Below are 54971 nucleotides of genomic sequence, written 5' to 3' on the forward strand. Positions count from 1 at the left end.
TTGTTTGTTTTGGCATAAAATATTTTCTAAAAAATGTTTTTCATATTTTTTCGGTGCTTGGTACGACCGAAAACTATAGTCAAATAGAAAATATTTTCGGTTTGACTAAAAAAAATTCTTTAATTTCGGAAAATGATTTCCGTTTTTAAATTTCGTAAATCATTTTTTTGGGTTTGAGTTTTTCATTCTCAAATCCTCAGGATATCGGTATGAACTAACTAGGACCCTGTCGGGACTTTACCGGGACTCGGTTGGAAAACTGTCGGGACGTCGTCAAGACTCGGTCAGGACGTTATCGTGACACCGCAGGGACACGACCAACACTTGACCCGATTGGGACGTTGTCAAGACCCGGTCGAGACCCTGCCAAACGTTGTGATTAAAAATTTTTAGGTTAATTTTTTATAGGTTAATATGATTATATATATATATATATATATATATATATATATATATATATATATATATATATTTTACGTACGTGTCAAATGTTAGAAAATCATTTTAAGAAAATCATTTTTCAATAAAATATTTTTCATTGAAAACATTTTTTCCGTCCAAACAAATAGAGCCTTAATTACTTAACCCCAAATTAAGCAAAAAGAAGACTCGTAAATTGCTACACTATTCCTTAATTTGGCTTAATTCTTCGTCAAAGTCTACACTAGGGTGGGTTGTTGTGAAATCATAATCTATAACAAATATAATATCATGGTGATGAGCGGGTTGCTCTTAAAACTATGGATTTGTAATTGGCAATTTGCTCTTTATTTATTGTATCGGAATGAACATGCCAAAACATGATGATAAGAACGATTCATTACTTGAAGATTCTTGAAGAAGAAGCCAAAAAACAGAGCATATATGGTGACTAAAGTTTTTTTCAATAAAAATTTCTATTTTTTAAAAAGAAAAATAAAATAATCATAGTTATGGGTGCAAGTGGGTGGGAGGATAATAATGATAGTAAAACAATAAAATTGAATAAAAATTATGTCAATTGAGAAGGATAATAATGAAAGTAAGCCAATTGAGAAGGAGCTTTTGAAGACAGAAGAGTCAAAAGATTCTGTCACCGACAGAGCTTTATTCACGTGAAGACCTTTTGTGTCACATGTTGACATGTTTTCATAATATTCTGCATTTGGATGGATTGTCGAAGCCTAAAAAACAGAGCACATGGTCATGGAAGCTTTTTCAGTAAAGTGGGTACAAGTCGGTGGGAGGATCCAATGCGGAAAGTAAAAAACACCATTTGGATGAAGCCAAAAAAAAAAAAGGACATGGGGATTGAAGCTTTTTCAATAAAGTGGGTGCAAGTGCCAAGTGGGTGGAATGATAATAATGATAGTAAAAAATTAAAAAAAAAAAAAAATGTAAGCCAATTGAGAATGATCTCCCTCAGACTGCCCCCTACTCCTGAAGCTTATACACAAGATTCCAATCACTGGTGTATTCGAGTGTTTTGGCTATCTTAATTTGCTTCGTTTCCTGATTCATTCTTCCTTCCTACCAAGAAAACCATGGCAGAGTTCGTTGTTACGAAAGTGGGAGAGTTCATTTTCTCTAAATTATTAGAGTCGCTGTATGAAAATTTGGCGGTTCCCAAGTTTTGGGACTTCGTACGCGGACAGGGACTTCAAGAAAACCTGGACAAGTGGAGAACAACGCTGCCAGCTATTCAGAAAATGCTTGATGATGCGGAGGAGAAGCAATATACTGACCCGGATGTGAAAAAGTGGCTGGATGATCTCAGAGACTTGATTTACGATGTGGACGACATAGTGGATGAGCTCATCACTGAAGTATCCACGGCTGAAAATAAGGTTCGCCCAAGCAAGGTACCGAAACTCACCTCATCAGCTTGGTTTACTCCAAGGTATTTTGAGATCGATAGTAGGCTGCGGTCAAAGATAGAGGAGGTCACGGGTCAATTGAATGATATCCTGACTCGGAAAGGTCAACTGAATTTGAAAGAAACTGGTGATGGGAGGTCACATATGAAAACAGGAGTACAGGCGCCAACTTCTGTTCTGACTGAACCTCGAGTTTATGGCAGGGAAAAAGATAAAGAGGCTGTGCTGGAATTGTTGCTGGGTGAAAAATGTAGTGAGGCTGGAGTCTCTGTGATTCCTATACTCGGTATGGGGGGTATAGGAAAGACAACTCTTGCCCAGTTTTTATTTAATGATGAAAAAGTGCAAAGCTTTTTTGATCTAAAAGCTTGGGCTTGTGTTTCTGAAGATTTCGATATTGACAGAGTGACAAAAGCAATTTTACAGTCTCTAACCCATGAAAACTGTGATGGCAAGGATAGGAATTGGTTGCAAGTCAAACTCATGGAGAGACTGAATGGAAAGAAGTTTCTAGTCGTTCTTGACGATCTATGGAATGAGAACTACCATGACTGGACTATCCTACTTGCTCCTTTTCTAGCGGGAGCTCCTGGAAGTAAGATTATCATCACAACTCGTAATGAGAAAGTTTCATTAATGACAGGTACCATTCAACCCCATCACTTGCAAGTGTTGTCAAAAGATGATTGTTTGTCTTTATTTACCCAACACGCATTGGGGGCAAGTGATTTCAGTGCAGATCGAACCCTTCAAGATATTGGTGAAAAAATCGTTGAAAAATGTCAAGGCTTGCCTTTAGCAGCAAAGACCCTCGGAGGCCTCTTGCGCACTACACGAGACCGTGTTGAGTGGGAAGAAGTACTTAAGAGCAAGATATGGGATATATCAGAGAAGAGCAGTGGAATTCTTCCGGCTCTTATGTTGAGCTACCACCATTTGCCTTCCCATTTAAAGAGATGTTTTGCGTATTGTTCAATATTCCCCAAGGACTATGAATTTGAAGAGGAGAAGTTGGTTTTGTTGTGGATGGCAGAAGGTCTAATTCAGTCACGAGAGGGGGATAAACAAATGGAAGATTTGGGCAGCAACTATTTTCGTGCTCTGTTGTCAAGGTCCTTTTTCCAACAATCAAATATAAAGGAATCACAATTTGATATGATGTGGTCTCGTCCACCCGGGCTATATCTCAACCAATCAAGCATGAAGAAATCACGATTTGTGATGCATGACCTCATCAACGATTTGGCCCAAAGGGTTGCGAGAGATATATGCTTCAGAATGGAGGATCGAATTGGGGGTAGTGATGGAAGTAAACTTCCTAGAAAGGCTCGACACTTTTCTTACTTGGGTGCCCGATACGACGGCATTGAAAAGTTTAAGGCATTTTTTGAACTCAAATGTCTGCGTACCTTCTTGCCTCTTATGCTTCCAGCTCCTTGGGGATGTTATTTGACTCATAATGTTCCTCTTCAATTGTTGCCAAAACTACTATATTTGAGAGTGCTCTCTTTGAACGGGTACTGCATAGTTGAGCTACCGGATTCGATTGGAGATTTGAAGCATCTACGGTACCTTGACCTTTCCTACACTCTAATTAGAGGCTTGCCTAAATCGACAACCACTCTTTATAACTTACAGACATTGATATTGGAGGATTGTTCTTATCTAAAGGAGTTGCCTTCAAAGTTGTGGAACCTAGTCAACTTGCACCACCTCAACATTCTAAATGCAAATATGCTGAAAGAAATGCCTCCTCAAATAGGTAAATTAACTTATCTCCAGACATTGTCTAATCTAATTGTGGGAAAAGACAATTATTTCATGTTAAAAGAGCTAGGTTCATTATTGCATCTTCGAGGGACACTCATCATCTCGCAATTGGAGAATGCTACTGAACCCAGGTATGGAAGCGGTGATAAATTAATTGAAATGCCTGCTCTTACTGCATTGCACTTGGAATGGAGTGTCAACGTGGATGATTCACAAGACAGAACAAGTGAGTTAGACACACTTAACATGCTACATCCAAACAAGTCTTTGAAAGAGCTCACCATCAAGAGCTATGGTGGTGCAAAATTTCCGACTTGGTTAAGAGGTGACTCACTTCCTCATGTAGTGTTGCTAAGGATTGAAAACTGTAAAAAGTGCACATCATTGCCACCGGTCAGCCAACTACCATCACTCAAACACCTTTTCATTGAAGGCATGACGAATGTGAAGAATGTTGGTGTTGAGTTTTATGGAAAAGGTTCATCACAACCTTTTAGATCATTGGAGATTTTACATTTCAAGAATATGAAGGAATGGGAGAACTGGAGTCCTAATGGAGGGTTCCCACACCTCCTTGAGCTTTATATTGTAAATTGTCCCAAGTTGGAGAAGTTAGCAATCGGGCCTTCACCATCTCTCAAAGTCCTATCCATTGAACGCATGGCCAGTGTAAAGAATTTGCCCAATGGAGAGTTTCCACACCTGAGTGACCTTTATATTGCATTTTGTCCCAAGCTATTGGGGGAATTACCAAACCACCTTCCTTCACTAAAAAATGTTGAGATACGTGCATGTGAAGGGTTGCGGATTTCAATTTCAAGCTTTCTGAAAGAGGTGTGGTGCAGCAGTGAGGCTGATTTCAGTTTACTAATGTCCAATTCTCTTTCAAGGATTCCAGAATTCACATTTCCAACAGAACGATTAATTTTTGATGTAGAAGTTCTAGATTTTCATGGTTGTGAGGAGATGACGGATTTGTCGTCAAATATGTTGGCATTACTACAACGCCTCCCCTCTCTTCGTGTTCTAACCTTTTGTAGCTGTCCAAAACTAGTTTCTTTAGTAGCAGAAGTAAAAGAGAAGCCACAACAAAGTTTTCCTTCCACGCTGAGAGAAATTTCTATCATTAATTGCAAGGCCTTGGAATCTTTACCCAACGCGTGTCTTGAGAAGATGACGATTACTGGATGTGATTCGCTGAAGCACTTTGCAATAGGCCAGCTACCTCAAACTCTAAAGCGACTAGTGATAGAATTTTGCAAGAATATGGTGATTTTGCTAGAAGATGATGATACCAACAGTTGTAGTAGCAGCACATCCCTTCTTGAGTACTTGCTTATTCAAGACTGTCCATCTCTTAAATCCTTAAACCTAATGGGAGAATTACCTGCAACACTGAAAACCTTCATAATTAGCAATTGTGAAAAGCTGGAGTCAATGGCAGAGAGCTTCCATCCCGATTCGTCTCTTGAAGAAATTGTTATTATCGGTTGTGAAAACCTTAAATCCTTACCCATGGGCATACACACTCTCAACCATTTAGAGAAGGTTGAAATTCTTAATTGTCCATCTCTTGTCTCCTTCCCGGACAGAGGGTTGCTCCCAAGCAACATTAAATGGTTATGGATTTCTAAATTGGCCCTACACGACAGCATACTCAGCATCACCTCGCTTCAAGATTTGTCAATCTCGAATTCCAGCAACATTGAGGCCTTTTTAGATTGGGGGTTGCACAGGCTTACCTCTCTTAAGTATCTTTATATTAATGGATGTCCGAATCTGGTGTCCTTTCCCGAGAACATGCTGCCTGCGTCTCTTAGTAGCCTCTCCATCATACGCTTCCACAATCTGAAATTGCTGTCTTCCAAAGGCTTTCGAAACCTCGCCTCTCTTAAAATGCTGTGTATCGAGGAGTGTGAAAATCTCACTTCCTTTCCAGAGGTTGGCTTGCCTCCCTCCCTCGAGGAACTCGTGATCAACGGTTGTCCTCGGCTGAAAGAAAGCTGCAAGAAAGATAACGAACGAGAGTGGTCCAAGATAGCCCACATCCCTTGCGTTGAGGTTGATCGCAGATTCATCTATGACCCGGAAGAGTAGAATCAGGGTAGGTCGATCTGTCGCCAATTGGCACGCAGATTTTGTGTTATGAGCCTAATTGTTATGGGATCTAGCAAGGAGAGCCAACCAAAAGAAGATGTGGAAAGCTGAGCTTTGTGCGGAAGACGTGTGTGGAAGTGGGAAACTAGAAGTGAACGTGGCTGAAGCTAGGAGTGCAAGGCAGTAGTGGATACGTGTACTGTGGAATTGCATATGTTAGTCTTTCTAGGATAGTTAGTGGGTCAAAACATGTTCTTTATGTTAGTGGGTCAGTTATAAGGAAGTGGGTCTATTATGTAATGGGTAGTTATTATGAAGTGGGTTTAGTGGGTAGTTGTTTACTTTAGCTTGTCTTTGTATTTAAATTCAGCTGGGATTATCAATGAAAGGTAACCAGAGAAATTATCTAAAGGTTCATCTCTTAACCGCGTGTTAGAGTGAAAAGGAGGATTTAACGCCTCGAAGTGCTAAAGCTATTACTTTTATTGTCTTTTATTATTATTTCGTTACACATCCCACCAATATGCATGCTCATAACATTTTGCTTGATGTAAGACGACTGTTAAGAAATAAATCCAAAGGTTAGTTGTTATTGGCCCATTAGTTCTTTTGCTTCTGTCTTTTCTTTGACTTCCATCTCAATGCTTCCTCCTGGAAGTAATTAGGGTTTGTGATATTTCTTTCACATTTTTCATCTGCTTTGGAAGATTTAAATACTCTGCATTTATTTTCATTTCCTTTGTTCAACAGAGCCGTGGGTGGGTCCACTATGGCAGTCAGTCATCGCCACGAGCCACACATCATGCTATTCAAGAGGCCTCTAAACCGTTAGCAGCAGGAAGAGAACATGCATCATCTCGCACAAATATACAAGTAATCTCTTGAAGTGAAACCGGTGATGAAGATGAGTTTATATATTTGTTAATTTTCCAAGAAACAATTTGGATGTTTTGTAACTTGGGTTTGTATATTTGTTAATTTTCCTGTTTGGGAATTTTATATTTGCCTAAGAAACAATCTGAATGTTGGTGTTGCGGATATCTTGTTGGGTTCGCATAAATGCATACCAGGTGCTTGTTGAATTGCCTCACCGACCAAGCGGAGAGTGGAAGCCTCCCAACATTGAAGTTTTTCATTACTATGAGTGCCTTTGTTGGCTTGGCAAAAAAGAAACAACCTGTGAGTTCAACACTCCCAGCCTAAACACCAAATCCAGAGCATGTATGCATTTTTTTCAATGATTTGGCGTCACACCCTTGTAGATGGAAACCAAAGTGTTCAATAAAGAAAATGTTGATCCCTAACAGGATATTGATGGTAATGTTTTACTCTGTTTTTTTTTTTTTTTTTTTTTTTTTTTTTTTCTGGTTTATTCATTGGTAAAAAATGACAATTAGCTTTATTGCATCAAGGGAACCATACTGATCTAGCTGCATTTCTATCAGCTTCTTTCAAGGCAAATAGTTATGGAAAAGGGAAGGGATTATCCTAATGCAGTATCCCTCCCCAGGAACAAACTGAGCGAGATTATGAATATAAAGAGGTATGCCTTACTACTCATGCAATTTTATTTTATAATTTTTAGGGTGAATTGCCTAGAAAACTAAGCAAATTGGTTTAAGGAATGCTTTCTGCTTCTTGACAGCAAAATGATCGTTTACCTCTCTCTTGATTATTAGGTAAAATTTTCATGGAAAATATAAACCCCATAAAACCACCCTTGTTTTCCTTCTTAGCGAATAAAAAAAGAAGAAGAAAAAAAGCGAAACCAAAGCTCTTTCTACTATTGAAACTGAGCAGCGAAACATTTGATTAACCCAACACAAGGAACAGATAACAAAGATTCTAAAGATAAATTAATTTTATCTTTTTCTACTAACGCTTTAGTGGCACCGAAGCAACAAATTCCTTTTTAACTGATCAAGAGTATAAATGTTGTTATTATATGTTTATTCTCATATTACAACAGAGTAGTTCCATTAGGAAGTCTTGCCCTACTCATTAGAAAGCCATTAGGTACATATTTGATGAATCTTTCTCCCACCTTTGTTGCTTGCAGATAGTTCAAAAGGCTGATGCAGTTGTTACAACCTTCTAACTACAATCTTCTGAAGTGGTCATGACCTTTTTTTTTTTTGTTTTACTTTGCTGGTTATTCCTAAGATTGCCTAGCAAAAAGGAAGTATATACTTTATGCATGTTATTATCAAGATTGTTTTTTAGATAGTAGATGTCGTTTGTTCAGAACACGCTATGATCATGAAAAGGACAATCGATTTTCTAATATTTAGAGGTGTCCAACTCTATTTTGCAGTATGGGGTTGCCTTTTTTTTCTTTTTTTTTTTTCCTCCTTTTTTGTTCTTTTCTCTTTAAATTGTTTCTTTTGCAACCAAAGAATGCACTTATGGACATGAGAATACTTTTAACATTTTTCTGGTGATTGAGATTGGTGAATTATTTTTTGTTACTAGTTTTGCATTGTTTCTTTGCGTAAATAGCGTTGCAGACTTGCAGTTACTCATCTTTACTTAAAATTAAAAAATAATAATAAGAAGAATTGCCCCAAACCTTTGGAATTATTTTGTTCAGATTAAAAGAACTACTGGATGTTTGTTTGCAGATACTTTTGGGGACATTTAAATAAATGGCAGTGAAGCACAAATAGATTAAAAACAAAAAAGAGTATCTTTTACGATACTAAATGTCCCGCATTGGTTGTGCATATAACTTCTTAAACAACCTTCATTTTGTAGGTCAGAATAGCATGATATCAATTAAAATCAAAACAATATATAATAGATGCTATTTTACAGAACTGAGATGCATACAAGAATTCAAGGAAATTTTTAGTGCTTCTAAAATTCATACAACATCAAATAAATGCCCATGGGCTTCCCTCGTAAGCAAAAAGCTCAATCTCTTTCTTTGCTGCCTACTAATGCCAATTTATAGGTTACCCTTTGTCTACATAGTTTCAATTGGTTATCTTCTTTATTTATTTATTTATTTAATGAACAGTATGAATTTAACCAATTAAACCTAAAAAAAATAAAAGGAAAAGTAACCGAGGGGTGGCTATGCCACCTCCTGAGACTCTTGCTAATTTTTATCAGGAGACTCCTGCTAATTTGTTTATTTATTTCCGAAATGTAATATATATCACACCAATAATATTAGAGACTCCTACTAATTTTTTGTAGGATTTGGCTTAGGTGCTGTAAAAAAAATTACACCACCATCTTGACCATTGAAAAATTACAGCACCTATGCTGTAATATTTGGAATTTAAATTTTCTTTTTGCTATTTTTTTTTTATATACCTCTTTTTGTTATAAACTATACGTATGTGAACAAATATTTTAAAAAGTTTTGCTTCTTTTCCGTTAAAATAAAATTAAGGGTCTTAACTTTTATTGTCTTTTTATTGAAAGATGTGTGATAATTTTATTTTTTTTTTCAAGCATTTTTTAACCTATAATAAAAAGTACAATGAATATATGTTTAAATTCTGAAACTAAATTATAATGAAAAATCTCGCGCATAGCGCGGGTTATGAGCTAGTTATGTATAAAGGAATTGGTACATTTCAATGGTCCTCATTTAAACATGGCCATTTCTCTGTTTTGATACCAATGACATCAAATAAATATACAATAATTTTGGGCTACTGACTGTCATTCATATGTCCAAGTATGCCTTTTCCAATGTATACAACATATTTGATTAGCTCAAATTATCTAAATTCATAAGTTAATAAGAATGGAATTTACTGATCAGTTAGGTTCAATGGCCAGTCAATTTCTAGGTGGCAGCAACCAAACAAACCTTTAACTCTCTTTGGTGCTGCTTCCCTATGTTGCAATAACAGAAGTGAGGTTTCATCTAAATGCTTTGGCACGTCTTCATTTTCTCTTTTTCGGGGCGATTTCCTTGAAAAACTTTTCCATTTTGATTCAAACTTACAAGCTACAAATACAATTAAAAAAATAATCAGTCTCAACAACCTCCAACCAATATGTATTATCGATAAATTTTTTGTTTTAGCAAAATCTCAAGTAGAAACACGATAAGATAGAAAAAATACAAAAGTTTATTCACAGGATCTTATAGACAAATATGATACTTCCAATCGTTTACCAGCAGGGTATATATGTTTACATACAATAGTAGCACACAAAGATGATCATATTTAAACAACACTTAAAGTATGAGTACATGAAGATAATTAGAAAAAAGAAAATCAAAGATATCCTACTAACTAAATGAGGATATTCAACCAATATGAAATTCATAAAGGGCATCAAATGTTATTTTGTGTAGCAAAGGTTATGAAAACAATATTGTCTTATAAGAGCGGATTAATTTAAGGGAGATATGCAAAATTAGTCCGTGGTTGCACCAATTTCAATTAGCTCCATAGGATTTAAAAAGTCACTTAAACTCTTTGTACTAAGCAAAAATAACAAATCACTCCCTACCTCAAACCAAGAACCTCACTCTTCTCAAAATCTCTTTCCAACCAAAAACCCTCATCATCTCCAATTGATGTAAAAGCGAGACTATCCAAGTTTGGCTTCCAACTGAATTGTTCTAAATAAAGCTAATTGTAAAATTGGACAATATGCTCTCTTATTTCTGTAAAATCTGAGGACAAGGATCCATTAACAACTAAAGAATCCACGATATTATTTCTTCTATTGGAATTTGCCACCAGATGGAAAATTTTAGTGTTCTTATCTCCCTCTCTCAACCACAAAGCCCTTAACTTTTTCCTCCAACAAATTTCTTTGAGCAAAATAAACCTCTAAATCCCAAGAAATTTTTTCTCCACATTTTAGCATCAAATAAGGGTCTTCCCTCCGCAATAATATTAAGGTCACGGATTCCAATCAAAAAAGATTCTTTTTCTACTTTCCAATGTTACCAAAATCTTCTTCATTCCATTTTTTCAGATCCATTTTCATGGCTCTCAACTTGAGCACCAAAATAAAACTAGGGTAACCCTGAAAATTGTATGACATCCACCACTTTTTCACATGTTCCACAAATCCCTCTAACTTCAACCAATTGTTCTCAAACTTAAAATATCATATGCTCCTAACTGCAACGCCACAATCAAGCACCACAACGAAGTGGTCTAAAAAGATTCTAGGAATCTCCTTCAAGAAACATTAGGAAACTAAGCTTCTTAATTAGACAATAGGAGAAACCTATCAATTATGGACTAAGACGGCAAATCTCAATTATTGGATCATGTGAAATCCTCACCAACAAGAGGGATATCCATTAAACCCTAATAAAAAAATGAATTCAAAAAAATCCAGCATAGCTAGAGACTATCAGTTGACAGTTGTCGCCTGATCTCTCACATAGATATTGGGTAATATTAAAATCACCACCAATACACCATTGCATCTCACACCAACTAATTAGTTCAACCAATTCATCTCATAGCCGTTTCCTATCATTATCATCATTTGGACCATAAACACCAATAAAAACCCACTTAAAGTTATCACTAACACTTTAAAAAAACACGCAACTGTATTGGTCCCCACAAACTCCTCAATCTTTTCCACCACCCTCTTATCCCACACTAACAAAATCCCTATGAAAGCCCCTATCGATCCCAAATAACACCAGTCCACACGATGATATCCCCATAAACTAGCACCACAGCCCTAGAAATAGTCTTCATCTTAGTTTCTTGAATCCTCGACCTTTGATCCCTATCTCTTTCATCTTTTTCACAATCCAGGAAAGAATCTTAGGCTTCATAAATAACAAATACTACCCCTCCCCTCCCCCTTAACCTTTACTAGAGTGACCTCCATTCAAATCATAGTTAATGGAACAGGCCAATCTCTTTAATTCACGGTTTCCTCTGTTTAGGAACTAAGCTTGAAGAACAACCCGAATCATTCGGTTTTGACTAGCTTCAATGGTAATAAATAGGGCCAACATCTTATCCTCAAACCCCTCACATGACACCTAATCTGAAGACATCATTTCAGGCAACCCAGATTCTTTAATTACAGCAAGGGGATGGACCATCAAAGGCTCACTTTCCTTCAAATCCTCTACAGAATAAGGCACCACTTCCATATATCAGATGACAAAAAAATTTGAGCTATCGATAGAAGCAGGGTATTTTGAGCTATCGATAGAACCACTTCCATATCAGAATAAGGCTCATTGTCACACGCGCCGATGCGAGAACAGGCGAGAGAGAGAACTAACATATTGTCCCCCAAAAACATTGAATGTTTTGCGACATTCTTGTCAAATTCTATTACTATGAGACAGCATAAGCTCACAGGATGTTAGCTACTTGGCGTCTGCAAAGTAAGAAACGATAAGTCTTTAAATCTCACAGATTAGAAAAATACCTTCACTTTGGTCCTTAAAACCTCGGATAATACATGCACATACCCATGGCCTTCCTGCACGAGAGGCTTTTGCACCACCTTTAAGTTCACCATTATGTTGTTTCAGACTACACAGAAAGTTCCACTTTGTTAAAGTGAATATTAATGGGACTTGTCCAATTATGAAGAATACCAGTTCTTTCTACTGTGGGAACGAAAACAGAACCCAACGGGAAAAATTAAAACAGTAAGATAAGCCTTAGATGCTTAATACTTTTTGGGTAGAACATCTCAAACAATATTAACACTTTCAAAGTAGAAATAAGAAATAAAATAAAATTAAAAAAAAAAAAAATTACAGATAGCATTAATTAGATGGCATATGTATGCACCGTCTATAATGAGATTACAATCGAATAACACAATGAGACATTTAAAGAATTCAATTTAACACACACAAACAAGCCCTCATCAGTGAAGTAAATGTTCGCTTGGACATAGGCTCTTAACCAAATTACAAAGCTTGAAAAAATATGCAAACTCTTCGAACCAATTACATACAAAAAAAATTAAACCAAATTAAGATTGATCCAGAAGATAATTTTGAAAATTTTTATGAAATATCCCTTCATAAAGAACAAATTGTGCCATAAAAATATCAAACGTACCGACGAGGGAAATCGGTGGTGACCCCAACGTAGGTTTTGATGGGGACATTGGTGGAGAGAATGAGGTACACGCACCATGATCTGGAGCTCAATTTAGGAAGTGAAATTCTTGGTTGTGGCGGTGATGATGATGCCTTTATTGGGTTGGGGTTTGGACTTTTAAGAGATCGGAATGTCCTGGACAGCAGCCTCGCCATCTTGGGTACCCTGATATTTTTTTTCCGTAAAGTCCGTCGATTATTTACTCTTCCCTTCTAGTAGTTAAAGTTAGGATTGTATTTTTCAATTTCAAACGATTCTAGTGGAGTATAAAAACTTCTGTAGATGAAAAAGGTTAGATGTGAGCTGAATTAGCCCCAAACAACATTATGAATATACCCTAAGGAAGTATATATTGTCTTAAAAATGGTTTACGAAACTAAAAAATGAAACACTAAAAAATATTTTATATCTAAACAAACACGTACAACCCAAGCAATGTTCTGTATATTAGTCGAGGGTTGGATTTTGTTTCACATTATTTATTGAATTGGTCAGATAAGACATGTTTATATCTCATAGAGCCAATCGAACTTGTTCACTTTGATTACTGTACAATTTGTATAGTCCATGTTTACAGCTGTATAATGAGCCTATTTTAAATGCTTTTAAGACCAATTTTTAGTCTTTTGAGCTTATTTTAAAAATATAATGCAACACTAAAAATATATAGAACCGAGAAAAAAAAAAGAAAAAAAAAAAAAAAAAAGATGATTGATATGACCTCAAAAAATTTATGGCAATCAATACTCACAAAATAACTCCTTTATATATATATATATATATTATCAATGATTAATATCATTCCATGATTTCAATAAAACAACATCTTTGCATCCGGGGTGTAGCTAGGTAGAGCATTGGGGTCCATGCCCCTCAAGCCTCAAGGATTTTTTCAAAAATAAAAAATAAAAAAATTTCTTTCAATCTGACCCCGAAAGTCTAAAAGCTGGCTTCGCCCTGTTTGTATCCATCACAAGCTAGCTGAACAAGTCGAAGTGTTGAGATCATTCTGTTTGCAACTACTTTGCAGCAGATTCGGTAATTCTGTTTTACTGCTATTGTCTGAAGAGCAGTTCTCTCTACCATGTTCAATACTTCATCTCTTTGGTCAAACTATACATTAGGAGCATAATCTTAGAAGTACTTTAAGGCTTCTTTAATAAAATACTATGCAGATGGACTTACAGAATACTTCAAGGGTATGCGGATATAAAGGGAATGGAGCTTTAATATATTAACTTTTATATAAAAATAAAAAAAAAATCTATTAGATATAAGGGTATGCGGATACGGTTATTATTTGCATTCACATACTTTAAAGCAGTTATCTGCATTCGTGCTTCCGGATATTAAATTTTGCTATCGACATATTCATGTGCGGATAGTAGATGCGGACGATTAATATCCACTCGTATGTACTCTTAAAAGTGGCCATCGTTTTATCTTTTGAGGAGTTAGTAACCCACCACATGGGGTGGTAAGGGTGGTCGGCCACTCAACCCAGTAATATAGATATATGTGAGTCTTGTATAGAAAAGAAGTTACAAGTATAAATAATTAATATAACATAACTGGACCAAAGGTGAGTAGTGTTCTAACAAAACATAAAGGTCAAAAACATGAAAGATCTACCAACAATTTGTCAATTTTTTTTTTTTTTTGGCACACCTCATTTTTGTTGTATTTTTTTTTTTCTCATTGTATTTAGTTCCATTGAACTCGACGTCGTTGGTAGGGCCAGGGTTGTCGTCAGTAAAAGAAGAAAAGTGATGATAGGTTGTTTTAGGCTCTAGTGTATTTACTGTGTTTTAAATGATGTATTAAATTTTTATTGAAGGCTGTAAAAGTGATGTTTTATAGCCTATCCTTATTGAAGGTATTCTCTTAAAAAATTCACTTTGACAGCTTAAATTTTACAGCCTATCCTTATTGAAGATATTCTCTTAAAAAATTCACTTTGACAGTTTAAATTTTTACGAATTTGAAATTGATCATTTTGTGCGTTTTCTGTCCAATTATGCTAGGTCTATTAGTGCCACGTTACATTAAAATATTTATTTTTTTTTGTTTCATAAAAAAAAAAAAAAAAAAAAAAAAAAAAAAAAAAAAAAACTGGGAAAATTTTTACTTAACTCCATGAACTTTAATTCCAATTCCAATTACTCTTTAAACTTTAAAAACTACAAATTCAGGATATTCATTATTTAATTTTTTTCAATTTCACAATTCTGTTAGGATTTTTCGTAAAATCATAACGGAGGGTATCTAAATTTTCAAAACACCCCATCCTTTTTATGAGGAGAAAAAAATTGTAAGGATTTAAATGTTAGTCAAAATTTAATGGAATATGCAAAAAATTGTATCTATCTTTCGAATTTTTTTAAAAATTTTTTCATAAAAAATAGTGGTATTTTAGAAATATTGATAGGATCCAATGCAGAATCTTAAAAAATAAATACATTAAATTAAGAGTTTTAAGTGTATGAGAATAATAGTAAAAACTATAACAATTCAAAAAATATTAATCGAAGTTTTCCATAAAAATAATAAAAAGAAATTAAAAATAAAATCTAATAGATGATATATATATATATAAAAGGTAAACCTCTTCCCTTAACGGTGGTTTATGGGAAAGCGTAATTTCACACGTACATTTGAGACCTGGTTATACACTTTCTCCATGGACGGGGGAACATGAATTGACAAGTGAGAGGTGTAAGGAGTTCAGTTCATTTACTTTTGGAATAACGTGGAAATGTGGCATACACGTACAATTAACTAATTAAAACAATTTGTTAATTCTCATTGCCTGATATACTAACGAAAGACAACAACATGGAATCATGCTAATTAATGTCATTCAAGTCCTTCAAAACCAAAGCATTCAATTCAATAATTATCGTTTTCCTCGTTAATGAAAAAACAAAATGAAATTTGAGGACATAGTTGAAAATTCAATCCTACCTTAAATGAAAGAAATTAACATTCTGGTTATACTTTTTAAATATAAAGCAAGTAAAATTTCTTTTACGTATGTGTGGAGCAACTTCATGCATGCAGAATATCATGAATAATTAAGAAGATGTCCGTTAGTTTATTTATTAATTAAGGAGAAAGATGCAATTAATATCTATTTCATGTTGAATCATTTAACATTACAAAACACAAAACAAGTGCCTTTTTATGATAAATCTCTTGGCATTGGTGATTTGTGTGTGGCAAAATAAAATATAGGTAACATGAGAATATTTTCTTCCTATGTTTTATTTTATAAAAAGTTTGTTTTTTTTGTTTGGATGGAAGGGAAAAATAGTTCATTAGAAGTAGCAAATGTTAATTGAATTCATTTTTACTTTTGTAAAAGACAGAAAATACTTCATGTCAAACTGGTTGCTGTTTATGTGAAAGTTGGTTAAATTTGAAAATGTGATTGATACAAGCAGGAACTATTTAGCTAAAAGTAAATGCCATTTTTTGGGACACATTTTATTTATTTGTTATTATTTTTTTTAAAAAAAAATGTTTTTAAGGATAATTTGGACAAAATATCTTTAAAAAAAAAAGGGTATATCTTGGATAATTGGTGTCCGAGCGTTGTAATTATTCCTTTTGGTTTTTTGGTTAAATTTGACATAAACGATAACATAAGATGTTAATAATAACATAATTAATAGAAGTTTGGGAATCAATCATTATTTTTTTTAAAGTTTGTTGATATATAATATAAGAGGGCTAAATATATATATATTTTTTAAAAAAAATTCCAAAACTAATTTTAGTTAGGTTTCGGACTTGCATTAATAAAATATTAGGTATATTTGCAAGTTTAAGGACGATGAGTTAAAGTGTTGAAAATGCAAGCAATTAGAGATTTTCAGTAGTTGTCATTTCACACGGCAGAAAGCGTGATGGTAGGTTTAAGTCATTCTACACATGAGTCTCTCATCCTTCCTTCATCCTCCTTTGCTAATAAAAAAATCGATTTTTATTAAAAAGTTGTCTCTGATGTGACATCAAAGACAACTTTTTCTTTAAAATCAATTTTTTTAAGAAAAAGATGGTGATGAAAGGAGGATGAAAGACTCATCTTTAGCATTTCCCGGTAGGTTTATGGGGAAGTACAAAAGCAAAGGAAAATATTTTTTTTTGCACAATAGTAAAAGAAATGATTTTTGCACAATTAAACCCAGCATTTTAGTGAGGTGCATGGATGTGATTTTTTTTTTTCATAAATCCCATCAATATATTTTGATTGCGTAAAAATTATGGATTTTGATTGGGCAACTAACATATTTTAAGGAGTACTTCAATCTGTCGAGGATTACAACTTATAAAACGGAGATCACTAGTTTAAATTTTTTATTTTTCTTCTTATGTTTGCATGTAAAAAATAATAATAAAAAAAAAAAGAAATAAAAAAAAGCAAAACAAGTTCTAGCACTTGCTGTTCAAGAACAGATAGGCCGGTCATATTTATTGTCATATATATTATTTTACTTGTTTTTTTTTTCCGTTATGAATTCATTATCTGACACGTTATGAATAAAATTCATCATAAATCTAAATTTAGCTAGCCTCTAACTAAAACACAATTTCTTATATATATATATATATATATTATGAGGTAAACGAGTTTTGGGGAGAGAGATAAAAAAAAATAGATACATATGCGAATAGTGTAATATGTTCCAACACGTGCATATTGCACTATTTACAAATGTATTTTACATTTAATTTGCATAATTGGATTGGACGAAAAAACTTTTTAGTGAATTGATTATCTATTTTAACATGAAGGTGAAAATTTCCTAAGCCATTAAAAATGCTGAGGGTACAAAAACTTGTTTGTGTTTTATTTTTTAAAAAATATATTTTTAGATCATCCCTTTTTAAATCACACTTTTTAAACATTAAATCCAAACCACTCTTAGTTTAGTCTACCATTTTCAAAATGTAATTAAGCCTCTAGTAAAATAACGGTTCTACATTTAAAATTGTGTATTTTTTTTTAAAAAAAAAAAAATGCACCCATTAAATACGATTTGAATGCTTAAATATTATATTTTTACCATTTTTCCTAAATGAGATGAGAGTTAGAACATGAGAGGAGAGAGATTATATTTTTTTATGATTTGAATGCTACGGTGTTTTTTAATGCATCGGAAAACACTATAGCATTTTCAAAGAACAAAAAACTATAAAAAAAAGTTGCTGTGGTGGATTTTTATGATTTTTTTTTTTAAAAAAAAAATTCAAAAATTTAGAGAACAATTTTTTTTTTCAACAAAACTTTTATAGGAAAGTTATTGCGAATGCATCACAAAAAAAAAAAAAAAAAATGAAGCCCAGTTCCTGAACTTATTAAATTTTTTTAAAAAAAAAATTCCAAAACTAATTTAAGTTAGGGTTCGGATTTCTATTAATAAAATATTACGTATATTTGGAAGTTTTAAGGAAAATGAGTCATTGAAAAATAAAAATAAAAATTAAGGTAGTGATCCAAATCCAAATTAAAGCAAATAGTTCAAAGAAAAACCGTACACAAAGCTATGCAACTGCGACCAATTTTAGTAGTTAAAAACCAAGACGCTGGTGACGTCAGCAAAAATCTCAATCGAATCAGTAGGTTTGTTTGGCAAAGACATGTACAGAACATAACAGAACAGAGTAGTGGGTTGTTAATTTTGAAATTAGTAAAAAGTGATGATGCAATATAAAAAGGTGAAAAAGTTTTGTTTTGTAGTGAATTTTTTTATTTGAATAGTAATAAAAAATTATTTATGTAATATAAAAAGTGAAAAAAGTGAGAATGTTTTGATGTTGATTGGTGGTAAAAAAATATAAAAAAAGGAAAATAAAAAATAAAAATGCATGAACAGTAACAGCACTATGCTGTTCTGTTCTGTATTCTATCAAACAAGCCCAGCATTATAGGTCTTGTTTGCTAAGCACCGAAACTGTACAAGATAGTGCTTGGCACTATTCACTACACTTTTTCTCACTTTTTCCAACAACAATTTACGTCAAAACATTTTTACTTTTTTTACTTTTTCTATCACATTAATAATTTTTTATTACTATTCAAATAAAAAATTCACTAAAATACAATTTTTTTTTTCATTTTTCTATACAAATTTTTTTTATTTTATATCACATCATAATTTTTTATTAATTTTAAAATTAATAACCTAACTACTCTGATATGTACCTGTTTTTACCAAACAACCCTATATATATATATATATAGCAGAAATTAATTTTTAGAAGAGTAAAAAACAGAGAAAATAAATAAAAATAAATGCATATGTAAATAGTACAATATGTGCATGTCGCATTATTTACAAAGACATCTTGCATTTAATTTGCAAAATCGAATGAAAAGATTTTTTATTGAATTAATTAACTATTTTAGCTTGATGGTAAAAATTCTTAAGTCATTGAAAATTCTCGGTGGCAAGTCTTTGTTCTATTTTTTTTTTTTAAATATGTTTTTTTAAATAATCTTTTTAAAAATTGCACTTTTTAAACATTAAATCCAAACCGCTTTTAGTTTAGTCTACTATTTCCAACCTCCAACTTTTAAAAATGTAATTAAATATCTAGTAAAACAAAGGTTCAACATTTAAAATCGTTTTTTTTTTAAAATAAAAATAAAAAATGAACCCCTTAAATTCGATTTGAAAGCGTAATTTCTTTTTTCAAACATTCTTAAACGATCACTTTTTGCTATTTTGTTTACCAATTCACTTTTTGGCAATTCAAATCCATTTTTTTTCAATTGTACCTCTGTGCCTGTCATATTTATTCTCGAGCCTTGTGTTTGTTCCCATGGTTGTCTACAACCTTATATCCATCAATCCCTACTTTATGGTTCGTACACAGAGAGAGACAAAAGAAAACGTTTTTATTGCTTCCTTCTTCTTTTTCTTCAATTTCAATGCATTAACTTTTGAACCAAGCCATCAACTATAGCTGATTTGGGTATTTTGAACCAACTTCAGTTATCTTCTCTTGTTCTTCTTTTTCTTCTGCGAAGCAAATCACCATTCTCTCCCTCTCTCCCTCTCTAAAATGGAAAAACACAATACCTTGACTTCACCATCGTCGCCAACAGCAACAACCATCGTCACCTTACCGGTTCGTCCGCTGACTCGGAGGAACTCCCCGTCAACCCCACTTCAAAACTCTTCCTCAAAGCCTTCCCTCACGGTGGGCTCACCGGTCCCCGCTGGTCACCCTACACGAATCAAGGTACAGCCGGAATGAGAAAGCTTGAACCGGACACACCGGTTCAGACCCCTCCGAGTAGCCGTGAACCGGACCCAGAAAAAAAAAAATAAAAAATAAAAAAATCCAGCTATTTCCTGGAAATGTCCGAAAGCCGGTGGGATCCAACGTTATAAAAAGGGAATAGGAAACCCTAAAACCCAAATCATTCGTCGGAATAGGAAACCCTAAAACCCATATCATTTGTTATGTTATTTGCAGCAACGGCAATGGTGACTCCCCGTCCGATCGTTGTACGTGAGGTTTGGCAAGACAACCTCGAACAAGAATTCTCTGAAATCGGCCGAGCTCTCCCCCATCATCGTTTCGTTGCCTTGGACACTGAGTTCCCAGGCCACGTCTTCCCTGCTCCCTGCCGTAATCACTCTAAACTGTCTCCCGCTGAGAATTACCTATCCATGAAGCGCAACGTTGATGCAACTAAGATTATTCAACTGGGTCTGGCTCTGTGCGATGCCAACGGTGATTCTTGCTTTGTGTGGCAGTTCAATTTCAGAGACTTCAACAAGGAGATTGATCTTTTCAATCCGGACTCTATTGCGTTACTGGAGCGGCAGGGAATTGACTTCCAAAAAAATCAAGAAATGGGTATAAATTCTGTGGATTTTGCGAGGCTAATCATAAATTCTGGTCTCTTAAGAAATCCGACCATCACTTGGGCAACTTTCCACAGAGCTTATGATTTTGGATACTTGATCAAAATCTTGATCGGGCGAGAACTGCCGTTTGATCTGATGAAGTTTATGGGTCTAGTGGTACATTTTTTTGGGTACAGGGTATTTGATATTAAAAATATGATCAGAATGTGTGATGGACTGTATGGAGGGTTGGAGAAGGTAGCCAAGGCTCTAGGGGTGGATCGGGTTGCTGGGTCGTGTCACCAAGCTGGGTCTGACAGTCTGTTAACGTTGCATACCATAATGAAACTGAAAAATGTACATTTCTTTGGAAAATTTTTGATTGAGTTTCAGTTGGTTCTTTACGGCTTGGAAGTTGACAGAACTAGACTCTTGACTGCACCAAAGTTTCCTAAGATTATTTACGTTGTGCATCCTGGAAATTGTTGTCTAAGCATTCCTTACTCCCTGCGGCTGCAACCCATAAACTGTGGTCCAAGACTGTTTAAAGGGAGTTATGGATATTATGTATAATGTATGCATTGTTAAATACAATTTTTTAGTATATTTTCCTATGATTTTTTATACATTTTTTGTGTTTTTGCTTTCTGGTTGTAGTTCAATTTCCTTTTTTTTTTTTTGGTCCAAGAAATGAAGAAAATATTAATTAGGAAACACATTACCGTCTTACCTATGATAATAGGAAACTAATTAGACAACAATTACAAGCAGCAGTTTTCTCTTAAACCGTAACCCACCACCTATTATTACAAACTGCCAGTTTACGTACTGCAAAATTGCCAATTTTTTGTTTTTTTCTAAACACTCTTACGCGTATCACCTTCTTCAATTTTGATTAACAATTCACTTTTTGTTTGATTGAAAAAATTAAAATTTTAATGTCTGGGAGGTCTGCTTGTGGATGGGCTTAGAGGGATTTTAGTTCTGATGAATGTAAAGTTAGGGTATGGAGTGGTCTCATTCATGATCGGTCTTCAAGGATTTCAATGGATCTTTGATTTTCATGAGGGAAAAATTGGTCAACTCTCTTGTATGATAAAAATAAAGTATAAAAATACAATTAAGAAAACATTTAAAATTGAGTATTTTTTAAAATGCACCCATTAAAAATCTGATTAATACGTAAATTTTTTTTCATTTTCAAATTGCCACTTTTTTTTTTCAAACATTCTTGAACGATCACTTTTTGCTATTTTGTTTAGCAATGCACTTTTTATTTTATTTTAAAAAATTAAGATTAGTTGGATTTGGAAAAAATTGTAAATTTTTATTTGTTTGTTCTACTTTATTGGTGTAATCTCTCATACTCAAAGTATTACAGTTCATAATATTATAAGTCTCCCAATTTTTTGCACCCGCAATAGAGATAATTTGCATTTCAATGGTAATAATGCATGAACAACTATGCCCAAGTCAAACTTATTACCTTTTTTGGATTTCTCTTTGATTAAGAAAGAAAGAAAACGTTATTAGTTGGGATGCGAATTAATCCAATTAAAAATCCAATTTTAAAAAAAAAATAAGAAAAAAGGAAAAGAAAAGAAAGGGATGAAGTAACATTTCTCATGGCCATATCAAGACTCGTAATAACTTTTTTATTTAAGATGTTCTAATTACGTATTTAAAATAATAAAAATAAAGTTATGAGTTTATATATAAGTATAGATCATTTAATAATCGATCTTAATTTTATGTTCATGGTCAGCTCAATTATTAATTACTTGATTAATGTCTTTTCTCACAAAGAATTTAAAATTCATTTTACTCCTTTCGTTCCTCTCACAAAAAATTCAAAGTTCGTTTTACTTTTACTGTTTATATCATATTAACGAATTCTTATTATTATTTCAAAAAATCAAAAATGGGAAAAAGCTTTTTCAAACGGCCCCTCATTTATCCCTTTTTATTACCTTAATGGAGTTTTTTTTTTTTTCCCTCCAAGTTGTTGAAGTTTTTGGAATATACCACTGCCTTTTTTAGTTTTTTTCTACCACCGCTATTTATTTTTATTATCATAATGAAAAGAATAATTTTTTTTTTTTTCAGGAAACCTAAAATCAGTGTAAGTAGTTTATTTGATTTGTAATAAATTTTGTGTGGGAACAAAATGTTCTGAATGATTTTTGGGTATGGGTAAATAATTAATTGCTTTTTTATTAATAAATTCTGTAAAAGAACTTAGCAGATTCTGTTAGTGTATCATGTCAAAGTCAATAAAATTATGACACATGTCAGTCAAAATAAAAAAATAAAAAACTACAAAGCTAGATTTAAAAACTAAAAACTAAAAGAAAAATAAAAAAATGTAAGGAGCTAGAACTAGAAGGAGTGGAGTAATTGTGAAATAAAAATGTAATATTTTGTCTTAGATTAATCCAAGGGGGACTAGAAGAAGCCGTGGCCCCCATCCAGCCACCTACACAATATATATATATATATTTCTTTTTTTTAGAAAAAAAAAATAAAAATTTGCCTTCAAATTTGTTAAGAACAATATTTTAAGTCTTTCTTTTTCTTTTTTTAACTCTGGCCTCAAAAATAATTTTCAATACAATCCGACCCCCTACAAGTTAAATTCTTAATTTCATCCTTATATCTTGATAATCCATGTTTTAGTAATTAACATGATAAATATTACATAGACTGTCGAAATGGCTTTTAGACTATCATGTGACAATACACTTTTTAGTGATAAATGTGATATCAGTTTATTAAAAACTTGAAGTAAAAACAATAATTCGACTAATGCAAAAATATATATATATATATATATATATATAAAATTAAGGTTTCAACATTTAAAATTGTGTTTTGTAAAATGCACCCCTTAAATTCGATTTGAATGTGTAGTTTTTTTTTTTCAAACATTCTTAGACGATCACATTTTGCTATTTTGTTTAACAATGCAGTTTTTATTTCATTGAAAAAATTAAAATTAATTGGATTTGGACGGTAACAAATAGACTACTAAATTTGAGGTTGCAAAGGAAATACGTATAGGGTCAAAACCAGATGTTTTACATGGCACATTTATTTTGGAGTATTTTTAAAGCAATTTGTTCTCGGGAAAACAAAAGAATTTAATTTTTGTTGAGAAGACAAGGGTTAGAATGTTAGATTAGTAGGTATTAGAGCACTAGTAGCAGATGCCCTATAAGTGGTTCTATTCCCTAAAATAGGGAAAATTTGAAAAAAAAATTGCAAAATATATGCCACAGCAGATTCCTCATTTTCCATGGAGTTGCTTGGGAAGCTACAGTGCTTCCCAATGCATTGGGAAGCACTGTAGCTACCCAACGCATTACTTTAATGAAAAAAAAACTCGTCTCTCTCCTTCCTCTCGCGTTAAAACAATCTCTCTCTCTCTCTCTCTCTCTCTCTCTCTCTCTCTCTCTCTCTCTCTCTCTCTCTCTCTCTCTCTCTCTCTCTCTCTCTCTCGTTTATCTCTTCATCTTTGTTCAAGCACCTAGCCTATGTTCTTGATTTCTTCATTTTGTTCAAGCACCCAGCCCTCTGGTATTGGTGTTTCCCAGCAAGTCTTCAACTGGTGATGGCGTTCTTGTGAGTTTGGACTGGTGTCGGAAATTGCGTCCTCCGGCAGCCCATCGACGACCCACAAAATCACGTCTTCTGGTCATCGTCGGCAACAACCCATCAGAGGATCGGGTCTCCTCTGTTTCGCCGTCATTGAACCGCCGGATTTCGCTGGAAATCGGCTCCTCTGGCTCTGTCGGCGACGGCTCAGTAACATCCACTGGAGATTGGGCATGGGTTTCACAAAATCGCTCAGTTTCTCTCCTGGGTCGATGGGTTTGGGTATATTGGTCTCGTTCCAAGGAGGCCGAATTGGTGTTGTTAGGGTTTTTGAGTGTGTTTGTGTGTGAATAGGAGGATTTGATGGAAAAAACAGAACAGGAAATGGTGTAGGTAAATTTAGTGTCCAGCCGGAGACAGTCATGGCTGGCGAAATGGCGTTGTCGTCGAAGTTGGTGGGTTTTGAGAGAGAGAGAGAGGACGGAGAAGGAAAGAGCAGGACAGAATAAAAAAAAAAATGAATAAAAAAATAAAAGTATGAAAGAAAGAAAAAAGAATAAAATAAGAGTAAAAAATAGTATTTAATTGATATAGGGAAAATTAAAGGAATCTATTGTGAGGTATTTTTTTATAGGGAATAAAAAAGTGGTTTGGTTCCCTAAATTTTCCCTAAAATAGGGAAAATGGTTGGGAAGCTGCTGCTACTGCTCTTAGTAGGTTTACGAAGAACCGTAAAAGCTAAACAATTGAAACCTTTTTTATTCAGTTGTACCTCTGCCCCCGGGATATTCGCAAACCCCGCATCCCACGCCCCTCAACACCCGCTCTCGCCCCACATGGATGTTATTGATTTTATGCGATTTACGGGAGTGAATTTGTGAACCCGCACCCATGCGGGGCGGGGGCAAAAAAGTGGCATCCTCGCTCCCTATGCCCGCCCCATGCTCAGCCCTATTTAGCCTAATGAACCCTTCACCTCAAATGGGAAAAAATCCCGGGATATTCGGATTGCCTAGATCCCCGAATAAAATCTCAGGATTAGAGAGTTATTTCACACCTTATTCAGAGTGAACGGTTGAAATTTTATTTATAAATAGATATAAATCACTAGGTATTCTTCAAATAAATTTTTGATATACAAATTCGATTTGAATTCTCTTAAAAATGACTTAAGCATCGGAGTAGGTCCGACCAACACTCCTAACGAGCTCCTTGCTGATATTTATTGTTTTACAAAAATGAAGGACTTTAAAAAAGTTTATGTCACTGTACCAAAAACTGCCTTAACACACATAACCTAATTGGTTGAAATGAAAAGATAAAATAAAATGGGTGGAAAAGGTTGTATCCTTTTGGTTGACAGATTGAGATCCCCGGCAATTAGGGGTGGGCAAATTATCCGCCTACCGACCGCTTACCGAACCGAACCGCCATCGACCGCCTACCGACTTTAACCGACTAATTTCGGTTCGGTAGTCGGTATAAAATTTTATTCCGAAAGCCGGATCGGCAGCCGAACCGAACCGAACCGCCTTTTAAGCGGCAGCCGAACCGAACCAAACCGCCTTTTAAACGGTAACTGAACCGAACCGAACCGAATTCTATTTCGACCGATTAACCGAACCGACATAAAACGAAACGACGTCGTTTTAGTAAGAACAAAATGTATGATATTTTTTTTTTCCTTTAAAAAAATCAAAACGACGTCGTTTCATTACCCATTTTAACCGAATGTTAACCGATTTAACCGACTTAACCGACCGCTTATTAACCGCCTTACCGACTAAACCGACCGCCTATTAACCGCTTTACCGACTAAACCGACCGCCTATTAACCGCTTAACCGACTTAACCGACCGCCTATTAACCGCTTAACCGACTTAACCGAAATAAATTCACCGACTACATTCCGACAAAAGTCGGTTAACCGACCGAATTAACCGACTTAACCGCCTACCGAACCGACGCCCACCCCTACCGGTAATTTCAAAGAAATTGCCCAGCCACAATTTCTCCAATCCAAGCCGTCCAATTCAATCCATTTAAAATAACGGCTATTAAGATGCCACCTCATCGATCCGCGTCAAATCTCAGAAGAAACATCTTCTCCCTCCCCAAATGGCAAATACGGTCTGCGTCTCTCTCTCTCTCTCTCTCTCTCTCTCTCTCTCATTCTTCTCCTGATTCTTTTCTTTTTGTTCTTACCCATTCTCCTGACCCATTCTTCTTTCTCCAGAAAAATTCGCTTGATGCCATGGAGACAAGGTTTTAGGCAGAAAATTTTGGGACGATACCTGTACCTTTCCCGGAAAAAGTTGCCTGATACCTGTACCTTTGCCCGGCGATTTCCTCAACCTCCTGGGACCGCGATTTTTGCGAGGTTCCGGTGCCCCCAGTTCCAGATCTGGACTCGCCTGGACGTTCTTCTCTCCTCCAACTCGACCTCTCTCCATGGCTGCTTCATCCTCTGCTCAACCAACCACAAACCCGCAGGTCTCTATTTTTTTTGTTGATTTTTATTTTGGTTATAGTTCATGGGTTGTTTGTCTGATTTGTGGGTTGTTCTGGGTTTGCTTTTCTCCCGAACCCTTTGTTTGGTTACCGAGAAAATGAAAGGAAACCAGAAGATTCAAAATTGTGGTTTCAGATGTTAATGTATTCAGATTTTTTTATTTTTTTATTTTTTTCAGTTCATGTATTCAGATGTTCCTACAGAGTTTAATGTTTTCTTTTTTGAAATATTATTGTTTTAAGTTTTGTGATGATGGTTGCGATGGACGCCATTGAGTATTATGTTTTTGCCCAAATGGCATGTGTAGGCATCTCTGATTCTCAATGTCATCTTGTATTTATTCTTTTCTTTTTTTTTCCTTTGTACCAAAAATTGGTACTGCGGGCATGATTAACTGAACCATAGATAGATAACAACCAAATCATTATCTACTTCTAAGATTTGATAAAACATCTGTCAAAATGGAATCATGAAACATTGGTTGAGCTTGTGTTTTTTTTCTAAACCACAAGATTTAAAATTGTGGTTTCTCAGGGTTGTTCTCAAAAAAAAAAATTATCAAAAAAGATTTGTGGATTTTCTGGGTTTGCTTGTCTCTGTTGGTTTGGCTATTCTTTGTAATCCTCCTGGTTTCTCTGTTTGGTTGATTTTGCTGTTGGTGTCCATGTCGTTGATTTTACTGTTTGGGTGCTCATGGAATTCTCATGGAATGTATGACAAGGTCGAATTTTGTAGTGTTTATTTGTTATTTTTTCCCTTTTCTATAGACTGTATACTTCAAGTCGTCTCTTTGTAGCAGAGACATGTTAGTTACAGAGGCTTTGCGCCTACAAATTGAAATTCAAAAGCAGCTCCATGAACAACTCAAGGTGGGCCCAAGAAAATCAAGGGAGAATGCGTTTCTGTAAAGTGGAAATTGCAAGAAGTTGTTGGTTCAGTGCTGTTGCTGTCCTTTCAGATAATTGACTGTTTGGTTGGTTTAGTTTTGTTGGTTTCTCCATTGTGAGTTGTATAGAGGTAGCAAATTGTATAGATAGCCAAAAGTAGAGAATTGTATTTTTTTTTTATGTTATTTTGGCTTTGTTTGCCAATTTGTAGCCTTTTGGCATAAAATTCTCTTATTTGGTTAATAAAATTCATTCATCCAAAAAATGGATTCCATACATGAATATAACAAATCAATTGTGATTGGTCTTTAATCTCTTTCCGTTCTCAATCACGAAATCTGTGTAAATAATACCATATGCATTCTCTGGATTGGGTGCTTTGATAGATTTAGTTAGTTCATGTTGATGAAGAAATTAAGAATTAAGTTGTATTGCTCAATTGGTAAACTGTATACCTGTTGAATGAATGTGTACAAAAAACATAATGCTCCATAACAAAATGAAAATTTAGGAAGCAAACATAATGCCCATAAGGAGCCACAACTGCCTATGTTGATTCAAAACTGTTTGATCAATTGTAGATGAATATGTTGATCGATTGTAGATGAATGAAAAACTTTACATCATTATGTTATTTTAGCTTGTTTGCCGATTTATTGCCTTTTGGCATAACTCGTAAATGAGAAGTTCAGATAATATAACAAGTGTATCGTTCCAGTATTTCTCCAGTATTTTTCTGTTTCGACTTTACCTCCATCTTACATATGTGGCTGTAGTCGTGGTTCCCACTTCCCTCATCTTCCTGGTTTCAATTTTTTTTTTTTTTTTTTTTGTAGTTTGGTTTGTGATCATTTTATTGTGTCTTATTTGCCAAGGAAAAAAAAGTACGACCAGCATAATAATCAATACTGAAATAAGTGAATTCAGAAAAAGTATGAATCATATATTAGACAAGCATCTTGTTTTATTGAAAACTCGGGGCTCAAAATGCCAATAAAATTCCCACTTGAATTGCATAATAAAACTCATTACAGGGGAAAAAGCAACATAGCTATACCCAAACAAGAACAACACAAACAAGTCTCACCAAAAACCTAAAGATCCTAAATGGCTCAAATGACCCTCAGATCAAAAGCCTAAGTTATGATCCATGAATATTTCTGTCCATCTGTAGATGCTTGATTGCCTTAGGCGTTTTTGTCTCATCGTGAACCAGGTTGATAAAAATCATTCCTCTTACTCTGTTGTAGTCACCACTATCCTGATTGCTTCCCCTGCCTAAGCTCCATGCACCAAAACGCCCCCTTAGGGCCTATGATAACTTCCTCTTCCTCCCCTACCTGGTGAAGACAATTCAAAATTAAGCCAATTCATTTTCCAAGTTGACAACAAAACAGAAGAAAGACAAATTCGTTACCCAAAGCACACTATGCCAAATGAAAAATATGTTAATTAAGTATGAAAGTTGAATTATGTGCATACAATTGTAAGAGCTAGCCCAATTTTTATTTTTTTTTTGGTATCAATCAATTTTGTTGTTACCATATGGTTTGACATGAATCATAAAACAAATGATTAGTTACACACATTATCCTAGCAGACACAGCATAATAATCAATGGCGTCTATCGCAACCATCATGACAAAACCTAAACAATAATATTTATCCAAAAAACACAAGTAAATAACATTAAACTCTGTAGGAACATCTTCATACAGGAACTGAAAAAAAAAAAAAAAGAAAAGAAAAGAAAAAAAAAAGATGATTACAAACCATAGCCAAACCAACAGAGAAAAGCAATATTAAATCTTCTAGTTTCCTTCCACTTTCTCGGTAACCAAACAAAGGGTATGGGAGAAAAGCAAACCCAGAACAACCCACAAATCAGACAAAAAACCCATGAACTACCTCCAAAACAAAAAAAAAAAAAAAAAAAAAAAAAAAAGAGACCTGGAGAGAGGTCGAGTTGGAGGGGGAAAGAACGTTCAGGCGAGTCCAGATCTGGCCGCTTCATGTCCACCACCCACACCGCTCCAGGCGAGTCCAGATCTGGAACTGGGGGCTCCGGAGCCACGCGAAAATTGTGGTCCCAGGAGGTTGAGGAAATCGCCGGGCAAAGGTACAGGTATCAGGCGATTTTTTCCGGCAAATGTTCAGGTATCATCCCAAAATTTTCTGCCTAAAACCTTACCTGCATGACATCAAACGATTTTTTCTGGAGAAAGGAGAATGGAGAATGGGTCAGGAGAAAGGGGAAAGGAAAAAAGAGGGAGGAGAATGGGTAAGAAAAAAAAGAAAAGAATCAGGAGAAGACACTCAGAGAGACAGACCGTATATTGGGAGGAAAAAGATAATTTTTTCTGAGGTTTGACGCGGATCGATGAGGTGGCATTTTAATAGCCGTTATTTTAAATGGATTTAAATGGACGGCTTGGATTGGAGAAATTGTGGCTGGGCAATTTTTGAGAGATTGCCGGGGATCTCAATCCCTAGTAGAAGATGCCCTATAAGTAGTTCTATTCCCTAAAATAAGGAAAATTTGAAAAAAAAATGTACAAAATACGAGCCATAGCAACTTCCTCATTTTAGATGAGGATGCTTGGAAAGCTACAGTGCTTCCCAACACTGTAGCTTCCCAACAAATTATTTTAATAAAAAAAAATGTTTCTCTCTCTCCTCTCTCCTCTCTTTTTCACGCATCATCATTCCTCAATCTCAAAAAACAGCTCTCTCTCTCTCACCTCTCTCATTCAGTTGTCCTCATTCCTCAACCTCAAAGAAGATGCAGACAAGAGAGAGAAAGAAGATGGAGAGAGAGAGAGAAGAGTTTATGGAAGAAAGAAAAAAAAAATAGATAGACAAAATAGGAAGAAGATGGAGACGAGAGAGAGAGGGAGAGAAGACAAAAAAAAAAAAAAACTGAGAGAGAACCGGAAGAGAGAAAAAAAAAAAAAAAAAAAAAAGTCTCAAGAGAAAAAGAAAGAAGAAGAAGAGGAGGGGGGGGGAAAGTCTGCAATGAAATTAAAAAGAAAAAAAAAAAAAAAAAAAAAAAGATAAAAAAGTAAAAGATAATAGAAATATTATTTTAATTTATAGGAAAAGATAAAGGGAAGCTGTTGTGGGGTGTTTTTGTATAGGGAAAAAAATGTGCTTTGGTTCCCTAAATTTTCCCTAAAATAGGGAAAATGGTTGAGAATCTACTGCTAGTGCTCTTACAAGATGCAATAAAAGGTGTGGCGCCCTACTGACAGGGAACGATAGAAAATGCCTTCACAGAAAATGACAAAGAATACAGTGGAAAAAAAAAAAAAAAAAAAAAAAAAGCCTTCTAAATTAACAAGTGATTTTAAAATAGTCTTCTGAATTTTTAAGTTTATTAATGTGATTCATCAAAATTATCAAAGTGTGCAAAAAGGTCACTTTCATCGAAATATTCTTATAATACCATTATTCTCTTAAAAACTATAAAGCAAAAAAAAAAATTATAATTTAGCCTTCAAAACTATCAAAAAGTTTCAAAAATGCCCGATTTGACGAAAATTGCCTCTAATTTCCCTACCACGTGTCCTTTTATAATTAAAAAAAAAAAAAAGAATTTCATTTTTAAAAATAAAAAAAAAATAATAGTGTTTGGGGGGTGGCTGCGAGCGACCCCCGATCACCAATTTTTTTTAGGGCAGATTTTGGCTACCCACTTTCACAGTTCTTTGTTGTAGGTCATTGGATTGATAATGTTATAAATCTGTATGAATTTTTCGGTTAGTAAATCTAAAAAAAAGTAATGCCCCATGTTTATGATATAATTTTTTCATAATCGGGTGTATATATCAAATATAATATTTAGTTTTTTTTTTTCCTTACCATTTTAGATATATGAAACCATAACTCTTTTTTAGTCTTCTTTATAAAAACCTTGATTAAATCGAATGAAAACGAGATTTGGATCTCAAATTTTGGATAAAGATTTTATTAAAATTAGTTAATAAATTCAGTATGCAATATTTTAAGATCAACTTTTAGTTTATGTGGCTTTTTTATATTTTTCCCATATATATATACAATGACGGCAATACCTTCTCGGCTCAACTTTGCGGGATATTTATTAAATGCTTAAGTGATATGTAGCATTATTTATGTTGATAAATAACAAAGAACATTGTGAAAGATGATAATGTCCCAGGAATAGTGAGAGTTTTCTTACGGAGTACTCTGTAACAATTTATTGCTAATTAACCAAGGAAAATCTATTAAAAAAAAGAAAAAAAAGATTGTTATTTATAAAGCCAATCAAAACTAAAAAATTTAGGCGTAAGTCATTTTTTGCCCCTTATTTTAGCATCAAAGTGCGCTTATTTTTTTCATAAAAATTCACTGGCTTACCATTTCTCAAACATACACACATATATATACTTAGAAAAATACCAAATCCCTGTCCATAAAACATTTATATCATGATAAATTTTTTTTTTTTTTTTTCATAAAAAATCAATCTATCGTGTCCATAGATTCTTCTTCTAATTTTGTTTATTTAATAAAAATAAATAATCGTATAGACATATATAAAAATATTAATAATTTTTAATATGAACTAATAACCATTTTTTTCGTAATTGATTTTGAAGTGTCCATAAAATGGTTCAATTATTCATTTCTTTCTTCTTCTTTTTCAATTTTTTAAATGCGATATAACTGTCATTCATTCCATTCTTACTGTAGATTATTTTTCTTTTTAGAATAATTTATAGACAAATGTTTAGTTTTAGGGATAGTTACATTTTCCCCAATGTACTACCAAAAAAAGCGTTATGCCTCCATGAACTACCAGCTTGACCGAAAATGAGCATTCAACTTCTACTGTTACGCACATTACCCCCTTCCGTCAGTCTTCCTGGTTAAAATAGACGGTCAAAGACGGTCAACGGTCCCAGCCCTTTTTATCCCCCGTTTTGCCCTCAGCTGCAGTGGAATGAAGAAAAAAATAAAAAGAACAAGAAAAAAGAAAATAATTCATAAAAAAGGAATCAAAAGACAAGCTTCTTTCATTTTTGAAGCTTGTCTTCCATTTCTCTTCCAAACTTCAAACAGCCCTAGAGAGAAGGAGGAGCCGACTTCCAGAAAGAAGAAGGAAAATGTCTTGTTCAATGAATAGCGAAGCAACCTCTGTGGAGCCTATGTGTCGTTGTGAACTTCCGACACATTTGAAGACCTCCTTCACTGAGGATAATTTCGGTCGGTTGTTCTACGGTTGTGTTAACTTTGAGGTGATAATTATTTTTAATAGATCTGTAAATTTCCTCCGTGATTTGAGGATGTGATGGGTTCTTCACTTCTATTTGTAGACAATGGGTAATTTTTTAAGGATTTGAAAGTTTAGATCTTAGGTTTGGATTCTTGTTGCTGGATTATTATTAATTTTTTGTTTCTTTTTTTTGGACAATGGATAACTGAAGTTGAACTATTTTTTAAGCTTCTAAAGTTGAGCTTTTTTTTAGAGTAATATAGTTATATATTTCGATTATCCAAATTGGATTCGTTATATTTTATGTCTTGTTGTCGATGTAACAACACTGTTTATGGAAAGAAATGGATGATTCACGATATTGTACTAAACTAGAAAACCCTGGATGTTTTTTTTAACATCTACGAACTTTTCAAGATATTGTACTAAACCAGAAAACCCTAGATGTTTTTTTTAACATCTATGTCCCTCTGATTTGATAGTATGATGAGATTGGATCTAATATCAAAGCTCAACTCGGTTCTCTTTTGTTCCTGTTTTTTTTTTCCCTCATGGATGGTCCAATGTTGTGCACTAACAGTTGAAAATAGCATGTAATATTGGTGCAATGTTGATGGATTTCTTGACTTTGTTGAATATTTTTCAAAACTAATACACTAATAAACTAATCCTCGTTTATTTTTATGGCCTGTAATTTGAATAGGCCGGTCGCTCTTGTGGATTTTTCCAATGGAAAGATAGTGACATGTGTAACCATGCTAAACAAGTGATAGGTCGTTTACAACATAGGGACGCGATGCTGAATAAAGAGGTTATAGAGTTAAAGGCCAAGCTAGAGATTGAAGCAATTCGATATGACATGCAAGTGAAAGTTTCAAAGACAACTAGTCATCTTTTGGCATTTTCTTGAATTTTTTTTTTGTTGTCTTTGTAGCTGTATTTTGGAGCCAGTATCATGGTGCAGGACATTTGTACTACAAATGGCTACCATGAAACAAAATGGCTTTTGTATTTGTAATTTTGGAACTTTGTAATGACTAGTTCATTGGGGCCAGTATCTAGTGATGACTAATGTATTTGTAATCTTTGTAATGAATAATGGCCTTTTTGCTTTATGAAATGGGACGTTCATTTTGGAACTTTGTAATGACTTAAGTATTTGTAAACTTTGTAATGAGTAATGGCCTTTTTGCTCTATGAAATGGGATGTTCATTTTGTTGCATGTGATTATATTATTAGTAGCTATCTGAATTTAATTCGGTTGGTAGCTATCTGAATTTATTTTGGTCAGGATTGTCAGTTCATGGTGGTATTGTCACAATCCAAGGTAGTTCATGGTGGCATTGTGACCATTACATGTAGTTCATGGGGGAATATGCAAATATTTGTTCAAAGTATATAGCATGCAAATTTTGTATTAGCATCAACACACGACCCATCAATGTGCCTACATAAATCAACATAACCTGTAATTCTCAATTTTCAACCTGTAAGTATCATATGAAAAACTACAGCCACTCAAAATCCAACATAATCAAATTTGGGAAGCTACAACTACAAATTGTTCTTACATAAATGTGCCTACATAAATGTGCCTACATAAATCAACATAACCTGTAATTCTCAATTTTCAACCTGTAAGTATCATATGAACAACTACAGCCAACATAATCAACATAACCAACATAAATCAACATAACCTGCATATTACCAATAACTTGTACAAAAAACCCAACATAATCAAGTTTTGTCCAAGTACAAAAAACCAACATAATCAGTTCCTGCATATTACCAATAACTTGTACATAAATCAACATAATCAGTTCCTGCATATTACCAATAACTTGTACAAAAAACCAACATAATCAAGTGTTGTCCAAGTACAAAAAACCAATATAATCAAGTTTTGTCCAGTACAAAAAACCAACATAATCAAGTTTTGTCCAAGTACGACTACAAATTGTTCCTGCATATTACCAACAACTTGTACAAAAAACCAGAAATAGTCCTTTTCCTTCCATACTTCCAACAACCAACAATAATACAAACTGATACATCAAGCAAAGATAGTCTCCAAAAACCCATCAAGGCTGCCATATTGGTCTTTTTCCCTTGTCTTTTGCTTCCACTCGTTGCATACCCTTCTCCACTGTTGGTAACACCACTCTTGTTGCATTTCTTGCTGGTTCCCGAATGAAAACTCCGCCTACCCTGGCCGGTTGTCGATTGAACACTGCTGGTGTGGTTACTAGTTGACCAGCATCACTTGTGAGGTCAACAGTTGGTATCTCTTTGTTTGGATCGGACTCCTTAAATGTTGCTAACAATCTACCATACCTCCTGTGAGGTCCAACGTGGGCAGTTGTGGGCTTCCGAACCTGTGCAACACATGATGAGTTAGAAACTAAAAATCTGTTTACCTATAGGGGTGTAAATCTGTATTGACTTACAGCTGTTTGGTTTCCTTTAGGTGATGTCCGAGTATGCACTGAGGGAGCTGGAGCAGGCTGCACTGAGGGAGCTGGAGTTGTCTTATTCCTTTTGGTAGAAGCAGGCTGCATATGCAACATACAACAATTAGAAATAACTTATATTTGTAATAACTGCACTCAACTTAATGATACCTACACCAACAGTAGTATATGCATGTCTCCTTTTGGGCCTTGAAATAGGTAGTGTAGATGCGGACGACTGTGTAGGCTGTGAAGTATCAGGAATTGGCTGAGAAGGCATCTGAACACAAAAGAACTAAAGTTAGTAAAATCATTAACTCGATTGGCAATGACATTTGATTATAAGCATATATAAAACAGAAAACAGACTTACATCATCAAAGCTCAACTCCGTTGCAGTACTCGTGGGTACACTTACTCCTGAGCTATTACGAGTGGACACTCTCTTCCTCCTAGTGCAAGTCCTGGCGTTGTGGCCAACCGCTCTGCACTTCGAGCATCTCATGGTTACACCACCTTTCCTCATGCAATATGGATTTTTTGGCTCATTCGGACCCCTTCTCCAAATCTTCTTTGGCCTTCCTGGGGTAGGTCTAACAATAAGTGGATCCACTTCATCTTGGCCGGTTCTTATCCATTGGTCCTCGCTTGGCACTGGGTATATCATTGGGTCGTATGCCTTCCTGTAATTTTCGACACTGTAATACTGATGCAGGTACTGCTCTGGCTTGGATGAGTTATGTAAGATTGCTGAGATGGCATGTGGGCATGGAATGCCAGTCATGTCCCACTGCATGCACCCACACGTACGATGCGCCAGGTCGACGACAAATATGCCATAACTGCACTCAACTTCGTATAGTCCATCCATCCCCAGCATAATGTGCAGTGCACTTTGCAGCATCCTTTCCACATTGTTCCAACTTCGCCACTATCTTCGGGCACCATTCCCCAACATACTCCCTAATTCCCTGCCTTTTCTTCTGGTACCGCCTCATCAACTTCTTTCTGATTATCTCTAGCATGGTAAGGATTGGCTTGTCCCGTGCTTTGATAATATACGAATTGAAGCACTCACAGAGGTTGTTCATTACCAAATCGCACTTCGGGCCTACGTCGAAATAAGCCCTAGCCCAAGTATGTGGGTCAATCTTATCCAAGTAAGCATGTGCAGCTGGACTCATCCTCTTCATCACAGCCATTTCCCGGTCAAATCCATGAATATTATAGGCAGAAGCTGCCTTCCACAACTTATCCTTCAAAACCAATCCTTTATGCCCATCACCCCTAAAGTTCGCATATAAATGTCTCAGACATATGCGATGCGGGGCGGTTGGTAGCACATCCTCGAAACTAGGAATCAAACCCTAGGCACAAAATAACATAATACAAATAAATAATAAATAATAAATAAAAATCAGTGAAAAATTATGAAGAAACAACAATAATTTAATATTGAAACTAAACAAAGTAACATACCTTTTGCCTATCAGAGAAGAATGTCCACCCATTACTTCCATTTGGACCAAGGTCAGCCACCAATGTCTCTATAAACCAACTCCAACTGTCCTTATTTTCAGCTTCAACCACAGCCATGGCAATGGGATAAATGTTGTCATTGGGATCTCTCCCAACAGCAACCAACAGTTGCCCCCCATAGCGTCCCTTGAGAAAGCATCCATCCACACCTATCACAGGCCTACAAGCCTGTCTGAAACCGTCTTTGCATGCTGCCAAAGACATATACAACCGTAGAAAAGTAGGTGGGACATCTAAAGTAGGTCGTTCAACTTTCATCAACATTGTACTCCCTCTATTTGTTTGCCTAACCGTTGCACAATAATCCCATAGCCGCTTGTACTGCTATTTGTGCTTACCTTCTATAAATTCTTTGGCTTTCACCTTAGCCCTGTACAGTTGCCTAAAACTGACATCCACATTCCATTTCCTTTTTACATCATCATGGAGAGCTGTAAGTGGATAGTTTGGCTGTATCTTGAATTTGTGGAACATCCTGTCCGCAATCCACCTAGAAGTTACAATTGAGGACTTGTAACATCTTGTACACCGGTGGTCAGGGTTCAGTGACTTAAGTATAAAAGTCATCTCACCCGATACCAATGAACCATAAACTCTCCAAGGACAACCCTTGGCATTATTCCTGCAGACTCCAATGATCCGGTCCCCATCATTTTTTGTGAACTGAACATCCTTTCCCCTGAACAAATTGTATTCCCTCACAGCTTTCCTAAATTGAGCTGCTGACTCAAATGACATGTCCACATCCAAATGCGGGTCTTCCATGTCCACATCTTCGAATTGAGAAACCATAGTAACACACCGAACCCCACTAGTCGCCACAAACTCCTCATCACTTTTAGGAGGACTTACCAAAACATCACTTCTGGCCAAATTAGAGGATATCTCATCCTCTTCCTCATCATCCAACAATTTAGACGGATCGCCTAACCCACCAACATGAGTCCTATCTTGTTAAGCTGCCTCTTCATGGCCACCATCACCACCCTCCTCCTCATCGGAATCACCACCGTCCTCAGAATCACCCTCCTCATCAAAATAAGAATCACTATCTTCTGATTCGTCAGTTACATCCCATGCATCGTTCTCATCATCACTCATCAATGCCCTCCAGTATGGGTCATTTACATCCTTCATCCTCCTTTCCTCAACTCCATCATCCTTACCCTCTTCAACCTCACTCACATTTGGGACTAATTCATTAGCAGACTTTGAAAAAGCAACAATGTATAGCACAACAAGTTTATGACCTAAAAATACATCAGCCATTTTCATGACATCCTCATTTGAGGTTAACAAAACTAACCTGTCTTCTAATTCTTTATCGACCTCACAATAGTAGACAAGGTCACCTGGATGGTATCCAAATTTTTTAACTACAGTTTCGATCTCAAAAAATGACAGACGATCCAGGTCATAAGGTTCTTCATACAACCCTATATTCCCACCAACATACGCGCACCTATGTCGCCGGTCAAACTGGCCCCCATAATGAACCCTAAAAATCACATCATTGCTTGCCATTGTATATGCCGGCTGCTTGACACTACACATATAAAATATAAACTAATATGAGTATTTACTAATATGTGTATGAGTTGCTTGAATTCATTTTTGTGTTAACTTAAGTTTTTAAGAATTTTTTTTTTTTTTGTTGTTAGGGCAAATTTTTACTACATGTGCTTACCTATCATCTTCATATATATGAAAATATCATTATGTTATCAAACCCTAGATTAGAGGTATTTTTATTAACTCCAGGTCTAGTATACATATATTTCTAGAAAAGTAAAAAGTCAGTCAAAGTGTTTATTAATTGTTAATGCTTATAGAAGTAGTACTGTACTTTAGATACAAAGTAAAATTTCAAGTTGTAAGATTCTATAGAAGCAGTACTTTAGATACCTAATTGTGATTATTTAATGGATTAATTGTTAAATCTGTTCTAAACAATTAAATAAACTCATCAGGTTGAACGAAATGTAATCTACACATTTTAGACAATTGTGGACCATCCTATTTTGACCTTTTCCCCCCTTTACGAAGACATTCGGGACCACCTAAGAGAAGAAGATAAATATAAACAAACAAAGTTGTGGACCACCGAAACATATTTTTTAGTACAAAACCATCTTATTCCCAACGTTTTCCCCATTACAAAGACATTCGGGACCACTGACAAAGGGAAAACACGACAACCGTGCAAGACCACTACAGGAAAAAAAAAAATAAAAAAAAGCAACAAAAAAGTTAAACAATCAACAAAACCATCGACTTTATCGCACAAAACAACAACAACCATACAGAATGTCGGAGTGAAATTTTGCTTTCACTCCGACTTCGACAACAACAACACACTTTCTTATTTTAATGAAAAAGTGAAAGTCGGCCGATACCTAAAACAAGGGTGACCTTTAAGTACGAATTTGGGTTTGTTCCAATTTTTTTGTACGAATCCGCCGTGCGTCAGGTTCAAAGTGCAAGTCTTTGGTTCTAGAAGATTTCTAGGGTTTCTAAGTGTAGAAGACGGGTTGTGCGGCGCTCAGTGAGTTAGGTCACTCTTTGTCTTAGTTCTTCACGGGGCATTTCAGGTTTTTTGGATGATAAAGTAAGGACATATTCGTAATCTAACACCCCATCATTTACAATTTCGAACGGTATATTTAGGGAGGGTAATTTCGTCCTTCATTCCACTGCAGCTGAGGGCAAAACGGGGGATAAAAAGGGGCTGGGACCGTTGACCGTCTTTGACCGTCTATTTTAACCAGGAAGACTGACGGAAGGGGGTAATGTGCGTAACAGTGGAAGTTGAATGCTCATTTTCGGTCAAGTTGGTAGTTCATGGGAGCATAGCGCATTTTTTGGTAGTACATGGGGGAAAAGGTAATTACCCATTAGTTTTATTTTTTAATTTATATAGGAACTTAAAACAAATCGGGTCTTTTGTGTCGCCCAATAAAGAAAATGCCACATCAACATACAACTCAAAATTTGAAAAAGAAAATTACAATATTATTAATCCTAATGTAATGATATTTTTTTTTTAATAATTTTTGCATAAAAATATTTTTCATGTTAAAAAACGTTTTTACATATAAAGAAACTATGTGTTATATAAAAGCAATAAAATAATACTAAAAAAATATATTTTTATTTTATCAGTATCTTATTTTATTGACACAAATTGTCCCGTAAGAAAAAGGGAATCAAGGTACACGCACCATCAAAGATCGTGGTGATCAACAGTAATCACACAATTAGTAGGTGTTAATTATAATCAGCAGCACTGTTCACGGATGGTCCAGTAGTTGAATGTGTACGTCATTGGTCAGAATCTGTTTGTATAATTTTCTGACATGCATGAGACAATTAATATATTATAGCACATTTAAGCCTTTTTTTATTTTATTTTATTAATTTCGGCATTTTGTTAGGTAGATAATGAGACATTAAATAACTTTTGAACAAGCATGCATGGTTTAATTCTGGTTCTCGGGAAGACAAAAAGTATAATTTTTCTTGTGAAGACAAGGGTCAGAATTCAGATGGTAGGTTTATGGGAATAATTGTTGTACTTGTGTTTCTTCAATTACAAACAGTAATTATCTCTTAAACCATAACCCACCCCCCATTATTACAAACATCCAGTTTACGTGTCGCAAAATTGCCATTGCCATTTTTTTTTTATCCTAAACACTCTTACACGTATCACTTTATTCAATTTTGATTAACAATTCAACTTTTTGTTTGATTGAAAAGATTAAAATTTTGATGTCTGGGAAGTCTGTTTGTGGATGGGCTTCGACGGATTTTGGTTGTGATGGATGTGAAGTTTGGGTATGGAGCGGTTTCATTCATGATCGGACTTTCAAGGATTTTAATGATTCTTTGAATTTTATGAAGAAAAAAATTGTCAACACTCTTGTATGATAAAAATAAAGTATTAAGACAATTAAGAGAACATTTAAAATTGTGTATTTTTTAAAATGCACCCATTAAAAATCTGATTAATGCATAAATTTTTTTCATTTTCAAATTGTCACTTTTTTTTTCAAACATTCTTGAAAAATCACTTTTCGCTATTTTGTTTAACAATGCACTTTTTCTATTTTATTGAAAAAATTAAGATTAGTTGGATTTGGAAAAAATTGTAAATTTTTATTTGTTTGTTCTATTTTATTGGTGTACTCTCTCATAGTCAAAGTATTCTAGAGTTTATCATATTGTAAGTCTCCCCACTTTTTTGCACCCGCAATAGAGATATTTGCATTTCAAAGGTAACAATGCATGAAGAACTATGCCCAAATCAAATTTATTACCTTTTTTGGAACGTTGTTAGTTGGGAAGCGAATTAATCCAATTTTAAAAAATGAAAAAAGAAAAAAAGAAAAAAAGAAAGGGATGAAGTAAACAGTGATGGATGGAAGATGAAGTAACATTTCTTATATCCATATTAAGACCCATAATAACCTTTTAGCATGTTCTAATTACGAATTTAAAATAATAAAAATAAAATTATATGAGTATAGCTTGTTTAATAATCGATCATAATTTTATGTTCGTGGTCAGCTCAATTATTAATTACTTTTTTATTTGAACAAAATACCCGAAACTACCATGCATTAATATGAAGAGGCATGATGACAAATACAATGAATAGAGACACATCGACACCTTACACACTAAGGCAAAAAAATTTGACTTTGATGCAGCACACAAATAAATAAATATTATAAGGATAGATGTTTGAGCCACTCTTTAATAATAAAGCACTCGTAACAAAGAAAATATGGTTAATCAGGGACGAAACTACTCTTTGGCTTGGGCCAAAGGTTTCCCTCCCCCCCAAAAAAAAAAAAAAATCTAAAAAGAAGAAAGAAAAAAAAAATTACCCCTTATTTTTTTCTATTTTCTTAGTTTCGCCCCCCCCCCCCCAATCTTTTCTTCTTCTTTTTTTTTCAATTTGCCCCCCCCCCCCCGCCATAAAAAGGCCAGTAAAATCTACAAATTTAACAAACAGACTTTCAAAAACTACTATAAAAAAACAGAGAAAAAAACAACTACATAAAGCACCCAACACAATCCGATGTCGAAAGAGAAACTACAGGTGTCTTGTAGGAACCGGCGGAAAAATATAGATCTGGCCTCAAAAGTAAATGTAGAAAAAGAAAGTTCAGCAAAACTTTCGCAGATGAAACTTTCAAAAACTACTATAAAAAAACAGAGAAAAAAACAACTACATAAAGCACCAAACACAATCCGATGTCGAAAGAGAAACTGCGGGTGTCTTGTAGGAACCGGCGGAAAAATATAGATCTGGCCTCAAAAGTAAATGTAGAAAAAGAAAGATCAGCAAAACTTTCGCAGATGAAATGTACAGAGAAGCCGCTTCCTTACGAGATGTCTATTGTTAGCCTTCTTGCTTGAAAAAACCAAAAACAAGAAAAAATACAAAGCTTCATAGTTCTAGAAGGACTATGAGACCCAAAGCTCTATAACCCGAGAAAGACTAGGAGTACAAAAGCTCTACTGGATCTAAGTCAGGCGGAAAACAAAAGAATCTCCATAGCTCTAGAAGGACTAGGAGAAAAACACAATTGGGGAGAGGAAGGCAGCCTCCCTCCTTCTCAAACACCTCTTTCTTCCTGAAACACGTCTTTTGTTTCTTCTTTTTCTCTCTAGGGCAGGCTATGTAAGACCTAGCACCCAAAAAAAAAGGTATTAATTATTAATTACTTGATTGGCGTATTTTCTCACAAAGAATTCAAAATTTATTTTAATTTTTCCTTCACTCTTCTCTCACAAAAAATTCAAAATTCATTTTACTTTTACGGTTTATATCATATTAATCAATTTTTATTATTATTTCAAAAAATAAAAAATGGGAAAAAGGTTTTCCAAACAGCCCCTCATTTTTCACTTTTTATTACCTTAATAGAGTGTTATTTTTTTCCTCCGAGTTGTTGAAGTTATTGGAATATCCCAGTGCCTTTTTTGGTTTTTTTCTACTTTATGGTTCGTACAGAGAGAGAGAAAATAAAACGCGTTTATATAATGCATTTAATATTTTACAATAACGTAAGACAAGGGCACATATTGGATAATTGGGGTCAGATGTTAACAATAACGTAATTAATACAAGTTTGGGGATCGTGAAATAACATTCGTTTAATTAGGGGGCAAGGAGTTAATTATAAAATTGGACAAATTACTATATTTCATCTTCCCTAGGCAGTCCCTGGACCCACGTGTTGATTACACAATGCGTATTGGGGGGAGGAGGGGATGTCTTGGGAGTGTGACGTGGGCATGACGGGTAGAACCCACGTAAGAGGAAGTGAGAAGGCAGAGAGATAGGGATTTGGAGGGAAACGATCTGAGTGGAGGGGTGATGGGATCGAGGCAGAGAGGTAGAATCAATCAATCGGAGCCGTCCAACTAGTAAAGAGGCTGAGCAGTGGTACTACTTGGACTGAGGCAAAGATTTGATTTGATGCGTGTGGGGACCTCTACACGTCATATCACCTTGGAGCTTGTACGGATATAAGATTGTTTGTAGTTCCTTCTATTTGTGGCCGTTGGATCTCAAGACAGTGATGACACCCTTGAGCATTGCTCGCTGGTATCACGTTAAAAGCAAAACAAAAAGTTATTATTTAAAAGATTGATATATGTTTGTTATATAATAGAAATAAAATGTAATAGGGAAAATAATGAATTTTTAATGTTATATTATTAAGTTGTTTGGCAGTAATTTAACAGTTTAAGGAGTTGTCTGTAAGCTTTGTTTGGATGGTATTTTTTTGTTTAGTTTGAAAACCGTTTTTTATGTTTTTAAAAGTGTTTTGTACTTAAGTTATTTATTAATATTTTTATTCCGAAAATATAATTTGTTGATAAAATTTGAATAAAGGGGGCATAAATTATCCCTTTATACATGTGAAATTGCATATTTTAAGTTCAAATTTAGTTTGTTAATTACATTTTGAGTGTGAATTAAGCTCTATTTATGAGCGAGTTAGATGTTGTATTTAAACTTAATTCTTCTTCTTCTTTTTATTTTTTATTTTTTTTTTATTTTTTTGGAATGTGCTCAAGCTTATTTTTGCTAATTATCAGTTAAGTATTATTTAAATTATATTATTTGAATTAATTAGATAAACTAGTTTTTATTTATGAACATTTAAAAATCAAAATTAACGACCCTGTATTTGTAAGAGATTAATAATTTGTTGCCACTAAATGAGTATACAATACAATCCAAAATTGAGTCCTATGAACATACACTATAACATACATGCACACAATTCCCTCTAAATAAAAAATTAGAGAGGGCAGTAAATATGAGCAAAACACCTACATACAATGTGGTTTTTTATGATGATTACTATCGATACTTACCTAATCGATAGTAAGATTCCTTTGTTCATTCCAATGAACATGAAAATGGTTATTTTTTTATGAGCTCGATGAAAACTTTTTATGTTTTCGAAATGCTCTCTCTGTGCCTGTACATCATTCTCGAGCCCTGTGTTTGTTCCTAAAAGAAACTCCTCGTTTGCTTCATTCTTCTTCTTCTTCAATTTCAATGCATTAACTAGCACGATAAGGAAGCGCATGGAAATGAAGAGGATATCTGAACCAACTTCAATAATCTCTGGTCCTCTCATTCTTCTTTTTCTTCCGCCGTGGCCCGGTACACCCACAACACATGCAGAGGGCAGCTATGAAACAATCTAGTCTTCAACAGCAACGAAAAAGAATGGAAGAAATAAGCCGAGTTGTACAGGGCAATGCGGTACCGCCTTACTTAAACGGTTAGCTTTATTTGATTTTTTTCAAATAAAAAGAATGTTATCTTTATTTGATTTTTTTCAAAAAAAATGATCAATTATCGTTTTAGGTACGTCGGTCGGTGCGGCAGGGCTTACAAATAAACCTCCGGTTTGCCCTAGATTTTCATTTTACGTACTGAGAGAAATCCTTGTTAAGAAAGATTGATGGTGGTTATGCATGCGATGCTGCCGTTAGGGTTTCGGTTCATGCCCACCGATGAAGAGCTCATAAGCCACTACTTGGTGAAGAAGGTCAAGGGCGAAGAACTTTCCTGGGATGGCATCCCCGATTGTGATCTATACGGTGAAAAGCCACCCTGGGAAATCTGCGGCGATCAGGAGAAGGTTTACTTTTTCACCACGTTGAAGAAACTAAGCAAAAATCGTGTTTCACGAACAGCCGGTTGTGGGGTTTGGCATGAAAATTGTACTGTCAAGATTTATGATAATCGGGGTGATATTATCGGGGCCAGGAAACTATTCAATTTCAATGTAAAAGAGGGCTCGACAACGAAGAACTCAAACTGGATCATGCACGAGTTCTCCCTCGTTGGTGAGCAGCAACAGGGTACCAACTTGGTCCTCTGTAGCCTTCAGAAGAAAGGATCAGAATCATCAAGTGGGGTCAAAAGACGCTTCGAGGAGGAATCTCATCAGAGAAAGAGGGTTTGCTGCAATATTGTTGAATGTCCATCGCCTCAGGCAATATGGATCCCAGCGGAGTCTAATATGGAAACCATCATGGGCTGTCTACCGTCCAGTGATCCCTCTGATTTTAATTTTGATTTGGAAACCATCATGAGCATACAGCCGCCAGAGGATGGAGATCTGCCGCCAGAGGGTGGAGATCTGCCGATTCTTCCTCCATTGGAAGATTTTTGGGATGCTGACTGGGATGCGTTATTTGCCTAGAGAGATCAATACAGTGATTAGGAAAAAATTGTAATTTTTTTTTTTGTTTTTTTTTTTGCAATTTTGTTGTAGCATATTGGATAACTTTCTCAACTTTGTTTGAGATATCATCAAAATAATATTTTAATTTCTTGTCTTGATTTTGTTTTTTTGTTCGAGTTCATGATCTATGGGATTTTGCATATTGGTTAACTTTCTCAACTTTGTTTGAGATATCATCAAAATAATATTTTAATTTCTTGTCTTGATTTTGTTTTTTTGTTCGAGTTCATGATCTATGGGATTTTTGCATATATCCACACGTTTTAATTGGATTAATTAACCCTAAAGGACCAATCCAAAAGTTTAATTTTTAATTGGATTGATTAGAATCCCAACTAATAACAACGTTATCTTTCTTAATAGGTAAATGAGTTTGACTTGAGTACGTTGTTTATGCCCACGTTGTTTGGGATTCTAATCAATCCAATTAAAACGTTGTTAGCTGTAGGTTGCCGTAAACCCCATAAAAATCGTACTACTAAATCTAAACAACGTAGATTTTTTTTGTTTTTTTTTAATTATAAAATATATCTATAAATTAATCAGAATCTAGTGAGATTATATTACTCTAAATGAGGTGATTTTAGATGATCCTCTCTCAAATGTCAAAATAGCAAAACAGGCAACATATCAACCATTTACGTCTTTGTCTAGTAAAAGCTAAAGCTTCTGGCTCTTTTTTTTTTTTTTTTTTTTTTTAATTCATTTAAATAAAATTAAAGAAAATAAAATAAAAGGAAGGGAAACCGTGAAAACGGAAATGAATGGAAGATGTAAAGCATAATATGAAAGGAAGATGTACAGCATAATATGAAGTGACATTTCATCAACACTTCATCAACAGTCTCACAATAACCACTTAAGTCTTCTAATTAATTACGAAATGGAAATAATAAAAATAAAGTTATATGATATGCATGTATATTATGTATGATGTATGCTTTATTTTATTTTATTTTAAGCTCTATTTATGAGCGAGTTAGATGTTATATTTAAACTTAATTCTTCTTCTCTTTTTTTTTTTTTTTTGGAATGTGTTCGAGCTTATTTATGCTAATTATCAGTTAAGTATTATTTAGATTACATTATTTGAATTAATTAGATAAACCAGTTTTTATTTATGAACATTTAAAAATCAAAATTAACGACCCTGTATTTATCTGGAAGAGATTAATAATAGTAATTAATTTGATTGTAGAAGGCAGACGTTTAATGATGTTCTGTTGTGAGATGTTTGTTTAAAGGATGGGTTTTTAATTTTGGTATGACGCTTTGGGATGTGATTGGGTGTTGGAAAAGTAAATGCCACGTGTATGAGTACAAATGGATGAATTTGAGAGATTCATGAGTGTTGTGGGTTGAAGCCTTGAAGGAGGCGTTTGAGTTTCCCAACGTGCAAAAGCTGTTGATCGAGTATATTGAACAGTGCGATGGCGTGGGAATGAGGAGTTCGAGGAAAATGAACGGTGGAGGGTGGTTTTGAATGGTGATTGGACGTCACATCAAGGCTGCTCTCTGCACTTACAAGCTATACATATTTAAAATCTTACTAAATCTTTTTAAAAAATATTCCAAAACTATTTTTACGGGGTTGGGACTTGTATTATAAAATATTACGTATATTTGCAAGCAATATATAACACTCCTGCCCCTCATATCGAGTGTTGAAAGCAAGCAATTCAAGACGTGCCAGGGGCCAGGGCTGTCATTTCATTGCATGCAGTGTACATGATCCTTCGTTGGAGTGGTTCTACCAATGGAGAAGGCAAAAAGTTTCTCTTGAGAAGACATGATGGTAACTCAGGCTCACCTTCATCCACGTGTTGATTAGACAATGCGTGAATTTTGTGTATGTATATATATATGACAAATACTAGAACATCTCTTGGTGTGCATATATTAAGAGTATAGTATAATTGTATAAACCCAACTTGCATTCCAGAGATATATTGAGAGTGAAAAAAGAAACAACACATGGTGTGCATATGTACTCCAAACCACAAATAAGGTGCCTTTTAATAAACACAATGTTTTAAATACTGAACCGTAATTTTACCATTATAAGCTTAACTATATTTTTAAAATTTTTAATTTTAAAATATTTCGAAAATGATAGACTATATTAAGGATTTGTCTGGATTTATATTTTTAAAAAGTTCAATTTTAAAATTTATGAGCTAAAAAAAATTGAAAATTTATGATGTTTATGATTTATACAAGGAACTATTTAACTAAATGTAAATGCCATTTTAGGGGGAAACATTTCAAGGCGTTTTTTGTTTTTTAGTTGTTTTTTGGGTTAATTTCGACAAATGAACCTCAAAAGAAAGGCACATCTTGGGTAATTGGTGTGATGGATTATTTTTTGCAATTTTGTTTAGAGTAATGTTAGAGATACTAATTCTTTTACTAAGAGATGGATATTAAGATGATGTGGAGCTTATTCATTAGTATCCATAGCATTTCTTTTTATTAATTATTTTGATCATTTTTAATTAATAAGTTCTATATCATCTTAGTATCCATTTAGCACCTCTATCATTACTCTTTTTGTTTAACAATGCACCTTTTTATTTTATTAAAAAAAATTAAACTTAGTTGGATTTGGACAGTAACAAATAGAGAGACTAGTAAATTTGAGGCTGCAAAGGAAATACGTAGGGGGTGAAAACCAAATGTTTTATATGGTACATTTCTTTGGAGTATTTCAAGCAATTAGTTCTCGGAAAAACAAAAGGTTAAATTTTTCTTGAGAAGACAAAGGTCAAATGATAGTAGAAAAGTTGAGAAAGAATAGTTAGAGTGAACAGCGAAAATGATAGTAGAAAAGTTGAGCAGAATGTATATGCTTTGATAGAGTAGGTAATTAAAAACGAAAAATATATAGATAACATGAGAGTATTTCTTTCCTACATTTATTTTGGAGAAAGTTCGTTTATTTCTGCTTCGGTGAAAGGGAAAGTAGTTCATTAGAAGTAGAAAATATGGATTGAATTCTTTTTCACTTTTGTAAAAGACAGAAAATAATTCATTTTCAGCTGGTTGATGTCTATGTGAAGTTAGTTGAATTTGAAAATGTGAAAAAATAAAATAAAATATATATATATATATATATACACATCCAAACAGCATATAAGGGTGTGTTTTAAAAAATACAAGATTTTAAATATTGAACCGTGATTTTACTATACACTTAACTATATTTTTAAATTTTCTTTTCAAAAATGGGAGATTAAACTAAGGGTTGTTTGGATTTGCATTTTCAAAAAGTGCGATTTTAAAATCTATGATTTTTTTTATTTTTTTTTGAAAAAAAAAATACAAATCTATGATGTTTGTGATTGATAAAAGGAACTATTTAGCTTAAAGTAAATGCCATTTTTTGGGGACACATTTCTATGTGGTTTTCTTTTTTAAAAAATAAAAATAAAAATTTTGGGATAATTTGGACAAATGAACCTTAAAAAAAGGCCACATCTTGGGTAAGCGGTATCCAGGTGTTTGTAACTGATGCATTTTTTTTTTTTTTTTTTGTTAAATTTGACATAAATGGTAACATAAGATGTTAACAATAATGTAATTAATAGAAGTTTGGGGATCAAGCATTATTTTTTTAAAAGTTTGGTGATGTATAATGTTGGATATAATTTTGGATGGTGCACAAAATTCTGATTTGAAATAAAATAATATCAATTTAAAAATTAGCAATTAAATAAATTCCTGTTACATAAATAATTGGTTAAAGATATTCTTGTTGATAATAGACCATATTAATCCGAAATAATAAAAAAAAATAAATGTAGTATAACTGATTAAAATTAAAACAATGAAAGATTTCACAATGCTGTAAAATTACGTAAGAGTGTTGTCCTGAAATGTTAATTCATGCCTCTTGGAATATATAACTTGGTGTGATTAGATCTTTTGACACTCAACCTTTCAAGATTAAACTATAACGTTTATCTTCGTTAATGACATACTATTAAGAACAAAGATTCGATCAAAGTAGATGAGGGACTCCAAAAAAATTGTTCTTTGTAAAAAAACTAATACCATAATATATAGCCTCATGCCTTGAAATAATTATTTTGCAACACTCCGTACCTTTTTCATTTTGGTAAGTTACATGTATACATACATTCACGTTGGAAAGCAAGAGAAAAGAATAATTAAGAACTAAAGTCTTTGTAAACACATGGAAGAAGTACATACTGTTTTAATAGCATGTGAGAAGCAAAAAATATGTACTTCTCACATATTTAAAGGACACGTGTCAATCTTTTATATGGGTTGTATGAAATTTCTTACAAACTGATTTGTAGGAAATGTCTGTCTATATATATATTTTATTTTATTTTATTTTATTGCTTAATCCCAGTTAGCTGATTAATTAGGATCACCCAAAAAAAAAAAAAAAAAAGGGCACTGTTCTTACTCTTATTAATTTTTTTTTTTTTAAAAAAAAAAAATCCAAAACTAGACTCCCATTAATAAAATATTACGTATATGCAAGTTTAAGGAAAATGAGTTAAGGTAGTCATCCAAATTAAACCAAACAGTGGACGCGGCAAGTTTTTGCTTGCTGAATGCGATCTCCTGCGGGTGTGATCTATGGTGAGCTCTTTTTATTGCTGGGCCCCGCGTCTATCTCAACCGTTTGGTTGATTTTTCACTTTCATCTGATGGTGCATAAAAAACAAAAGGCTGTCCAAATATCTCATATAACGCTGCCCCTAATCTCGGCTGTCCAAGCAATTCAAAGACGTGCAGCGCTGTTATTTCACACGAGAGTGTGCAGTTTGCGGGTGTGATCTCCTCTAGACATGTGCACCATAGACGCAATAACCCCACATATCTATCTCAACCGTCTGATCGAAGAAAACTGTCATCTAGTGGACAAAATTAATCAACTCCCATTCTACTAGAAATTTGAAGTCTTAGCCTAACGAACCCTTCGCCTCAAATGGGAAAAAATCTTCGGATATTCGGATTGCCCGGATCTCGGGATAAAATCTCAAGATTAGGGAGTTATTTGACACCTTATTCTGAGTGAACGGTTGAAATAAATAGATACAAATCACTAGGTATTCTTCAGATAAATTTTTGATTACAGACTTGATTTGAATTATCTTAAAAAAACTGACTTAAGTATTGGAGTAGGTTCGACCAATACTCTTTACAAGCTTCTTGTTGATATTTATTGTTTTACAAAAATAAAAGATTTTACAAAAGCTTATATCACTGTACCAAGAACTGTCTTACCACACATAACCTAATTGGTTCAAATGAAAAGATAAAATAAAATGGGTGGAAAAGGTTGTATCCTTTTGGTTGACTCAATATTAAGAGCTGGGAAATGTTGTATCCTTTTTCTTATAAGTATGAAATTCTAATTACAAGATGCAAAAAAAGGTGTGGCGCCATACTGGTAGGGAATGATAGAAAATGCCTTCACAGAAAACTACAAAGAATAAAGAGAAAAATAGAAATAAGCCCTCTAAATTAACATGTTGTTTGAAAATAGTCTTTTGAATCGTTAAGTCTATTAATGTGATCCATCAAAATACTAAAGTGTGTCAAAAATGTTATTTTCATCGAAATATTTCTGTAATACCCTTATTATCTTAAAAACTATATAGAAAAAAGAAAGGAAAATTATAATATAGCTCTCTAAACTACCAGACATTCTACAGATAGCCTCCCAAACTATCAAAAAGGCCCGATTTGATGAAAAATGCCACTAATATCCCTACCACGTGTCCTTTTACAATTAAAAAATAAAAAAACTAGAAAAAAAAAGAATTTCATTTTTTTTAGGGCAGATCTTGGCTGTCTACCTTCACAATTTTTTGTTGTAGGTCGTTGGATTGATAATGTTATAAATCAATATGAATTTTTCGGTTAGTAAATCTAAAAAAAAGTAATGCCCCATGTTTATGATATAAATTTTTCATTATTTGGTGTATATATCAAATATAATATGTAGTTTTTTTTTTTTTTCTACCATTTTAGATATAAGAAAGCATAACTATTTTATAGTCTTTTTTATAAAAACCTTTATTAAATCGAATGAAACGTAATTTGGATTGCAAATTTTGGATAAAGATTTTATTAAAATTAGTCAATAGATTCAGTATGCAATATTTTAAGATCAACTTTTAATTTATGTGGCTTTTTTATATTTTTTTCCATATATTTATATATATATATATATATATACACAATGAGAGCAAGACCTTGTCGGCTAAACTTTGCGGGATATTTATGAAATGCTTATGTAATATGTAGCATTATTTATATTAATAAATAACAAAGAACATTGTGGAAGTTGATAATGTCCCAGGAATAGTGAGAGTTTTCTTACGGAGGACTTTGTTACAATTTATTGCTAATTAACCAAGGAAAATCTATTAAAAAAAACAAAAAAAAAGATTGTCATTTATAAAGCCAATCAAAACAAAGAAATTTAGGCGTACGTCATTTTTTGCCCCCTTATTTTAGCATCAAAGTGCGCTTATCTTTTCATAAAAATTCACTGGGTTACCATTTCTCAAACATACACACATATATACTTAGAAAAATACCAAATCCCTGTCCATGAAACATTTATATCACGATAAAAAGTTTTTTTTTTCTTCATAAAATATCAATCTATCGTGTCCATGGATTCATCTTCTAATTTTTTTTATTTAATAAATAAACATATATAAAAATATTAATAATTTTTAATATGAACTAATAACTATTTTTTCGTAATTGATTTTGAAGTGTCAATAAAATGGTTCAATTATTCCGTTCTTTTTTTTTTCCTTTAAAAAAAAATTGCGATATAACTGTCATTCATCCATTCTTACAGTAGATTATTTTTCTTTTTTAGAATAATTTATAGACAAATGTTTAGTTTTATTTTTTAATTTATATAGGAACTCAAAACAAATCAGGTTTTTGTGTCGTCCAATAAAAATAATGCTACATCAACATACAACTCAAAATTTGGAAAAAAAAAAATTACTATATTGTTAATCCTAATGTAATGCTATTTTTTTTTTTTTAATAATTTTTGCATAAAAATATTTTTCATGTTAAAAAAACGTTTTTATATATAAAGAAACTATGTGTTATATAAAAGCAACAAAATAATACTAAAAAATTATTTTTATTTTATTAGTATCTTATTTTATTGACACAAATCGTCCGGTAAAAAAAAGGAAGATGATACGTGCATTACAAGTGCGTAAAATCAAAATATATTGGAGTGATACCCACATGTGTGTTTTCCCCAATGTACATTGGTATTGTGTACTTATAATGGGCTTGTTGTAATTTTATTATTTCCCTTAAAAACAAAAAAATGGCACATCAACATGCAACCAAAAAATAAAACGAAACCAAACCGCTGACTCGCCCCACCAATCACTTTTAACCAAACCACTTTAAATTTTAGGGGAGTGCACAACACAGCCACTCCCACTAGACACATTCGGGTGGGGTTCAATCTGTGAACTTCTCTTCAATATGTCTTGTGTGAGTGTCCATATCGTGAATGGAGAGATTTTTTACCATTTTCTCAAATTTTAATCCGGCTCAAGGTCGGGCAGAGGAAACATGGTACACGCACCATCAAAGCGAGTGGTGATCAACAGTAATCACACAATTAGTAGGTGTTAATTATAATCAGCAAGCACTGTTTACGGATGGTCCAGTAGTTGAATGTGTACGTCATTGGTCAGAATCTCTTTGTATAATTTTCTGACATGCATGAGACAATTAATATATTATAGCACATTTAAGCCTTTTTTATTTTATTTTATTTTATTAATTTCGGCATTTTGTTAGGTAGATAATGAGACATTAAATAACTTTTGCAAGGTTCGGACAAAATACTACATTTGACCCTTGATTTCCCTCGACAAAAACGCTTTTTTTATTTTTTATTTATTTTTTATTTTTTTTATTTTTTTATAGTATTTCAAGCGATGGTTCTCGGGAAGACAAAAAGTATAATTTTTCTTGAGAAGACAAGGGTCAGATGGTAGGTTTATGGGAATAATTGTTGTACTTGTGTTTCTTCAATTTCAATGCATGAACTGTGAACAATGGAGAGCCTAGGATGGACGCAGGTTATTCCCCATTCGGTTTATTTCCCCAAGCCTCAACTAGCTCATTTGGTGGTCTGAACCAATTTCAATTTTCTTTCAGCAAATCTCCATTCTCTCTATCCCTCTCTAAAATGGAAAAACACAACCCCATGACTTCACCATCATCTCCAACAGCAACAACCTTTGTCCAAGCAGACACACTAGTCCAGACGCTGACCGGCTTGTTCGCTGTCTCGGAGAAGCTCCACTTCAACCCACCTTCAAAACTCTTCCCTAAATCTTTCACTCCCGGTTAGCCCACACGGGTACCCGCTGCTTACCCTCTACGACCGAAGGCAAACCCTTTTTCAGAGTTGTAAGGGTAAAAAAGGAAATAAAATTATGACCGCTAAAGGGCTTAAACGACGCAGCACGAAGGGCTTAAACGGTAGGCTTGCCTTTATTTAGTTGTTTTTATTTTTATTTTTTTATTTATTTAATTAGACAAGTCGGTCAGTGCAGGGCTAATAAATACATCTAGGGTTTAGACTTTGTTTCCAAGTAAAACCCTGATAGAAGTCCTTGTTGTTATCGATCAAGGAGAAAAGATAAGAGTGGAGTTAATGGCTGTGTTTCTACCGGCGGGGTTCCGCTTTTGTCCCAGCGATGAAGAGCTTGTACGAGACTACTTGTTGAAGAAGGCGATGGGTGAAGAGCTTCCCTGGGACGGCATCGGTGAGTGCGATATATACGGTGAAAAGCCTCCCTGGGAAATCTCCGGCGATCTGGAGGGTGAGAAGGTTTACTTTTTCGCGAAACTGAGAAAACTAAACAAAAGTCGAGTGGCACGAACTGCCGGATCTGGGGTTTGGCATGAGAACTCTTCTCATCATATATATGATGAGGAGGGTGATGTTATTGGGGCCAGGAAATTGTTTTGTTTCAAGGTTAAAGATGGCTCGACCATGAAGAGATCGGACTGGTTAATGCACGAGTTTTCACTCGTTGGGGAGCATGAACCGAGTACCAGTTGGGTCCTCTGTACCCTTCAAAAGAAAGGATCAGAATCAAGGATTGGGATCAAAAGGCGGCGTGAGGATGGATCCCAGCAAAGAAAGAGGGTTTGCTGTGAAATTGTTCAATCCGATGGGCCTCAAGCAAACTATGGAACGCCCGACGCTGATTCGGAAACCCATATGGAAGGAACGCCCG

The 54971-nt window shown here is 34.3% G+C and overlaps 5 protein-coding genes and 3 long non-coding RNA genes across 9 annotated transcripts in view; 6 read left to right on the plus strand and 2 right to left on the minus strand.

Annotated features, from left to right (window-relative positions):
- The first annotated feature begins 1282 nt into the window (after positions 1 to 1282).
- On the plus strand, positions 1283 to 6610 carry LOC133879607 (putative disease resistance RPP13-like protein 1). 2 transcript variants are annotated; one of them, XM_062318233.1, is made up of 2 exons: positions 1283 to 5730; positions 6474 to 6610. In XM_062318233.1, exon 1 carries the CDS (start codon positions 1524 to 1526, stop codon positions 5721 to 5723), a length of 4200 nt encoding a protein of 1399 aa, XP_062174217.1. In that variant the 5' UTR covers positions 1283 to 1523; the 3' UTR covers positions 5724 to 5730; positions 6474 to 6610. The 2 variants fall into 2 exon arrangements, 1 of the variants encoding a protein (XP_062174217.1); XR_009902122.1 differs by having other exon boundaries at positions 1285 to 6112; positions 6474 to 6570.
- An 81-nt stretch (positions 6611 to 6691) lies between these two features.
- On the plus strand, positions 6692 to 8178 carry LOC133879608 (uncharacterized). The gene is made up of 3 exons (XR_009902123.1): positions 6692 to 7040; positions 7169 to 7266; positions 7783 to 8178. It is a non-coding gene; the product is annotated as an uncharacterized LOC133879608 (long non-coding RNA).
- A 1117-nt stretch (positions 8179 to 9295) lies between these two features.
- LOC133880650 (structure-specific endonuclease subunit slx1-like) lies at positions 9296 to 12993 on the minus strand. The gene is made up of 3 exons (XM_062319630.1): positions 12761 to 12993; positions 12114 to 12220; positions 9296 to 9690 (listed from the first exon to the last, which is right to left on the minus strand). The coding sequence occupies exons 1-3, from the start codon at positions 12955 to 12957 to the stop codon at positions 9491 to 9493; spliced, it is 504 nt and encodes a 167-aa protein (XP_062175614.1). The 5' UTR covers positions 12958 to 12993; the 3' UTR covers positions 9296 to 9490.
- Positions 12994 to 20298: 7305 nt separating this feature from the next.
- Positions 20299 to 24615, plus strand: LOC133878939 (probable CCR4-associated factor 1 homolog 11). The gene is made up of 2 exons (XM_062317501.1): positions 20299 to 21196; positions 24230 to 24615. Exons 1-2 carry the CDS (start codon positions 20299 to 20301, stop codon positions 24613 to 24615), a joined length of 1284 nt encoding a protein of 427 aa, XP_062173485.1.
- A 1652-nt stretch (positions 24616 to 26267) lies between these two features.
- On the plus strand, positions 26268 to 27925 carry LOC133880001 (uncharacterized). The gene is made up of 2 exons (XR_009902172.1): positions 26268 to 26754; positions 27573 to 27925. It is a non-coding gene; the product is annotated as an uncharacterized LOC133880001 (long non-coding RNA).
- A 657-nt stretch (positions 27926 to 28582) lies between these two features.
- Positions 28583 to 30007, minus strand: LOC133880136 (uncharacterized). Its single transcript, XR_009902195.1, has 2 exons — positions 29611 to 30007; positions 28583 to 29000 (listed from the first exon to the last, which is right to left on the minus strand). It is a non-coding gene; the product is annotated as an uncharacterized LOC133880136 (long non-coding RNA).
- Positions 30008 to 44502: 14495 nt separating this feature from the next.
- LOC133878877 (NAC domain-containing protein 41-like) lies at positions 44503 to 45707 on the plus strand. The gene is made up of 2 exons (XM_062317432.1): positions 44503 to 44709; positions 44796 to 45707. Exon 2 carries the CDS (start codon positions 44893 to 44895, stop codon positions 45637 to 45639), a length of 747 nt encoding a protein of 248 aa, XP_062173416.1. The 5' UTR covers positions 44503 to 44709; positions 44796 to 44892; the 3' UTR covers positions 45640 to 45707.
- An 8675-nt stretch (positions 45708 to 54382) lies between these two features.
- LOC133878940 (NAC domain-containing protein 83-like) overlaps positions 54383 to 54971 on the plus strand; it is a 795-nt gene continuing 206 nt past the window's right edge. Inside the window, exon 1 of the mRNA XM_062317503.1 lies at positions 54383 to 54971. This exon is cut by the window's right edge and continues 206 nt beyond it. Within this exon, the coding sequence (XP_062173487.1) occupies positions 54383 to 54971 (589 nt within the window).

This window comes from Alnus glutinosa, chromosome 10 (assembly GCF_958979055.1).
Source record: "Alnus glutinosa chromosome 10, dhAlnGlut1.1, whole genome shotgun sequence".
NCBI lineage: Eukaryota > Viridiplantae > Streptophyta > Magnoliopsida > Fagales > Betulaceae > Alnus > Alnus glutinosa.

What these genes read in the sequence shown, in the direction of transcription:
- LOC133878877 (XM_062317432.1), top strand. Translation starts at nt 44,893, where the DNA reads ATGGTGGTTATGCATGCGATGCTGCCGTTAGGGTTTCGGTTCATGCCC.
- LOC133880650 (XM_062319630.1), bottom strand. Translation starts at nt 12,957, where the DNA reads ATGGCGAGGCTGCTGTCCAGGACATTCCGATCTCTTAAAAGTCCAAAC. An exon ending in ACCACCGATTTCCCTCGTCG is followed by an intron (nt 12,221 to 12,760) that starts GTACGTTTGATA and finishes CTTTCTGTGTAG; the next exon opens with TCTGAAACAACATAATGGTG. An exon ending in TTTTAAGGACCAAAGTGAAG is followed by an intron (nt 9,691 to 12,113) that starts GTATTTTTCTAA and finishes TTGTATTTGTAG; the next exon opens with CTTGTAAGTTTGAATCAAAA.
- LOC133879607 (XM_062318233.1), top strand. Translation starts at nt 1,524, where the DNA reads ATGGCAGAGTTCGTTGTTACGAAAGTGGGAGAGTTCATTTTCTCTAAA.
- LOC133878939 (XM_062317501.1), top strand. Translation starts at nt 20,299, where the DNA reads ATGGTGACTCCCCGTCCGATCGTTGTACGTGAGGTTTGGCAAGACAAC. An exon ending in GCGGCTGCAACCCATAAACT is followed by an intron (nt 21,197 to 24,229) that starts GTGGTCCAAGAC and finishes ATTTTGTTCAAG; the next exon opens with CACCCAGCCCTCTGGTATTG.